This window comes from Hetaerina americana, unplaced genomic scaffold, assembly GCF_022747635.1.
Source record: "Hetaerina americana unplaced genomic scaffold, ioHetAmer1.1.p SCAF_24, whole genome shotgun sequence".
In the NCBI taxonomy this organism is placed as follows: Eukaryota; Metazoa; Arthropoda; class Insecta; order Odonata; family Calopterygidae; genus Hetaerina; species Hetaerina americana.
Window position 1 is genome coordinate 544152 of NW_027286808.1, and position 72089 is coordinate 616240.

Sequence of the window (72089 nt, forward strand, 5' to 3'; positions counted from 1 at the left end):
TCTTTTCCTGTCCATCCCTAATTGCACAAATGACCTCAGCTCTCGGTCACCTCCCCTAAAATTACTACTACTTCTGAATCATCTTGTTCAAAATCCACGGCTTCCTTGGTCTTTCCTAAAGCTTCGTTTTTGGCTTTCGATATCCCTATTTTTAATTTTTCCCACAATAGTTTTCAGCTTCCAGTCTTCAGTAATAATTTATTGAAAGCCTGCTGATACTCTAATACCTGACCACAATATAGTCTAACTAATATCTTTTGTAATCCCTGGGCAATTTTCATGCATAATTATACCTTTTAGGTGCCTGAACCATGTATTATCTACTAAGGAAATAAAAGAAAAATAAGAGCACTTCAACAAGGTATTCAAGAACTTAGGTGGATACAGTCACACTGAGTGCACATAGGCATAGTTACCATTTGTGACAAATATGAACTTAAGCATTTGCATATATCAATTCAGCAGTTTATCTTTTACAATGTCATCATTTATGATGTCTATCATTTACTTCAGCATTGATACTTAACAATCAGAGATAAATCACTTAGAGATTAGAACAGCTCAGAAATAGTTCTCAGTGATTATGACATGAGAAGGCAGGATGAATAACAAGAGAGAAAATCGTTCTGTAGAAATTTAAATGGAGATTCCTAAGCAAGTTGATCATGGCGAGAGAAACACTTATCTTCAGATTTCATTGGGGTTCGTGATTCTATCATTAGATCAATTTAATATTTCCTGAAATTATTTATGAATCATCTCAACAGCCAACTGATATCAGTGCTGTAAGAATTATAAGGGCTCATTCAAAGAGAAATTGAAATGGTTATCAGACACCTACGTACAACATCAAACTCAGCAGAACTGTCTTCTGTCCACAGCTATCATTCACATGAAAACAAGAAGTTTATACAAAGAAATAATAAAGAATGAAACATGCAGCTCATTTGATGGATAGCAATGGCTGGTTCGATTATCATAAGAATGTTATGCATTTCATAATTCTGAAATTCACAGAAACTACTAAAATTAATTGTTCTTGTAAGTGATTTTGATCAAAATATTTCTATTTTATTTGATTGAGAACTTTTTATTCATTGCCTACAGCCCATCATATTATCTTGTGATGTATTGGGTTGTGGAGAAGGATGAAGGATGTGAAATGGACAGAAAGGAAAACAAACTAAGAATTGCTGGGCATGGTGGGAGGAGAGAAGACTGTTGGCAGAGATTAAAAGGAGACAGGAAAAGTGGATGCAGAGCATTTTGATTGGCAATGTTATGTTAAAGAATGTGATAGAGGGGACAATTTTAAGCTAATCAGAAAGGGGAAAGAAAATGACATGCACAATGAAGGGAGGAAGAAAGTATGCTGAATTGAAGAAAGGTATATCAAATGGTATTGGTTGTAAGGTTGTGTTTTATTAGGATAGTCAAATAAATGTAAGGTTTATTCCTTACTCTTTGTCCATACAAAACCTTCCTTTAATGGTAGACTAACTAATAATAATAATATATAATAATTATTTCACAAACTTCATGTTCAAGGATGATAATTTTGCATCAAACATTTGATTGTGCTGCTGAACAGGTCAGAATTTTTACCATAATATCGTGTAGGCAATTGATCATAATCAATGGTATTTTCTAAACTATTTTACATACATTCCTAGTAATCAATTTCCTCTTCTTGGCAAATACTTCATTAATAAATACAACTCTTCAAATGCCCTGGCTAATATGCACATTTTAGCCCAAATGTATAAATTGTTCAACCTGCTCCAATTGACACCACCCTATCTCATGTTATGCTAATATTCTGGTAAATATTAAATGAGGGAATGACTTAATTATGGACTTTAACATTAACAACATTTTAAAAGATGATATTGAAGCTTGACATAATATAATGAGGATAAATTACACCATCCTTTATGATAGGAGAATCCACTGTACACCTTCATATAATACCAGAAATTCAAGCTTGGTAGAGTCTTATCCTCAGAACATAACTACAGCACAAAATGTATCGCACAGTGCTATCTATAAGACATTAGAATTAATGAATAACTGATTGTAGCACTTTTCCACTTGATATCAAGTGGAAAGTCAAGTATAAATGATGCAGCAGAAAATGCTACTTTACACTACATGTCTTGTTAATCTAATAAACACCAAGGAAATGCACAAGACTTTATACCAGCTAGCAACAGGTGTACACTTGCTACACTCATCTCTGAAATTAATGCATGCATCAGTTGTGCAAATCACAAGGAAAGTTACTAGGCCACTGCAAAGTGAAATGATGTTGTGACCATATGGTAAGCCATACTTGTACACACTGCTATGCAGGTCTAGGCTACTTCAAGACATATTGTCAGCTGCATCAGTTAGTATCCGCCTAGTAGGTCATAGCCAATAAGCCAGAGTCAACAGAGAGCATGGTTTCTTAAAATATAGTATTAGACATCATACAGCTGCTAACTTCTAGTGATGCAAGTATTCAGGGCTTGGGATTGAGATAGTGAGGTGGTTTCCCACCCGGAGGACCTGGGTTCGAATCCTAGAGATAGCATATTTTTTCAGTGGTATCCCAATCCCTACTCCTTGTGCTTTGTGAGTGAGCACTTTAAATGAGTACACTGTCTGTTGGATGGGACATTAAGCTGTGGACCCCTTGGTGCCTTTAGTTAAGAGTAGGCTAATGTCTATGCCAAGTTTCTCTCCACCCATCCTCTTTTACCATTCATCCCTAATGGTAAAAATGACCTCAGCTGTTGGTTGCCCCCCCCCCCCCCTTTAAACTGCTACTACCAGTATTTAGTGCTGATATTATATTAATGAATTAAATAATTATTTCACTTTTTCACTGAATAAGAAGCTTTAATATTTTATTTGGCAGTCTACCATTAAAGGTGGGTTTTGGATGGACATAAGACTAAAGAACACTATATTACTGGGCCTGGCCTAACAAGGCATACCCTGTGTAAATACTCTACACTATAATAAACATTTCTTCAATTAGACATGCCTGCTACTTCCCATCATTCTACCCAACATCCTACTCTTTAACTGCCTCCATTTGTCCTCTCTAATGTTGAAATAATATAACAGACCCCATGTCTCAGAAGCCTCCAATCTAACTTATTTTCTAAAATCTCAGTGCAAGAATCATTCACCTGGACTGATATTTGAACCCAGATCCCTCAATGTCTGTCCGACTGCTTTCACAAGATAAGTACTCAGGTATCCTCTTACATTGCAAATTTCGAATGGTCACAAACTGGCACCAAAAATCATGTTGCTTGCTCTTAAAATGCATCAAACATTGTTCAGAAAATTCGAATCTGATGTATTTGAGACTCTTCGTCAAGAGTCGCGGTACCCATTTAGCAGATAATATTCTTAGTATCTTTTTTTTAATTATCATATCCAATTTCACTGTTAAAATGTGATATTCCCATTCAGATGACATCCCTACAGCTTCAGTGACTTCTTGCACTTTCAGTTGGCAATCCTCCATGATCATTACATGCATTTTTGCAATAATTTCTGGGGTAGTGGCACATTTTGGCCGACCACAGTGCAGATGGTCATCTAAGCTGTCCTGACCGCACTTCAACTTGTTTGTCTTGGGAACAATTGAATACAAAGGAGCAGAGTCCCCCAGAGTGTTCTGAAAGTAGGTTTGAATTTCCTTGCTTCCATACCTTTCTTTACAAAGTATTTAATTACAGCTCGAATCTCAACTTTTTCTATCTTCACAAATCACTCCACAAGAACAAGAACAGAGAGACGTCCGCACCACAGATCTCTTTCTAGAGCACTGATGCATTATGTGTACACTCACCGAGGATTACCTAATACTATGCCGGAAACTCGTAGAGCGTTGATAGCGTGGTGATTCTAAGAACCTTTCAAACTACCCTTGTAACTTGCAGTATGGAGAAGATGAAGTAACTTGCAGCATGGAGGCTTGCAGCGTGATTATGATCCTTCATTTGCAAGGTTACAGTACCTGACATATACATGATGAAATGATGGCTGTTTATAAAAATGAGAGCCCGGCATATGACACAGTTTTGAGGCAGAAAAAGAATTTTCAAACTGGCCAGATGCCCCTTACAGATGATGTGAGAAGCTGAAGATCATCACTCCAGACAATGCTGCCATAGTGAAGTGTGGAGCACTTTATCCTATTCGACTGAAGAGCAACCATTTAAATGTTCATGAATGATACTGATTTTAGCTACGGTTCTGTGGAAAATTATTCACGAAGAACTGCACATGTCAAAGGTACGTAGTAGTAGGCAAGTAGTATTTAACTGGCTTCATGGAGTACATGCAACTGGTGAATATGATGCACTGGTGCAGCGGTCAAAATAGGAAAGTTTTGTCAGACAAAAGCAGTAAAACTTCAATTGGAACATGAAGACAGAAATTCTTCATGGTGCCTGGGAAATTGTCCAATATAAGAATTCCAATGCACATTTTGGAACACTAAATGATGAAATTATGGACTTCTCAATTCGAGAAATAGAACAGCTTACATCATCTTATTTACTTAAAACAATCCTATATGAGTTTGGATTAAGGTTACAAAACAGGAGATCGGAAAAATTTCTGTGTATCAACCATCCATGTGAACACAATATCTACAACAGTCAATGATTTATATATATAAAAATGTAAATTTTCGTTTGTTCAAAATCTTAATTCTCCAAAGTTCCTTATTGATTGCTTTGAAATTTTGACACAATGTTACATTCGAATATAAGTGTGTTTTTGGCAAAACATTACATTCAAATCTGTGCCTGTTTTTATATACCAACTTAATATTACATAGATGTCACACCTGCGACAGGCAGCTCATCTGCTGGACATAAAAGCAACATATACACTACAAGATATAGAAAAAATGCCATGATAACAGAAGGTTACCAATGATAATGGAGGAGGCCATGGAAGAGTAAGATGTACAGCTAAGATGGATAGTGAAGATATAGAGAAGGCAATACTATATTAATTTTTTAAACCGGTTTTCCTTATTTTTCAGCACAATTGGCGGTGGAATGGAGCTGTGTAAATTGCATTTGAATTGAAATATTTCGTTAGCATTTCTTACTTTTTTGTTATTTCTTTGCTTATTAAATTGTATTTTTTCTTTTTTTAATGCTTTACTATTTTGTTTTTGTTATAACATCCTTCTTCTTTCACCACTTTAATTAATCAAAATGATCACTCACAGAAAGCTGTTATTCTAAACTGGGTGGCGTATCAAAACTATTGGAGGAGCTAGGTTGGCAATCATTCAAGGAGGAAAGGCTAAATTACAGATAGAATCTCTTGGATGATTTGGAAAGATGTCTCTTAAATGATGATGCTGAAAATTTATTATCAGCCCCATCGTCCTATGGTAGGAGAGATCATATAAATAAAATTTGAGAGATTAATTGCAGAAGATGTAGATTTAAGTGGTCATTTTTACCAAGAACGATAAGGGATCAGAATAATGTTGTCCCACCATGCTAAGAAGGGTTAAGTATTTTGTGTCAAAAGTGGTCTGGGCATGTGATCAACCCCTGCCACACACCCTTGCAGTAATAATAATAAATCAAACTTAGGTCATTGTACTCATGACATGGAAGCTGTGCGACGAGTCATTGCAAATCAAACTGAAGAAGAAGGGGCATCAGCAAACGAGGGAAACAGACTAAGAATGGCTCAAATATGTGCCGAGGAAGCAGCAGAGCAATGTGAATGAGACTTATGCATTGTTGCAAGCATGGCAATAGTGTTCTCCTACTTTGCTCACTGCAAACTGTTAAAATGTGCGCTGCGAGATCAAAAACACTGCCAGCTGTAAAGTGCTATCTGTGATTAGGTTTTTACTGCCAAAAAACCATGAGTTAATTGAAATTTATACGCAACTTTCTGAAGTATAATGGGACAGAATAATGACTGATGAGAGAGTGAGGCAGTGGTGCATTCAGCTTAAAAAAGGCTGCTCCAATGTTCATGACTAGGACTGCAGTGGTTGGCATAGCCTCGTGACAGATGAACTGAGAGTGAAAATCACCCAATTATGATTACGTATCTCTTGCTAGACGTGGCTTGCAACACAGCACTTTGACAGGGATGCAGAAATGTATACTGGTATAAACACGAGGTTAAAATGTAAGGCAGCAGATTTATCCAAAGAAGGTATTGAAAAGCTTGAGTATCATTATAATAAATGCCTCTATTTGAATGGCAACTATTTAGAAAAATAGTTTAAGAATGTGTCAGTCAAATTTATTAGGTTAATATTTTATTTAAAAATGTAAGCTGGTGGGAGGATGGGATTCAGGTTTTGAAAATAGGACGTTTTGCATCAAGGTTTATCGCAGGCCATGGGATTGGCTTTGGGATAGGGCAGGGATTTAAGGAGTGGATTGGTTGATTTGAGGAGATCTGATAAGTTGGGGGATTTGAAAGCAATGGAGGGGCATTTGGGAAAAAGATTACTGGTAGAATTATAGTTTTTGAGGATAGGGAAGAGGTTTTTTAGGTTTAGTCTCAGAGACTGCCGGGGGAGTAGGTGGTGCAAATTGAAACGGTGGGTTTCTGTGGTGGAGGAAGGTTTGGGTGCAAGCATGCCTTTGGGTTATTTTGTTTAGGAGGGATTCAGGATAACCTCGTTGGAGGAGGGAATATTGCAGATTTGAAAGGAATTTATCAAGGGAGTCGGGGTCATTGCAGATTTTGTGTCCTTTGATGGAAAGGGAATGGAACGTTTGGTGTAATATGGGTGGCAACTGTTATAATGTAAGTATTGATGTTTGTTGGTCGGTTTTATATGTACAGAAGTGTGGAATTTATTGTCTATTAATGATACGCTTACATCCAGGTAGGTGATTTGGGAGGAGGAAACAGTAGAATTTGAGACAGAGGACAAAGCATTGAGGTTGGAAATGAACTTTTTCAGGGAATCAGTACCATGTGGCCAGAGATGGAAAATATCATCAATATAACTGAACCACAATAGAGGTTTCAGGGGTTGTTTTATCAGGAATTTTTTCTCTGCGAGACCAAGAAAGAAGTTTGCGTGGGAAGGGCTGAACCTGCTGCCCACGGCACAACACTTGATCTTCCAGTAGAATTTATTGTTAAAGGAGAATTATGGGTGAGGATGAAGTCAGAAAGGCTAAGGAGAAATTGAGTGCTGGGTATGTGTGGCTTAGGGCATTGGGAGAGGTAGTATTGGAGAGCAGAGAAACCTTCTGAGTGGGAAATGGATGTTTAAAGGGATGTGGTATCAATGGTGGACATGGTAATCTCGGTATCTAGAGGGAGGGAGTTTTACTTTAGCCTTTCCGGGAAATAGTTTGAATCTTTAGTGAATGACAATCGGGAGTGTACTACTGGCAGCAGTTACTGGTCTATAAATGCAGAGATTCTTTCCGTTGGGGAGTTGCGGGAGGATAAAATCAGAAGACAGGGATTGCCAGGTTAAATCTCCAGTGAAAATTTTATAAATATAGAATTAGAAATAATAAATCAAAGTGATATAGAATGATGAGCCATTATCAGAATTAAAAATATTTACATGGTAAAAGTGCTACTGACACTTTTCAAGAAAAACAAACAATTCACTTTGAAGTACAGGGTGCAGCAACATAACTTCCTTTTTTCAAATGCAAAGTGCTTTTGAAAAAGGTAGTTGCCGCATCCTGTATTAACCTATTCTCATGGCAAAGTGGTGATTACTGGGATTGACGGAAATTTCAAACAATTAGTTTGATGGAGAGTCATTTTATAAGCATTAGAGTGCTACGTTCAGGCAGCTAAAGGTTTGGTTGAACTTGCCTTTCAGGTAACCTACTGAACCTGATATTTTTAAGTCAGAAATTTAATATGACAGATAAGCATACATGGCACTCAAGTATTTCATCAAAACCTGGGGAATATGCCGCATCAATTACTGGCATCCAAAGTTTTCACACCATTCTTTGTGAAAATAATGCTTTCAAAGGCAAAAGATATGTACTTCTATGTAATAAGGTTCATCCATCCAATACGACTACAGAGAATGTAAATGAGGACCTCTGGACAAATTAAATTCTAATATTTGTGCTATATTCAGGGTTTATCATCCATGACAGTTTCCAGTCCTAAATTCTGAGTTGCCTATTCAATTATATTTACTTGATTCTACATTAATATGCAATTGTTTCTCATTGCATTCTTTGCCCTTTGTAAATTTTACCTTTGAGATGAGTATTTGTTATGATATCATTTCTGTTACTTATCCCAAAAATGTGCAAGTCCAACATGTTAAAAGTACAAAAAAGAAATCCGAAAAGACCAAAGATTCATGCTTTTCAAAGGTATTATAGTTCAACTATTGAACTCATATAATGGGTTCTAAGAAAAAATATGAGGCTGTTTATAACTTTGGCAATTCCACTGAATTTATCAAAAGAACTGGAAGGGTTTCTAGTTTTGTACATGGAACACGTCCCATAAATGTCTGTTTTTTCTCAGGGCACAAAATTAAATGAAATAATTTCTAACACTTAAAAGATCAGCCACAGTTGGAGAATTTTATAAACCAAGCAAAGATTGAAATAAAAATATCGTTTGGACTTGTTGCATGATAAATTCACCCAAAAAAGGTAAAAATGTTTCGTTTGCATCAATGGAATGTCCCATCTGTTAATCCAGTTTCGTAAAGATTTCAAATGATGAGAACCATGGAGGCTTTCCTTCCTGCTATTATCCAAGACTCATTTTAACAATCAAGTCTATCTTGACATCATGGCATAAATAACTGTCATTGGTTTTAGCACTGACATCTTCAAAGGTATTTCAAATGAGATACAATCACTTTAGATTGTCACGCCACTGGGATCAGATGCCTTTGCAGCTGCCTAACTGAGAAACTTATAAGGCATGGACTACCTTTTGTCTGACTCATACCTCGTCTGACAATGATGACCCTATCAGCTCTCAGGGTCATCAAAAAGCGTAACTGCTTCAACCATGGTTCAAGTAACGGAGAAGAATAAGCTAGTCAATGTACATGAAAAGTGTCTGGACATCCAACATTCATGATATATTTCAGCCACAAATGTAAAATGTTAACCTAATTTAACAAAATATGATTTTAATTATACAGCAACTACAATTGAGTTGCTTTAGAGCGCAAAAGGCATCCAAACATGATGTCAGGGTTGGTAACCACAAGCAGAAAAACAGTCAAAGTAGACGGATGCTGAGGAGGACAGGGCAGTAAGCAGGGAGAGGGAAAGGAGTGATTTACTGCCCTTAGTAAGCTTTGGAAAGTATACAGATAAGTTCTATATTTACGATTTTTTATTTGAAGACACATGTAAGCATATATGCACTTGAAATTTTCGAATCTTGAGCCATTAGAGTAATCAAATGAAATTTTGAGTGAAAGACCACACATAGTTGGGACCATGCTGAGTGTCATTTCAGGATGGAATTCAATAAAAAAAAGTGTTCAAAGGGAAATTAATATTTTTTCCCAATTATTATTTGTTTCTTTATTGACCCAAATATTGTTCCAATCACCTTGAGGATGAACGTCAGGCCTCTCGCTGTTTTCTCAACAATAACTTCATAGACACTAGTATTACTTTGAATAGTATCCCCAATAACTGAAATTTATGGCAATCAAAAACGCTACTAATTTCACATGGTCCTAGTATTACATAAATTTAAGCATACTAAGTTATTTATAAATATTTCATCACCATAAATTAAAGAGCGATATCAATATGTTAAACATCAATGCAAAATTTAAGTGTAAAAATCATTTGCCTTGATAAGCAATTAGCCTGTTAATTGATGTCAACATCAACCAAAACATATTTTAACTTTGATGCACTGCCCATTAAGATTGAAATGCTTGAAAAAATAAGGCAAAAACAACCATGTACATGCAACAGAGGAAATGATATTTCAAGCGCTATTGCATTCACAAAGTAAATAGATACCTAAATTCTTCTCCACTAAATCACAAGCAGACATTGAAAAAACATTTATTTCCTATCTTTCCCAAACCAAAAGAGGCTGTATATAAATTTTGAGGACAGACCACCACCACAGTACCTCCCTTACCCACTAAGGTGCATACAAATTACGAAAATAAGCAATTTGGGTCATTCAGTGGGAAAATATTGTTTTCTTAATGTAAATATTCTGGAGAAGGTTTCATCCTTCTACATTTCAGCAACACAATCCATCCCATAAAAATGTATGATATTGAAATTAAGAAGATATTTTCCAAGTAGTTTCAAAATTGTCCACCAAAGTTGTCATTAGTAAACCCTTTTTCTGGAAATAACATAAGAAGGAAATGGGATCCATTGAATCGATGGATCACAATTCTACTTAAAAACTTACAATTCCCTGTAATAATTCATTACATTCTGAACATGTAGCTTTAATCATTGAACCTGTCCATTGATTTATTTACCCCTTAATTCTGTCTTCCTTCCCCTGTAAAATATTATCTCTGTTGAAATGTGTTACAGATGGACCAAATTGAATTCCAGTTCTAACTACCATTATTAGCTGAAAAATTTCCTCTAATTTGATAACATTCACTGGGAACAATGTTGCCTACTGCAACGTAACCCAATTTTGACCTAATCCAATTTAACTCGCACAAATATTCCTCACACCAAATGGACTACTTAGAAACATGCATATTTCATGTGAAAACAATATACTTTAACAAAATAACTAAAAAGGAATCTCAGTCCAAGAATAGGATAACTCCACTAACATTTTCCTTAGCCTGACTGCTTCAAATTGGAAATTGCACACATTGAGAGAAATGGCTCAAGGTTAGGCATGTAGAAACGATAGAAAACTACACAAAATGATAAAATTCCCTTTAGAATAAATTATGAATGACTGTTTTGTAACTATTCACCTCTGCTGGTCATTATTTGCACAAACAATCAACCCTGATGGCCCTAAATTTCCCCACAACTCCTCTCAAGGACAACCTTTTAGAGTCCTTCAGTTTTTCTTCTTGCCTTACTCTACCACCTTACACCCCTCTCCCCATATCCTAAATATAAATGCACACATGGAAAGTTTGCAACAGTAACTGACTGGCAGAGTATGACTGAAACACATGTTGTATTAAAGGTTAAATTTCTAAAGTGGACAAGTACTTTCTCATTTACTTTACTACTAGAGCTTACTTTCACCATTTGATGCCCATGACACTAAGTATTACACCCTTTTTATTACTGTTCCAAATGTACCAGAATAAATTGCTAGGAGTTGATTTCTATTGAGACAATGCGTAACATTTCCATGCCTCATGATTATTTGGACATGCATGATTTGCTAATATATTACAATGTATTAAGACATTATTTAAAGACATCAATGGTATGACAGTCATTGGCGTTTTACCAAACATGAACCAAATTCTAGGTCCCGGCCAAGTTCTTGTTTCACAATACCATACACAAATGCAGCATATAATAAATTTTTATTGAAAATAAAAGTTTTTTTACAGCAAAATTGGTTTTATCCAACATTACCAGCAAAGAATAAAAGTACATTATTTTCAAAAAAACAACATAGGAGTCATCAGTACAAACAAGTTCTTCCACGTGCAGATGTAAAATTTTGAAGTGGACTAATTAGAAAAAATAATTAGGCGCCTAAAAGCAAAATTCAGTCAGATTTTCTTACTTTACTAAAGCAAATTTTATAGATCAAAAGATTTCTTCATGCATTATTAAATTAACCTATTTTAAGTAGCAAGATATTGACATATAAATGCTTGACTGGGCTTAGTCTTTGATTACCAGAATTACATACAACGAATAAAGTGAGGCAATTACATTTTTCAAAATATCTGACGCATACCCAATAAGTTATTATACAATAATGGAATTTCTAGTTCGTTTTAATCACCTATATCAGGATATGTATTTTTTCCGTATATAAAACATTTCTTAATAATGTACTTACCATTCAAATACACTTTCTACGAACAAGTATTAAATATGATCAAATCAATTCAAACTACACTGTGCCAACAGTTCGATAAAACACAATTTTTTTACAATCAGAATAAATTATGATGGCATTTGATCAATGCGCTTCATTTCTGAATAACAATAGGCGTAACATCGAGATCACTACTGGCCATCATAAACCAATGTGCAACTTAAAAATGGACTTCTTCACAAGCAAAACGTACCAGCGAAGTCCCATTTGCGGCAAATTTATTCTAGACAAGCATTGAATGAGCCCTATGGAGTGCAGTAATAACTCATAAATATAACGCAATCACTGAGACGATATTTTCCTTAAAAAGGTAATTCCACTTAAATAAACTATTTTACTGACCTGATTTTTCCTTGTTAAGTACTTGGGCGGCTTCCTCTGCCGTCAAATCTCCAGGACCCAAAACTACAACAACAGGTTGTTCCTCGTCTTTATCAAAATTCTCCTCATCACTCGCATCGGGGTTAATCTCCCGCTGTTGATTCGGGATATTATAATGAGACATGTAAATAGTGCATTTTAATTAGTCATGCACTAAATATTTCGATTTAAACTATCAGCGTTAATTCAAGAGAAATATCGCTCCCAGCGTTTTGGAAAAACTGCATGATATGATTCCAAAAACACAAATAATATTAACAATTCTTACAAATGCAATGTCCATTTCATGTTCGGTATCTACTCACCTTAGTATCAACGGTGGGCCCTTCTTTATAGCCTATTTCTGCCTTTAATTGAGCCAAAAACTTTGGTTCGGCAGGTTTCACGTAAGAAACATTTCTTTTTGACATACTAATTGATGGAAAAGGTGGTATGAAAAACCCTTACAAAAGGCTTACACCGCACGAAAAAACAAGCTATTCCATATTGAGGAATGAGCAATGTTATTAAAACAAGTGAAATGAGATATTTATTATGCTTCTAAAAAAATGATTACTTATTATATTCATATGATATTTCTGAAATTAAAATAATGAAATACATTTTTTTGACTATTTGAAAACAAAAGTTCGAATTAAAATTCACAAAACGCGAACAAACAATTTCAAAGCTTAAAAACAAGAGGAGATATGCTGGATATACCCACAAATGAAATTTACATTACATACCGGATAATTATTCCATGCGAACTGCGGATTGCTTATAACCTCTGTAAAAAATATTATCATGAATATTCATTAAAAAAACTATACATACCCAAATAATTTAAACCTACATATTTATTTATTTGATGTAAATTTGAAATAAACCGAACCCCGGAAATTACGCTGGATGTCGCGTTTGTTTCGAACCGTTACCAGTGGAGGTGGGTAGAAGGGCGCAAAGGGCGTGTCGGCGGCTCGTTTGAAGAGCTAGCTGATTTAAAAAACTAATTACTTTTAATGGTAAGTACATAGAAATGTTTGACTATTGCTCTATATCTCACAGAGGTTTTCAATTAATAAACGTTGTTTTTTCACCGAGCTCCCTGTTGAAAGAGAGTAATTTGCTGAAGTAATTTTACGCATAACGAATATAATTTGAAAATGTCCAGATCCGACTGTTTTTTCTGATTAATTCTAAATGTATATCAGTTCGTGTATAAATATCCAGTTATAGGGTTTTATTAAGTTGAACTTGAATTCCAGCATTTGATTCAATATTCTGGTTATCCGGTATTTATTTTTATGTAGACCCCACATGGAGGGCAATTGCCGAAGTGATGACATATTTGCTAATAGTAGCACTGAAACGGTGAAGGAACTGTCAACGGATGGCTATGGTGAAACAGAGTACGAGAATAACGACATATGTCCCATGAACTTAGGTAGGCTATATACGTCAGTGAAAGTATTTGTAAGTAAACGAAACCAAATACTTTTTATCATTTTCTTTCTTTTTTAGGAAGGGATTCAATGGAAGAAAATCTCAATTCGAAAAGAATGGGCGATGATAGTTTCGTTGCCCGTCAGGTTATTGAAGGGTATTGTAAACCCTCGCAGAAAGTCTATTGCCCATTCTGCCCAATGTCATACACATCTGATCACCTTCTAAAATGCCACTTAAAAGAATTACATAGGCCTCACATGAATTTGATTTTCAATGATGAAAGTCATCCAGTAATGCTTCAGTCCTGTGTGTTATGCCATGCAACATTTTATGCAAAAGGGTTGTTACCTCTGCACCTTTTAAAGGTGCATGAAAATGCTTTGGTAGGGTTGATGAATTGCAGAAATATAAAGAATGATGGATTTTTATATTGCATGTATTGCAGATTCACAGTGGTGAAAAGTAATGTCAAAACACTCATGTTACATCTAGAGAAAATGCATTTTCCTGATGTTGAAAAATTCGTTAACATTAACTGCACTTTTAAAGTTGATGCCAAAGAAGCATTAAGCTCACTTCAAGAGAAACAAAAGTTTGTTCATTATTCTACCTCTTTGAGAAGACCGAGGAGAAGGGCTTTACTTTCTTCCACGGGTATCAGCAGCAGTGCACGTCGCAGACTAGATTTCAATGCTGTTGAAGAGAAACATGTTCGCAAGGTCAGATTTAAGGCATTTAAAAGAGAAAATGTATGTAAAGAGGGCAGTAATTCTGTAATTAATCTAAAAAAGAAGCCTTCCAAATGGTTATCATTAAAAAAATTTCTTAATAAATCCAAGACAGCTACAATATTCACAAGCACTCCAAATTGCAATACTGGCCCAAGTCATGATGAATCAGATTTTGATTTTATGCAATTTCGCTGTGCTTCATGCCATCATACATTTAGAGACAACAAAAAGTTGTTAAATCATGTAAGCCATTGCCATAAGTGGCCCTGGAATCGTTTACGCCCATGTTATAGCTGTGGTTTCTGTGATGCAACATTCTATCGGAACAGCTTTTTAATAAGGCATACAATAAATCACCACACTCCCAAATGTTTAAGGAGTGAGATGGATGATTAATAATTATTTTCTTTGTCTCCAAAGGATATGTTGGTACCATGTTTCCGTGATATTTCATCTAAAACTTTGATATGGCTCAGATGTCATCAATGGCATGGGGTGATTCGCCCACCGATGAGTTTTAATCCTTTAGATATCAGCTTTTAGAATATTAGTCTTGCAAATTGAGAATTGCTGTCTTTACAGGAGTGCCACAAGGTTAAACTGTGATTACTGCTTACTTACATTTTTTAAGTATTTTGTCAAGGAAAATTTATGTTAATGTTATATAATATAATCTAGAAGTTATCATGAACATTATCTCAAAACTTATAATTGTACTTTTTCCTATGCTAAAATTTACAATTGTTGATTTTTCTATGCAGACTGATGGAATGTATAAGATTTGATGTATCTACTCATTAGGTTCACTCCAACTTAATGCTTTTGTAAACATCTTTCTTGGGTGTAATACAATGTCTTTTGAGAACTACAAATTTTTAACATTTCCTCAAATCTCAACACTTGACTTTCCTGGTGTTAAATTACCACTATAGTCAATGCCAGCAGGCGTGAAAAATATGTAAGTAATGCTACTGTTAAACTAGCTTCAGTTTTGAATAACTGATCATAGCAATTTTCCACTTGGTAACATTTATTTTACGACCGGGTTTCCATGACTTTCATCATCACCATCTGATGGCGCTGATCGAAACCCAGTCATAAATAAATTTTATCAAGTGGAAAAGTGCTATAATCAGTTAATGTGAGTTTAACTTTCACCACATCATGCCTGAAGCTACTCAATTGGCTTCAGTTTCATTTACTGTGCAAAACATTAATCATTTGCATTCTCTTTCAGATGCTCTACATCAAAGACTATTTTCCCCTTCAGAAAACTCATTTGAAAGACAGCTTTCAGAGAAAGTTTAGAAAAAAATTTAGTCCTTTGCATACAAATGGTTGTGTGACATTCAAAACAGTTCAGTTATGAAAACTATTTATCGCACCACTGCGACACCAGAGCTGCACCACTTGAGCATCCTGATATTGGTGTCATCAATGAAGCACACAGGATTGTTATCCATATCAAGGACATTGATGATTTGACCAAAATAATTAAAAGTATAATCTTGAAGATTGTTAATGGTTTATTTAGTCAAGTAATTGTATTAAATATTGCCTGGGGTAAATGCCATGAATTAAAATTGCAAATAGATCCAAAAAGTTTCATTTTTCTTTTGATAGACTTTCTTTAGAATATATGCAAGGAAAAAAAAATGTCAAGAGGAACTTGTCTTCTTTCAGTGTACAAAATGTCTCTTTACTTTTGTTCTTATAATTGGAATGTCAATGATTGCTTTGAGTGCGACTTTTCTTTATGAAGAGATAGCAACTTTTTGGAAGAATAAAACTTTCCATTCCAAGCATAAATGGCTGATATTTTATTTATGAAGACAATTTAGACTTCAATGGTATGCAAATGCAAGGCTATTTGTTCATCAAGCTGCTTCCAATTTGACCTCATTCTTAGAAAAACTTGTAAATTTAAGGATCAACTATTTATCTCTCTAAGGGATCGTAGATTTTCGCGGCGTTCAGATGAAAGGCTCTCCATTCTCAGGATGTCACCGCGTAGGTTGTTTTTCAGTCAGAAATCCCAAGAATGAAGTCTTTTATTTGTCTCTCTCTTAGAATGCTGTGAAGTGTATATTCCTGCAAAATCAAATGCCTTCCGTTCCACACCAGCTGTGAGTATAGATATCCTTCTATAGATGACTGGTTTAGGGTAATCCACAAAAAAAGTATTCGTGTGTGGCACTGCGACAAATAACATCATTATAGATGGTGATTGAGTCATTTAAACTAGCTAGTTGAACTTTCAGTCCCAGATTTGCTAATCATTGATCAGTAGAGGCTTACGGCATTCCATTAATTCTGGAAACATTTATAATCATAATAGTTTTTTTGTTACAGCTAGTACTATAACGTGAACTGCATGAATTTTTGACAAAACTTTTGCAATATTTCATATGCCTGGGTCCTTAACTATTTATTGATTACAGTTATTCCCAGGATTAATATCTGCAAACATTATAAATAAGATGTTTTCTATAGACAGACATTATTGGAAGATAACTACTTGCAAAATATCCCTCACCTGTAACTTTGTGCAGGCTTACCTAGTAATTATCGGCACTTGCTTCCAGTGCTACCTCTCATTTGTGCTGGGCCAACTTATTAGGCAGAGCAATAGAAGCTCGCCACTATTAGAAGAAGCTTTTAGCACACACTGTAGAATCAATTTAGTTAAAATTTGCCTCATATGGAAGTACTTTCAAGCAATTTTTCATTTGTTGATATGAAGGTTATGCAGCTCACTCACCAAACTCTGAATCAGTAAGGTGGAAATCCTCATTTGATGATGTATGCATTTCCCACTATCACTTCTCTCCAAGAGATATAGGCTCAAGATTGCGTCTCATACACATTAAAAAGCTCCATGGACTTTCCTAATAAGTACAATTTTTATCAGGATTGAATAAAGATTTTATATTCCATCTCATTTCATGCAATCCAACTCTCCTTATTTCACTTTAATTAAATGAAAATGCCATAAAGCACCTCCGCCTTCCCGTTTGAAGATTCTGCAAACGAACCATTTTTAAGTATGAGACTTATCTTGTTTGAAATCCTAATTTAAGGCAATTGAGATTCCTTGTTAAATACTGATGCGTTTTTATTACGGAAAGGCTTAACAGGGTCAAATTTTAAATGCACGATCATTTTACGTATATGTACAATATAATTTCTAGAAACCTGAATGAGCTCTGGTTTTAAGTAATCCTTTCGTTGATTGATCAATGAATTGCTTCTCACCAGTCACATTTCCTGGACTAACAGCGCCCAAAGACAATCCATTGCACCATAATGTTCACTTTAACACTGAATTAATATTCTGCAAACAAATTAAGCTAACATTATGAGACCTCAATCTATGCAAAAACCATTGAAAGCAGACCATACACAATCCATTGGTAACACTTCAAGGTCAAGAGTGAAAAAAATACCTTAACAATATTAAGTACAAAGCAAACCAATTAATACTTATTATAGCCTCCTCATTAAGGCTTCGTGATCAAAAGATAAGTTCAGTTCACTTACAATGTATGTATACAAATTAATTCATATGCAACAATTGCAAAGGTAGGAACCACTCAGTGAAATGGGCAACAGCACAATTAATATCTGATTAAAAAAGGTCTTCAAGCATTAGCAGTTAATTAGGCCACTTTGGGAGCTCTTCACGATTCCTTTACTTATGCAATGCAATCAAATTCTGCAAATTTATTCACAGAAACCTTTTCACTTTCCTTGCAAAACAGTCAAGGGATAAAAGTTATTTCCCTCCATTAAACATTTCCACATTAAGAAATTTTAATAAATTAAGCAGTTTATTTAAAAAACCTCCCTAACTTAACCTTAACACACCAAATACATGAATGAGAGATATAGAAAAGTATGACTTGAGATCACAGCACATATGAAGTGTAAATGAGGGTTCTGGACCATTTTCAATTTTGTATCACTGTAAAATATATTTACATCAGAGAATAACAATGGAACAGTGCACTTTCTGATACTGAAACATTTCCATGTTTTAAAAAATGAATGATGATTAATAAGATTATGTAAATTAAAACAACCACCATAAAATCAAAAGATATAGAAGGTTGCTCAGTGTACATTATAAACATTATTTGTAGGTACATTAATGTTGAACTTTGGATAACACTGCTATGTAAAAAGAGGACAACTAGAGCAGCAAATTTCTGCCCTCGGAAGACCAAAAACTAACAACAAACACTCCACTGAATACTGACAAGGGTATTATTAAAATCAATCACCCGTCTTTATATGAGATGGTAAATATGAAAATTCCATAGGATCACGAGTGCAGCTTATGGATTGTTACAGTGTTCAAAATAATCATTAAAAGTCCATTCAAAATTATCTGTGAATTAACATGAATTTTTTTTATTTGACACGACAGAAAGAAATCCACCATTATGGCACAACATGTGTTTTACTTCAATCTTCACTAGCAATTCTGATGAGTTTGATTCCAAATGTCAGTTGTTGCACATGCTGCATGGCAATTAAACATTATTGTGGATGTCTAACTATATAAGAAATACTGCAAGGACATATAGCAATTATTGCACGAGAATATAAGATGACAGGGTTTACCTTTATGCACATCACATGGCTTAGTTAGCAATTATTTACTGCATGCAACACTCAAGGAAAATAATGCACTGATTACATTTAAAAAATTTATTCTAAGTCAAATTAAGATTTCACTGGACAGAGTAATTTTATGTTGTATTTATCAATGAAAGTACGTGTAATGAAGCCCACCAGAAATTAACTGCTGCTGCAACTCAACCAGTGCATGAACGAATGACCAATCACATCATGGGTCTAAGAATTAAGTCATAAATACAATGAGATGAAGTTTATTCCGTTGTTTCCATAAAATTGCCTAAGTAAACAGTGATAAGGTTTGAGGTGAAAGATTGCTTTTATTTAGCTACCCCTTGCACTGAATACACAGTCCGTACATTCAACCTACAGGCCAAGATGTCTATTTTGTACCATAAATACACCAGGCTAACATACAAGTATGAAATAGTTTATCTGAAAAATACCAGGATGAATTTAAATCTTTCCATTCATACAGTCAACACACAAATTCCTTCACCACAGAGAGAATAATGTGGTATGAAGTCCTTAGTGCACTCAGGTCAAGGGGATTTGCAAATGCATACCTAGAACTGAAATTAAATCAGTTATTTGGAGGCAGATGAAAACATACAAGCCATACATACTGTGGCATGAAAAGTTCCTGGCCCTGCATTTATTATTCTACACACAAGTCATAGCTATATCCCAACTTTTTCGCTCCATTTTTCAACAATACTGCACACTAATCAGATTTTTTTGGACTCCTCAAGGAAGGTTGTTGGTGGCATTTAATGAGTTTGAAGGGGAAGGGGAGATGAAGGGATGTTGGGGATTGTCATAGGCACACACTAAAAAGGTATCAGTGCCATGGATTTTGACAGTTTGGAGGAAGAAGATTTGGTACAAAAGAAATTGCTAACAAAACACCTCTGTGAAACACATCCCTACAACAATGTTACACAAGAGTTACACTTTTAAGTCGATTATATTCTTGAGAAGCCCAACAATATTATTTTAGTATTCATATGTACAAAAAGCTGTTTCATGTAGTATATCACCAACAAAGTGACACTGACCTCAAGGAAGGAATGGGTTGTCTCCATTGTTGACGGGAAGACGTCCATTGCTCACTAACCTCGCCTTAGTATCTACTTGCAAGAGATTACACTGCATGAAACATCACTGGTAATAAATCATCCACAGTGCAAATCAAGGAATATTGTACAAATCACCTGAATGTTATCAGATGGCACCAACCACATAAAACAAGCCCTAACTAGTAGGCAGCAGGCCAGTCCTTGGAAATTGATTGCTTTTTAAATTTATTATCAACTCATTCATTCTGAATTATGGTACATTTATAATGCCAGAAGACATTTAAGTAATGATTTTGTAAAGAAACATGGCATTGTGGAAGTTTGCCATTTGTCCACAACCAAACAGGGTATGCATCGTCAACCCATCCCATGCCCTTACAAAAATAAAATGCTAATCCACATGCCATGCAGGATTAACACCAAAAAGAACAATACACCCACTGCAGGCACACAATACCAATGGCAAGTATCTGACTGCTACTGACAAACTCCATAATACCACTTCCCTGCAAGAACAACAAACAACTATGCAGTAAATAGGAGGTGGTTTTTAGCAAGAGGGGTGTGTAATGTACACACTGAATAGTTCCAAAAAGCAGACTTGGTATGTTTACTGGTGGATTCGAGGTCATAATGCTAACTTTTCACGTAGCTGACAATACACCTGTCAGGTAAAGAGTGTTGCTTGCCTTTTTTTTTAAGGATTACAACACCCAGGTCCTCTCTATTCCACTGGGAAACTTTCCATGCCAAATGGCCAGTTTCACTATGAATCTGACATAAAGGAGTTCTGTGATTTTAATTCTTCCAGTTCCTTGATTTGCTGGTGCAAGAAGAGAATCCTGGAATGGAAAAAAATAAAAGTTGTACATTCAATGTAAGCATATTTAAATTTTACGAACATGTACGTATACCTGTGTGTAAACATATTTATATAAATGAAAGCAGTCACACTGCTGCAACAGCAAACAAAAGGCGTCTTTGCCGTTGATTTTCAAGAGCTTGCTGAGAGATGGGAGAAGTGTCTGAATACACAACTGGGTGAATACGTAAACCATAAACACAGTAATCAACCCCAGGGTCAAGTTATTTATTGACTCACCCTTGTACTATACAAAGGAAGGGCACTACAAAACAATGCGATGAGGAAAATCAAGAGCAAATTTGAGAAAAATGTAAAAATGATGAATCAAATGAAGAATTCTTACATTGAAAAAAAATGTGACTGAATTGCTGAAGGGATTTTAATAGTTTCAGTCTGATAATACACCTGGTAAGTGAACCAATCAGGTGGGAAAATCAGCTGAAAAAATTTGAATAGAAAATTTTTCCATTCTTACTATGAATAAGAATTCAGTAAGTTGACTTAACTGAGATCTCAAATAATGGCTATTGTACATAGTGATTGCAAAACAATAAGAATTCAATACCAATTAACTATCATTTTAACTTCAAAATTTAGAGTACCCATATTTATGACTCAACAGCGATAACTAAGTTTATGCACAAAACACTTGGTCCCCAGAATAGGGCTAAATTAAGTTTCTAATGTACTGATAAACATGGATAAGCCAGAAATGACAAGGAAGTTGGGTACGTGTTAGGAAAATGGACATTCAATTTTTAAATTTGAGCGTAATAGATAAGATTACTCTCCAGCATGTCAATTATTAGGGGTCTTAAAGGCCTGGACTCGGTAACATAGACAGTGTAAAATAAATAGTACACAATGATCAATACACAAGTTTTCATGGCTTAATGCAGAATGAAAATCATGGAAGAAGGACACTGTTACCTGTTTTCTTAACAAGACCTACAGGAAGGTTGTCTGCTACACAGTAAAATATTACAACAGTCTCAAAGGTATGCACAGTGGTTTAAAATTCTCAATAGACACACAGTGACTACAATTCAAATTTACCATCATTATACTTGAAGTAAAATACAAAATAACTACATACACGTTAAAACTGAATTAAGCTGAATAACAATTACCTTTGCTCTTGCAAAGTTGCTTGAATTTCAGTCAGCCTGACGAGTGAGCGAGCTGTCTTCAGTTCAGCTGAAACTTTGGTGCATTGAAGACTCCCCAATGTATGTGCTTCTTCACTGAGTTTCTGTGCCTGGAAAATATTTCAAATATATATACTATTATCTATCTGCCACAATTCAAATATGGCCAATACATTAAGTATTAAAAAATATATAGCCCAACAGTTAAAAATTCCATGGATGGTTCGATTTACCAGTCAAGAGACACAATAAATAATTCATGATCAACTGCATACATTTTAGCATCCTCTGGTATTCCTTTGGTTACATACGTAGCCTGTGCAATAAATTCGCAAACCAGGGCAATCTGGCAGCCATGACGCAGACTATAGCCCCGCCCACTAGCAGTGCTAGTTGCCTGAGAACCAATGAGCCATCTGTGCTTGGTGGATCGTCGAGCTGTATGTATGGCGCCAGTTCTGTTAGTTTCGGTTGTCCTTGTTTTTACTTACTTTACTATGTACGAAAATGAAATGGACTAAATTATGGAGCAACGAATCAACGTGAAGTTTTTGGTGAAGTGCGGTAAAAGTTATCAAGAAATTACTGAAATGTTGACAGCTGTTTACGGTGATAATTCCCTGACATAAAGCATCTGTTTTCAAGTGGATTAAGCATTTTAAAGATGGCCAACAAGATGCCACGGATGATGCAAGGCCGGGATGACCTTCAACCACCTGTGTTGATGACAATATTGACCGTACGCGGTCCCTTGCCCTTACCAATAATCGAAAAACTGTCGAAATGATAGTCGATGAACTGAATTTGGGAAAATGAACAGTGTACACTATTTTAACTGAACATGATGGAAGGATCTTTCACCATGACAATGCATCTGCACATTCAGCATTGATTATTCGCCAGTTTCTGGCAAAAAATTCAATCATCATCCTTGATCATCCTCCTCATTTGCCAGATCTCACCCCCAGAAACTTTTTCCTATTCCCAAAATGAGGGGACATCACTGGAAACATGTGGACACAATCAAGCAAGAAATGACAAGAAAACTAAAAAGCCTAACTGCTGAGGACATCCAAGGGTACTTTAAACAGTGGAAAAGAAGATGGAATAACTGCATATCAATGGATGGCGAGTATTTTGATGGGGACAAAATCGATGCAGATTTCATTGTGCAAAATAACGTTTTTACGGCCTCAGTTCGTATATTTATTGGCTTGACCATGTATATCCTACAAATCTTTGACTCTTGCTGACATCTTTAAGACTTGCTATGAAAATCACGCAGAGCCACGGATGTTATACTCATGAAAAATAACACCCAACGCAAAAGAAAACCGCCATGAAAGTCATAGAAATCACAAGTTAAGTGATTATAAATCATGGATGTCAAAATAAAACTGTAAATCCAAATATATAAAATAAAATTTAATACAACCCAGGTTTTACTGCAGTGATATGTTAATACTTGCACTTAAGTTAGTAAGAAAATTATGCTGGATCATCAATAGTGCAATAATATAAAAAAATACCAATATGTAAGTACAGTAAACTCTCATTTATGTGTGTGTTAATTATCCATTATTTGGAGCACCTGAACTACTCTCCAGCACCTCGAAAATTAATTAAATTACAATCGCAAAGATAATTTAATTCTCTAAAGCTTTGATACCTTCTAAAAAAATACATATAAATACCTGGGCTTAATTAAAAGTTTTTAATTTCATAAAACCAACCTTGTCCATTGCTTTCAATGTTTTAATTTAAATATTCTTGTACTATCTATACTTTCCCCAATATCGTTTCCCTTAAATTCATTAAACATGAGAATTCCATATACTTCTTTGAGGCGAGTGAACATTTTTACTATGCAATAAATAAGCCATTAATTATCTACACTGCATTACTTTATTCAGTATTATTAGCTATTATGAATCCGTATCAGCAATCTTTTCTTTAATTTCCTCTATCGCCAGTAATTTGTTTTTTCCTGGAGATGAGATTGCTTTAGTTACCTGAGGAAAAGATGTTCTGCTATTCACTTTGATATTTTGTTCATGCAAAAACTATTATTCCACCCTTAATGGCTGAAAAACTGAAAAAATTTACTTTCCATTGCTAAAAAATTGCTTAGAAAAGCAGACCTACTTTTGCATACATTTATCAATGTAACTATTGTATGTGGGCCTAAAACAGTTAACCCTAAACCAAGGTTTGATACCAATAGTATTGCTGACTGATACACCAGAAGTAATTTCCAACTTTGCATTATGAATAATTTTATTCTTCTGAACTAAGAATGGTTGGAAGCTTGATATCTTAAGTCTTTATAGTTAGTTTTTATTATTTTAAAGGGAAATTAATTTTTTTAACTGCATGCAATTACATGCATGAACAAATCTGAATACAGAAAGATTTCTTGATAACATATCCAAATCATCAAGACTTCTTATGGAATTTACAAATGGCCGTTGGTTCTAACACTGAGAAAAACTCCCACACATATGACCATGACATTTTTGTTCATATGACAAAAAATAGTTTTCAACAGTAAACATGATCATTATTAGCCTTATGAAATTTCTTACTTTTTTTTACTATTGTAAATATGCAGATGAGTCCATGAAACACATGTTTTCACCAATTTAAATGCAGTTTTTTTATAGTGCAAGCCTTCCTCCTTCCACTCATTAAAATATGTATCTGGAAACTGAAACCCTTAGCTATATCTTTATCCAATGACTGAGAGCGAAATATACCTTATTATTGAATTGCTTTCACATTATTCAGCTGATTATTTAAAAATTAAAAATAAATTTTATTTATACAAGATTTACTGTAGACTTTCCATGCGTTGCTATACCTATTGATATGGTTTACTGTGATCAAATCACTGCCAATCCAGGTTTTGAAAAAGAGGTGAACTTCTCTATTTTGCTTAAGCATTGAGACTTAATTGTAACAACAATTTTATAAATAGCAACGTAAGTGTATGAATTTAATTACTGGTTAAATCTTTACGAAAAACATTTACCACAATCTAATCCGTTCAATTATGCCGCCGTAAAAAACAAAAACGTTAACACCATCTTAATTTTAAATTTTTTCCAACATGTCACAAAGTATTGATGTCAGATTATGTTAATTTAAGGTAGGTAAAGCTTTCCATGGACTGCAGGGAAAACATGCATTTTGGGAAATTCCAATTCTAACCTGGAAATATTAAATAATTTTTTCTCAAAAACTACACCTATTCAATGCAATAATTTCAGTGTAAAATTCATTGGCCTTGACCAGGATTTGAACCCAGATTACTCGATCGGCCGGCATTGAGGGATCTGGGTTGAAATCCTGGTCAAGATGAATGACTTTTACACACTGAAATTGTTGCATTGTATTGCATATTTAGCAGATGAATTTGTTGAAAGTTACTGCCACTGCATCTCCCACAGATTCTTGGAATTACACCTATTCACATGAGAAATTTTATTATCAGCTCTAAATCACCCTCACATTGGAAAGCATCTATTGTACCAGCTTCATGCTTTTCCTGAAACTACTGCCTTACTATGCCTCCATGCATTTGACTCAAGAAGTAAATTCTGACAACTAATAAAGGGAAACTGGATCTGCACTTAATGCACCTTTAGGAATTCAATGTTGTTCATGTACCAAACTCAGAAACACACTACAGTGTCTGCAGTATTGTTATATATTTTCTTCGATAATAATCTTTTCCACGTGACTTACAAAACTCAAATAAGAACCTTAGGATGACACAGAGCTCAAGCAATATACAAATACTGCTTTAATGTACAACAAAATAAAATCAACATTTTAATATGGTTAAACTAGATGATAAAATTGTAAAAGGTACAATGTTTATATTTAATACATATATGTACTATGATTCATTTATGACGAAATTAAAACACATTATGAATAGAATTGGCTGTACAGTATGAAACTGCAACCAAAACCCTATGTAATGAATGACAAATTAAAAACTCAATGGAATTCTCTACTGACTGATTCCAACTATTCCCTTAACTGTTTTTTTCTCTTTTTTTTAGAATTTGAATCCTAAGATTGGTTTACTGCGCACGTATCTTTTTCTCTACGTACTTAAAATTTCAGCATATCCCCTCAATTTTTTCTCTACCACGAGATCCATTAATTTTGCCAGAATCTTACAATGAGAAAGTAAGCCTTTAACTATGATCTCTCTTCCAGTCCCCTTTAGGGAGTACCGCATTCATTTGGACAATCAACAGTAATATACATACAGCATGAACAAACTTATATAATTGGTCTGGTAATTTAATATTAAATTGCTGGTGCCATAGTACCCAAACTTATTTCAGGTTGACCATTGACACATCAGGAAGTTGTGTTTCGGACAGGGGAGTTCATTTCAGCAGATGAGAATTATAGAGCAGAAGTACGAAGCCTTCAAATATACATCCCATGACATTTTGAAATACAGACATACTTAATGAAGAACAATGCTTTGGGGAAAGATTTCATTATACAGGTTTCCCCAGTCAACTGTGGTTTTCCCAACTGCAGCTGTTGCTCATTTGTAATTGATGTTTTAAGTAATAACTAATCAACCATGGAATGTAGTAGAGTGAAGGTGAAAAAGAAAGAAAAGGTGAGCATGAAAGCCGAACAAGAAAATGCCACGAGAACTTGCAAACTGCATGGTTGTTGGGATATTATCCCACAACATTAGGCCTTTCTGCATTTTTAAAACTTAACCGCAGAACTGCATATTAACATGCCATCATTAGAGCTCATCAATATGCTTTAAAACAAAGAGAAAGGATAAAATCTTGGGCTATTTTTCTATTTTACACTTTTTGTAGAATACATGAAATGCATATGTACTTCAGCTGAATATGTCTCTTAAGGGACAACAATTGAATCTGGACTAACAAGTCTCTGAAATATGGTTACACTCTTTCTTCTGGTGGAGTACCCCATAGCTAAACAGTCGCACAGAAGTAGAGCTTATGTAGGAGGCTGGCATTTCACCACTTTGATTAAGGTTTGATTTCCTATGGTAAAGTAAAAATGCATAGTGCGAGTGGAAAAACAGTGTGAAATTTATTGACATTATATAAAAAGGTGGTAGTTTAAGAGATGCTTGACCATGGGGGAATACTGAGGACAAGTAAACCTATTAGATGTTGATCAGACCAAGCACTATAAGTAGATCAAATGTGCCTTATATTCCAAAAACAATGAAAGGAATAAATATTTTAAGTGTGAGATAGAGTTCCACTCTGACAGTCCAAAAAACCTATTGATAACAAAAACATTTAGTGTCATCAAGTAAGATCTTTTGAGAGCAGCGACTTCAATGCAAGGAAGTGGTGGTATGAGAATTTTTAGAAGGGATACAATTTACACAGTTTGAAGATGTGGGGAAATGACTTCTGCAGAACACAATTTTAAATGAATTTCCAGAAAATTTGACAATATTCATTGACGTGAAGAATTAATCAAGAAAAAGTGTTGAAGTTCTGATAAAATGAGGTCTGTTGGACAAGAATATCATGGCAAGCCATCCAAAGTCTGACAAGCTAAGGCAAAGTAATCACCAGCGACAATGAATAATGTCTACTTTTTACTATTTTATTTATTTTTTAAGGTTCATACTTTTTTAAATTCCATAATAGCATAATACAAGGCTAAATATACTTACGACGGGAGATAACTATGATCATGTGCCTTTTAAATTTTTGTTACGAGTTTAGTTGAGTCTGAGCAAATGCCAGATGAATACCAGAAAGTGAGAAGGAACATTTCTGCCTTCATGTAGGTAACTAGAGTAAGAGTATAGTTAGGTAAAGCTGTTCTGCAGTAATATGGATCACAAAACATTACTCCCATTGCCCAATATATAAGCAAAGATCAATCAAACAAGGTATTTCCAACCATATCGTTTTTCAAGCACATAATCCCTGCAATTGATGCAGGATACCTTTCAAACAGAGAGTTTTCAAGTAGTGGGAGAATATAATGGGTTCAAATTTCATGGTATGCATAATGATTTATCAGCACTTAAGTTCTACCATTTTGGCCAGGGAGTACTCATTGTCTTGAATGACATGATATTTTAAATTAAGCAGGATCAAAACAAAAGTAAAAAGTTTGACAGCACAAAACTAGAAGAAAATTAAAATTTAGCCACTCTTTAACTACTAGTAAGAAACAAATCCATTATCACACAAGGAACAATCTTGGGTTGTCATTGGTTTTTCAAAATCCAGAAAAAACAGTGAAAATTTTTAAGTGTAATACAAGAATGCAGAAGTTTAAAATTATTTGAAATTCTAAGTTGATGGGTACTCAATTATTTAGGATAACGGCTAGATTTGTTTCAAAAAGTAAAATAATTTGAGATTTCTCAGGATAATCACCTGTTTCTCTAAAACATCTGCTGGCCAGCCTCGCACATGATTAACCAAGTCATCACGGTAGTAGTTGGCGAGGCTTGGTGTGATGTGTGGACCCTGAGGCCTTAAGGCATGAAGCGAGCTGCCTCCTGCCTGGGCCAAGTTTTGCAGGGAACTTAGGCTGCTAGGAGGGCTACTTACTGAAATACAATGCACTGATGTTGAACTCATTCAAAAAACGCATACTCTCAACTCAACAGTGAAAATATTGCCACTTTTATGAAATTTTAATACTAAAATAAAAAAGTGAAGCACATACCTTTCCTAGCATCTACACAATCCTGACTTTCAGAATGAGTAGGTGTAGGGGGACCCTCCCCAATGGTATTGGTTGAGTTGGATGTATCCACTTTAAGAGGTTGAAGTGATAACCTAGATGACTGCGGCTGCTGGCTAACAGATGAAACTGACTGCCCAGCACTCCCTATTCCCCCACCATCGTAGCAACCTGTTCCTCCACCACCCACACTATTAGGGTCTAAAGACACCTGCCTTGATAGCAGGAGTGCAGTTTGTATAGTCTGCAATGCCTTTTGTGGCGATAGCTCAGATTGTTCAAGCCCCTTTGCTCCCGTTATCTGGGACAACAGACGAGGTAAGCTGGCCAGGGACACTGGAGGACCAGGGGTGGAGGAGGGCATGGACAGACCAGGCCCAGGGACTTGGCTCCCTGCCACTTGCATAGGTGCCACCACACTTGGAGTGGAAGGAGACCTTTGAGCTGCTTGCTGGGAGCTCACAAGGGTGCATGGCGGCTGAGAGCCTGTCTGAGCTTGAGATTGGTGTTGGGGGGTTTGAGTGATGAGGGTGTTTGTGGAGGGTACAGATTTGATGGGAGGAGGGAATCCCAATGGTCGGGGGTGAGAAGATGCAGATGCAGAGGATGAAGAAGTGGATGGTGTGGCCACAGTCGCAGAAGAGGAAGGCGTCGAAGATGATGAGGTGGGAGTTGAAGGGTGAGAGATCAGCCGTGGCAACGCTGCAGCCAACAGGAGGGGAGGGTTCCCAGCAGTTCCTGCTCCTGCACTCCCCTGGGCAATGTCTGTTGCACCACTGGTTGGAGTATGGCTGTATGATGTTTCTGAGGTTGGAGTGCTATCACCTGGCGATATATCCATGTCCTGAGCTTGGGGTTCTGCAAAATTAAAGGGATACAATCAGCAAGGGCACAGAGATACAATCAGAGGGGCACACATAAACCCAAAGTAATAGTCACACATATCAATACTTTGGCTACATGCAGGAGGCTTTTACTGACTGACAAAGGCAAAGCTAAACCACATGCCCAAATACAAAAACATCAAAATTCTTTCCGAAGCTTCCTTGTATGTCATCAAGCGCAGTCAAATTTTTCTTTTGTACATACAACAAATGCAAATAATTTTTTTAAAGGCACATTAAAACTTTGCATTTGGAGGGAACGAGAAGGATAAATCCAATTTATGTAACTTGTCTATTCGGCCTTCTAACTATCCACTTGACCAAATTCTGAAGAATTGGATGATCGAGTTGAATTGAAAAAATATTGCTAAAAATAAAGATACATAATATTACACCAATAAAACTTTAACTCGTAAATCAGGATTCAACATCAATACTTCATCTTCAGATGAATAAAGCAATAACAATTTTAGAAAAAACATTTACTGTGGGGGATGATAGATAGGCATGAGAGTATGGTACCGGCTGGAATTGACAAATGAAGGCGGCAGGTATGGGAGAAGGAATGGGCGAGGAAGGGATATATAGAAAGGCTAATAAAAAAAATACAGCAGAACTCTTTATTTGCACTTTCATAGGGACACCAGAAAAAAGGATTAAATATGAGAAAAGGAGAATTTTCCCTATTGAAAATGCTCTTTTTTGTGCCTTGTCTTTCCATCTTCAAGCAGGATAATATGTATGTTCCAGAGTAATTGAGGAAAAATTAACACACAATAATCTTGCTATCATGTCATTTGACTAGTGCAAACAGCTGCCCAACTTCAACATTGTTTGAAGAATATAAAATTATTTTTGATTCAGGGTATTTTTGACACGACAAAGATGGTTTCAATATTTATTATTACTCAGGAGCCCATCACTTACATCTGTTCCATTGAGGCAGTACAAATGATCCCAATTGTCAGCCACCAGTTCTTGTGTTTTTCATGCCTCATCATGTTGAGTCAAGTCATTTTCATAGCTCATATTTTCAACTTAATTGCAACATGAATAGACTCCCTCAGGTTTTCTTACAATGCATAAATTACGTATCTAACTCCCAGTCATACAATGTATTCATTCCATAGCATTAATCTTTTCCTGGCAGATGGACATTACGAGTTCAAGTAGTTCACATTGCCATCACCACTCATCGCCAGTACAGCTGTACTGCCCACCATATTCCAATTCTTGAATAAAACAATTAAATTTGATGATCTCTCATATTTTTTAAGTGTATTTGTAGGAAAAAAGTCAACAAGTTTTTTATCAAGGCTGTTGTACAATGACCAATGACAATGAAAGACTGTTTTAGGATGTTAAATTTTTTAATCCAGCATATAGTACTGCAAAGAGTATGAAAACTGAAAATGAACTTGCGTTACAACGGGGTTCCATATAACATATGAAAAATCGGAAATTGTATGGGATGTGATACAAAATGTAAATTGCAGGCAAATGAGATGAAGGTTAAGTGGAGGGAAGTTGTTTCATGTTTTGATTTAGGATGGTTGTGTATCCTAATTAGTATAAAACCAATCTATGAAAATAGTAAGCCAAGGAAAACAGTATGTATATGGGACCTCAAGTCATAGTTTGAAAAGAAAAAGGGTGAATGACAAGGAAGCATATTGCCATGGCTTCTTGATGTGTTAATGAATGAGAGGTGCATGAGAGATGGATACTTAGATTAGAAAGGTATTGATTAGAGATTTAAATGTACAGTGGAACAATGCTTAATGATCACCTCGCACAGCAAGTAATTTACATCACGAGCAAAAATATTGCTCCTGAAAATGACTTCCTTAATGAAAGACTTTTTGCATAACAAGTGATGAGGAGAGGGGAATTCCCAGATTTATTGCATGCCTGGTACTACAGTTTGTCTTTAGCACTTGTCCCGCTAGCATCTTAGTATCACTAGCAATCACATTTTTACAAACTTGTGTTCAAACACACTAGTAATTTTGTGTGCAAAGTTTCACAATATTTTTTTCATAATTTTAACATTGATCCCGAAGGAAAATCCGCAAAGCAAAAGCCATAAGAGAATAAAAATAACAGTAGAAATGAAAAGTAAAAATCATTGAAAATCAGGAACAAGGTGTGACCATGGCTGCTCTAGTACACACATCAACAATAGGCCTTTTCTTCACGCACACGGACAAGACTAAGGAGATGAATGCTTCAAATAGAGTGACAGAATTATCTACGCAATGGTTTCGTATCCTCATTGATGCTGAAAGGTTGCTTCTTACATGCATAAATGAAAAGCAATTGCAATGTGACACCATTGATGAGAAGATAATTTGCGAGAGAGTAAAATGATTTTCATTGACCTTACTAATAAAGATGTCAGGGTCATCAACAGCCAAACAAGTATTTAAGTGGAGCGATGCATGGTTTGAAAAGTTAACGAGAAGAACCATCATCCATAACTTTGTGACGCATGGTGAAGCAGCTAGGCTCTTGAGTCTAAGGCAGCAGAGAACTTCATTGGTGACTCGAAAAAAACTCATAGATTCTGAGGGTTACCTGCCAAAACATGTTTTTAATAGTGATGAGACTGTCCTCTTCAAGAAGAAGATACTCAAGCGAACCTCAATTTCTACACACAACAGTTGAAGAGAATGCATTGCCCAACCACCAGACAATGAAAGGCCGTCTTATGCTACTTTAGCATAAATGCAAGGGGTACTTGGAAAATCAAACTCCCTGCTTGTTTACCATTCAGAAACTCCAAGAGCCTCAAAGAAGTGTTAAGTCCAAAACAGCAGGCTAAATGAGATGAGGTGGTCTTGGGAAACTTTTTCATCGTACCATGCATACAAAACATTGCCTCAATAAGGCATTGGCAATGCACACCATAAATTTATTAAACGATCATTTTCAGTTGCATTTTTACCTAATTTTAAATAATCTGCAAAAACAAATGTCTCTAGAAAAGCTTCTAGTAAAAAGGAATTATGCATATATCATAAATAATTAACAATTTATTTAGATTATTTATTCTTTTACAACTCGAGTTCGCATTCCCAGTTGCTTCATTCCCTGATAGAAGAAAAGGTGAGTGAGATTTACAAAATAACACAACACACACAATTTTCTTGGAATAAACCTTGTACATTATTTTTTTTTTTCGGCATAAATGCATTATTGTAGTTTGAATTAATTAATAAGCAAAAGGTTGTTTCAATAAACAAGTGATTCGCTTTACGAGAAAGATTGCAGAACATATCATGCTCCTATTATGAAGTTCCACTGTACCTGCCTTATATGTGCCAAATGACGCCATATTACTAACCAAGATTCAAACAGATATACCGGGAGCCATGCGTAGATAGGGTAGGTAGAGGTAATAGAAACGATGGTATGTTGAGTAAATGCATTTAAATGTGTAAGTAGTTGCACTGAATAAAAGATGAGAGTTATTTCACAGCAACAGTGAATTGTGAAATTATAAAACTAATGCACAAGCTGTCCTATTGCACAGCACAGTAACATGTTTATGAATTATCATAGGGTAGTTGAGAAATCAACTAGTTAGCGAATTCCAACAAAAAGGTGATTGGAGTTATATATTTAGAGTTTGACAAAAAATGAATGTTCCTCAAAGGCAGTCATAATGACTACACACACATTAAGGAAGGAAAACATGGTCATGTCAGGGCAAGCTAACAGAGCAGGCAAGGGATGCTTAAGGAGAGTTTATGACAGAAGAAATACGGTGACTAATAAATGGGGAATTAAAGAATGTAGACAAGCCACAACAGTAATACAAAACATAAAAGAAGTACACCATGGTGGTTTGGTCATACTAAGGGTATGGATGAGTTGAATCATTTAAACAATAGGGGAGTAGTAAGTAGTTTAAGATAAAATGGTAGCCAGAGAAAGTCACTGGTGAATGTGGCAGAAAAGAGACACCCTAGACAAGGAATTCTATAAGTATCAGGAAAAGTTAAGTATGTGAAAGTGTATGCCAGTAATAAAGGTCACACAAACATAATCCTGAGACAATATGAATTGACATGTGAACATCACAATGTGTCCTCAAGGAATTTTTTTTAAACATAACAATTAAATATTATACACTTACCTTCCAAATGTTTCCTTCTATCATGGCAATCGCCATCTTCTCTATTGCTACTGGATTGATTGTTCCAGTAGACGTCCCTACACTCCACTTGTCGAGAGGTTGATTTTTGATCCCTGGAATTACTGATTGAGGCTCGAGAGTTGGAATGTTTATCATGAGCTGCGAAAGAAATGAAAATAAATAATTTTAATGGGATAGTAATGACATAGGATAATGGATATTAATGTACGCATAAATTAAGCATCAAGTACAACACCATTAACTTTGAATTCCTTTTCAATGGACAACATGGATATTCAAAATATTTTATTTGTATTATCATAATAAGTTTCTGCAAGGAAATAAACTAGATTATCAAAGGTGAATCCAGGTTGTTATGGATCGACTACTTCCTAACCTAATAATTTGGATTGAATTTTTCCACAAAGAATTTTAGCTTGATTCCAGTTGATGACTAGAAAAATTATGTTGAAGGATTTAAAAATTTTTCCTATGCAGTACATTAAGAGTAAATATGAACGTGTTGTTTTGCTAATAAAGGCACTATTGAGGTCAGCATTAGGACAAAATCTATCAGTACATTATTTAGGATGTCTAGTTGATATTTTTGGTTGAGCAATGATTTAAAGCTGAATCTCTAACTTGGTATAGCACAAGATATTCAGAATCATCCCACAACAGGAAAAAAATTCATAACCCATAACTTCCTCTAACGATGCTTTGAATTTCAAAATTATTAAGGAAGATACCACTCTTTGGCAGGGTACCATCACACATCCAGTAAACAATCTTGTAACTGCCTGCTTGTAAACGACACTTCTTCACTACATAAAAATGGCAAATGGTAAACAGGCACTATGTAAGTCTTTACGGTAAATGTACATGTTAAAAGACAGGTTATGAAGGGAAGTGAGGATGAATATAAAACATGAAAGTAGCAGAGTATGAGAAATCTTCATCGTATAGTTTTCATGATATATTACTATAATACCTCAGTGTAAATATTGTTAATAGACTTTCGTTAATGAACGATATTCCAGGAGCTAAAACAACAGATACAGCAAACAGTATCCTACTCGTAATGGTAAAAGGATGACAAATGGTATTTTATAATAATCTAAACTAATTTTATAAACTTTTTCTTTGGACTCTGAGAATATATCAATTACTAATATATTAATTTACCATTGAAACAAATTATTACAATAAACCACATCATGGCAGTTTGTATATTACCTTTCAGTGTGAATAATCTGTGCTTCACCAATGAAATTAATTTAACAAACTTTAAGTTGATACATTCGCCTACTACAGTTCACCATAGTTTATACTGCAATACATAGTTTCTGAATTTCAAACATTGAACTCAGAAATGAGCTACTACTCTCATTTAACAAAGGCATTTCCCTTTTAGACAGACTCCAAATGCAACACTGCCATAATAGCACCGGCATAATAGCATCCCAAGTAGCTTTCTGGCAAAACCACAATAACAGGTTAGCTAATTAAAAGTAAAAGTTTTTCATTCCCACACCTCTGGAAAATTATTTTTTAGAACTGACCAAGCCACTTAAAGCATTTTCTAATGGACTACACTTTTAAATATTTACAGAAATGCCACAGTTACATGGAGAAAATGAAAGTGGGCTGCTAAAGCATGCATAAGGGTTGAACAAGAATTATTTGCTTGCCTTTTTCCTTTTATTTGATGTGATTAGATGCATGATAGCCAATGTATTTTATGCGATGGCCCAAGGTAAGAAAAAATGCTGCTCGCTCAGGTGACTGCATGCTTTAGCATGATTTGTGGATGAGATTGCTGAGCAAGTTATTAAGCTATGGGTTTCTTTGCAAAGCAATCACAGCTTGGAGGAAAATTTCTTTTGATAAGTTACCTCCTATAACTGCTTTAAAATACACAACTTTCTTACACACAGCAACTACCTTATTATTTATAAAAAATATTGGCAGTTTGTGGATGAGCATCGCACTGAGTTTACAGTTTTGCTTTTGTTCTGCAATTACATAATATTCACCCTTTTATTTCTTGCTCACTATTCTTTCATTTTTACAAGGTATTAAATAATATCATCAACTACATCTCTATGTTGTGGGCTAGAAACAAGAAAAACTGTGTAGGGATTCAAGTAAATGAAAAAAATAATACTACATAGGCACCTCCGTCACTAGCAACGGAAAAAGCAGGAGGACTGTACGGAACAGACAGGTGGAAGACATGCAAGGGTACGTTTTCTATCACAAGAGAAAACAAATAGGAAAGAACACAAGCCACAACAAAAGGAAATAAATTTACGGAGCGAAATTTTCAATGAGATTAAAGAGATATGGACAATGTTACAGAAAACACTACTAAAGGATGAACAATACAAAATGGAAAGACTTGAGAAACCCTTACAAGGTATCTGAAGGCCAGTTTGATAGTTATAGGTTAAGCTCACCTAGTATTAAGCCTAATGGTGCGCGAAATTCACAAGCTTAAAAGGTAGGAGGGCCAGTTTCTTTAACTGTGAGGCTTTGAGAAAGACATTCAGCTGCATCATTTGCATGAAAATATGGCTTGATTGAATTTATGATAAGACCCAGGAAGACTGTCTGGATATTTACGCTGGCACTTCTGCTAATACCTTCTATTCTAGCAAGTGACACGATAATGGGAAAAATGTTCAACATTTGGAATGAAGACCTGGTGCAAAAATACACTCCTCTGTTTGGGCTTATAAAAGACAAACCATCAAATATAGATAACAACATGAGCAGTAAAACCAGTCGGACATTTTTTTCTTAAATAAGGTTACAGAAGACCATAATGACAGGAGTAGGTTTACTAAGGAGAGTACTGTACACAAAGCCTAAGGATAAATTATGGAACATATCAGTACAAGGATCTATAATGGCACAAAGATATTACTAGAGCACATTATGGCTTAGTCAGCTGCTAAACACGTATCCTCAGATTCCCTATTTTACTTGCCAAGTTTAACTTACCCTTTCTCTTACTGAAAAACCACATAATCTTTGTTTTATTTACATTTATTCTCATCCCATACCTATCGCATTGAATTTCCAAGTCACTTAGCAATCCCTTGGCTGACTGACAAACTAAAGCTTGATCATCAAAACTAACTGATTTTATGAATTGTCCATCAACTTCCATTCCTATCTCCAGTTCTTTCCTCTTTAATCATTTCCTCCGCATAGGCATTGAACGGCATGAGTCATAACGGACAGCCACACCTCTTCCTAACACTGCTGATCCACACTCTCCATCTCCCACTCGCACCTGTGAGCAGTCTGAGACATGTACAGGTTGCGGCTTAGCTTCCTGTCCCTCCAATCAATTCCTATTTTCTGCCATAAACTCGTTAGTTTTTCCCAATTCATTCTATCAAACACCTTCGCAAAATCTACGAAACCAGCCACTACATCCTGATTGTATTCTATATTCCTCTCGATTATTAATCTCATTACTACTATGGCACAGCAAGTGCCTCTCCCGTTCCTAAACCCAAACTCATCATCCCCTGAGTAATCATTTGCCCTACCCACTATCCTTTTGTTGAAGATCCTAAAAACAACTTTAGCAAAGTGGGAAATCTGACTTATTTTTCTGTAATCCTCAATTGATTTAGCATTTACCTTTTGAATTTTTGATTTAGCAGGTCCTTTTGAAATCTAAGAAACAGGCAAATACGTCCAGATAATATTCTATATTCCCATCAATTGGTGATTTCATTACTGCAATGGCACCGTGCGTGCCTCTCCCCTTCCTCAACCCAAACTGATCATCCACTAAGTATTCATTTGCCTCGCCCTCCATCCTTCTGTTGATGACCCTGAGAACCACTTTAGCTGCATGGGAAATCAAACTTATTGTTTTGTAGTCCTCACATGATGTTACCTTTATCATTTTTGGAATAGGAAGAAACACTCATCTCACTGTCTTCCAGCCAGATTCCTGTCTCATAGATGCTAGGAATCAGTCCATAAGTTATATTTATTTATGCCATATTCTCTTTCTATGTCTAACCTTGCAGGCTTAAGTTCTTTACCATACAGTTCTTCTATCTATTGTGTATCTTTCCTGGTTCCAAAGTTATTTTTCTTTTTTAAATATAGATGTTCCGTCTTAGTTCCCAGTAGTATTTCAACCTTCTTGTTTATCAGACCAATTTCACCTCTCATCAGCAAACTGTCCGTATCCTTGTGCTGTCTTTCATCATGTTTCTTTTGCTCTATCTGTTACCCTTCTCAATTTATCCTTCAACTCTTTGTAAATTCTACCTAACTCTGTGTTTACATTCTTCCACTCCCTTCTCTAATCTATCCATCAAATAATATCATCCATAATCCACAGTTAAATCATGTAATATATATTTTTTTAGGGTTGATATATGATAGCATTTCAAAAAGTTTCTTATTTAGTCTTTTAAAACCAGAAATATGCTAATTAAATTGCCATTTTAAAGTGGTAAAATAAACCTTCATAAACTTGCACCATCCCTTTTTGCTTTGGATTCATTACAGGTCTGGTAACCTCATGAAAACACTATTATCTAAGCTCCCATTATTCATAACACTCTAAGATATGATCATGGAAAGACTTGAGAAACCCTTACATGGTATCTGAAGGCCAGTTTGATTGTTAAGGGTTAAGCTCACCTAGTACTAAGCCATGGAGATCTAATGATCATGGAGACTCCTAAATCACAATTCTGGCATTCTATAAAATTAGGTATTTTTTCATCAGCCTGCTGTATTTTAGAAGCAGATTAAAACCTCTAACTTGCACTCTTCTAGGGACTACAGAACAAGTGTAAAATGAGAGGAAATACAAATGACGGAAACAGGAGATTTTTCATGTTTTCATGCTTAATTACTGAAGTTGTCCATAGTATAATCATTATCATGAATAAAACCAAAAGAAATTTTTTTTTAGAAAAATGGCCGTATTGGTTTGCATGTTTCAAAATTGAATCACAATTTTCCACTATTGTATTCTGTGTAGAGGCCTGCAATCTTAGTTGTTTCACCATATCAATACATATTCCACCATGAGAATCAACTTGCTCCAATATTTTTACTATGCCCTCAATCGAAAATGTTGTTTTTGCCTTGTCTTTCCACTGTCAAGCAGAATAAAATTAACATACCTGAGTATTTCAGGAAAACTGAACATACGAGAATCTGAATTACCCTGCCATTCGCCTATTGCAAACAGTTGCCTAACTTTTACACTGCTTGAAGTAAATTATTTTTGATTCAGTGTAGTTTTGATGCGATAAAGCAAGTTTCTATACTTTTTGTTATTCAGGAGCCCATCATTGTTATATCCGTTGCATTGAGGAAGTACAAGTGATCCTAATTGTCAGTCACCAGTTTTTTCATGCTTCATCATGTTTGGGTCAAAGTCACTTCCATTCCTCATATTTTTGACTTAAGTGCAATTATAAATAGTCTTCCTCAGGTTTTCTCACATTGTATAAATTACAAATCTAACTCCTAGTTAAAAAATGTGTTCATTTCATAGCACGAATCTTTTCCAAGCAGACTGACATTACAAGCTCCAGTAGTTCACATTCCCATCACTAGTCACATCTTTACTGCCCGCCGTACTCAAATTCTTTGCTAAAACTGTTCACACTACTGCTGTCTATCATCTTTCTTGGTTAAATATGAATGAAACAAAGCCAGAAAAGTTATTTTCAAGGCTGATGTACGTGAGTACCTGCTGGAGAATGTGACATTTTTTTACCGGCACATAAAGGGAATGGTGTAAATAGTGGAAAAGCTTAAAATGAAATCATGTAAATATGGGGTTCCACATATGTTGGAAAAATAGAAAATAGTATGGGGCATTACAAAAATTCCTTAAATTGTGGGAAAACAAATTCTGGTAAGACAAATATGGGGTTTCATTGTACTTCCCAATTTCCAAGAGAGGATGACCACCAAAAAAAATAATTTAGTCATGCCTCAGTTGCTAAAAAATCACCCACAAAACATAGATCCAAGTGAGAATGTTAAATAAGACCTACACTTACAGCTGGTGTTGCTTATCTTTCAAGCTGGAATAGTCCTCAATTACTTTTTTAACCAATATTTTGGGGAAACAAGATGTGGAAATATTCAGGAGAATTATAGCGATTGGATGCCACCATCTTGTAAGAAATAACTTGGAGATTGAACATATATATAGTTTATACTCTGTCTCCTTAAATAAGCTGGATTTGAGAAACCCATAGTATGCATATTAAGTCATGAAAGAGAAAATGAGACATTAAAATCATCATTGGCTTCTGATTGATTCTGGTTTGAGAATTTGGGTGAATCTCAGAATACATCAATGCAAGAATTTAGGCTCACCAAATACATGAAAAAAAATAAGTCCCCTAATTGCAACAAAATTTAGAATGGTAGAGTCAAGAGGTATTAAGAATTAACACTTGATAAACCTGTTAAGGGGTATCTGTTTCAGGAAGTATCAAATTTAATATGCAGTACAGAGAAAATTAACCAAAATTAAATTTAGAGGTTATAAAATTATGAAAATATAAAGTGACTCTTTAACAAATGGATCCAAGGAATAGTAAAATCTTCAACCCTATCTGAGCACAATACAAAAAATTAAATCACTCCTCGAACAATCCATCATGACACGTTTCGCCACAAAAGTTTGAGCAGGTTTACTAGATATTGCAATATAGCAGATTCCAAAATACATGCATCAAGGTTAAAGTTTGATGAACTAAAGGCAACACTACTGAATTGATTACAATAATTAAGAGCTTTTAGCTTTCCAATAACCTCATTAAAAAAACCTCCTTTCATTACTACCAGATAAAGAATAAATTACTGATTCAAAAACTCAAATATATAGATATTGCCACTACACTGGTTTTTGGAACGTATGTTCAGGAATTGTGGAAGTAGATTAAGTGCAGTAAAATAATTAAAATATCATTACTTTGGAATGTACACTCTGGAATACTTGTAATGCTGATGAGATGGCCCCACCTTACAAAATAATGCTGGATTGAATTCTTAATTTCTAAGATGAAACACCACGAAAAGAATAAATGCAATGAAATACTGAACAGCTCTCCTCTGTGGTAAATTGACTGTACTGAATAATTTATTATAGAAAAAGTAATCAAGCAATATATTTAATTTTGAAAATCTTTCTCAACATATATTCTTTATCAAATAATCCATGAATGATTACCATCAAATTTGAAACATAAATGAAGTCTTTTGTTATAAATATATAAATGGATGACTGGAAGGTTCTGCCTTTTAACTGATGAATATCCATCACACCATGTCAAATACTGTTAGTATTTTTTCCTCCAAAATTAACAAAATGCCACTATTACAATTAGGTAAAATATTGGGAATAAAAGCAAATTAACGAAGAAACAATGCGATGAAACCACTTGCATATCTCTATCAAGTCCAAGCTAAAAAATCCTTGTTTCTTCATACTTTTTATTGTATTATTTGCTTCATATTTTGTACTGGTAACCATCAACTACATGCACTCCCTTCGACTCAACCAAGAAAATTAACTCATTTAACATGATCAGTGTTGCTTTGTACCCATTAAAAATATTATACAATATCCTGAGTACTCTTCCAAGTTCAATGCGAGGAATGATTGCACACAGCTTAACTACTAGAAGCCTAAGATATCAAAGGCACACAGTCATAGAAAAATGCTCACAATGTCAAATATAATTCTAATGGGAAAGATTCTTATATACTATTCAAGGAGAGTTATCGTAATACTAGGCTATAAGTTATTTCATTTCAAAAACTATGATACATGATATGCAATACACGTCAAATTGACTAACACATTGCAGAAAAGAACCTTGGGCCCTATATGTGATTTTAAACTCAGTGGGCCATGGCGGGATACAAAAAATGTTACTTCACACCATGAGGAGTTAGCTGAGGCATCATGACTTAAGTGTAGTAAGAGCATTGCCAGGAACTAGTACTCTTAGCCTCTGGATGCAAAGTCCATCATAATAATAGCATGGCCAGCTAAGATTATCTTAATACTTTCATTTCTATGGATGTCCATTTTCATCCGGCTAGTTTACTATATTCTGTCTTTGATATATTATGAACATATATTATTGTATGATTATGACAGAACATAACAATGAAAACACACATGAAAACAACTCTAAGGACTTTTACACCCTCTCAAAAAAACCAAGAGACATGTTTTATATATATTTCGAAAAGTATTAAGTAATGAAGGCCACAATGCTTGAACACCTATTTAGTTAGGTTTACAATAATTCTCCTCCTGAAAATCTGCACTGTCTATGTACACTCTGAAAACATAAGGAAGCCCTGTGAAAAACTAGATTCTTTTGGGCCATGATTTTTATGCTTCAGAGGTGTTTATAGAATTCTGACGATGAGCATCTTCAAGTTAAAGGGACTGATAAAATACACTTAACTGGTTCCAAAATAAGGCTTAAGAACTTAATATTTTGCCAGTGCAGCTAAAATAAATTTCATATCACCAGTGAGATATGAAAAATAAATACATATATTGGGTCAGAACATGAGAACATCACCTATCCAACTAAGCTGCCATTTAGTTATCAAATTTATCTCTAACAATGAAATTATATTAGTAACATTTAACAAGTATATGCCACAATGAATGAACAACATGACTAAAAATCCTTGAACATAGGTATCACCTAATACAGGAATTTCCATTGTTTATAGCTTGATTAACATGTTTAAAGTAAGATGAAAGTTCAATTCATCTTTTCAAAGATCAAAGCATGTATATATTACACAAAATAGTGGGAGTCAGAAAGCAGGAACCACTGTTTCAACAGACCATCTGCCATATACCATCGATATACACCCATTCAGTTGTCTTTAATTGCACCATGTACTTATATAATGACATATTTCTTAAATTCCACACAAGAACTCATCCCCTAATTACAAACTTAAAAAATCAAATTCAAGTTCATTTACTAGCACCCTTCATAGTGGATTAAAGGAAATACAATACCCCAGGATTAAGGATAAAAATGGGTAAGATAAGTAATGCAATATTATCAAATGGATGAAATCTTCTCCATTAAGAACTTCTAGGCTGGTAATGTCTGGAAAATACATCTGGCACAGGTCAAACTTATAACTAATAAAATGGCTATGCCTGACAAGTAGCTGCTGAAATTACATCGTCAAATTGTATCCTTTACCTTATCCCCACTGATATAATCTTTGGCAAAATAATGAGCCAACAACTTTGTGACAAGAGGTGTTTTCATTACCTTTTCATTTCATTTTCAAATCATCACACATTAAAATAGGTAGTAGCTGGAGGAATAGTTTACCTATTTTGAAAGTGTTCGGGACCTAAATAATCACAGCAGTAGGGATGCAAGAAGAATTGCACTAGGCAGAGATGCTTTCACAAAGATGGGGAACCTAATGACAGATATTGAGTAAGGATAATACTAATAAGGATATTAAGGCTGGATACTACTTTAATTCACTGTAGGGTAATACTATAATTACTGTAGGATACTACTAATAAGGATATTACTGTTGCCGCATCTCCCACAGTTTAATGTAAATTGAGTAAAGATGTTAAGAATATACCTGTACTTGCTGAACTTTGACAAAGCATGTGGAGTATGGAGTGGAAACATGACTGTTGGAGCATGATGATAGGCACAGAGGCTTTTGAAATGTGGGGGTGGAGGAGGGCTGGAAAAGGTGAATTGGACAGAAAGGTAAACAAATGAACGAGCACTATGGATGGTGAATGGGGAGAAGATGAGATTATTGGGAGAAATCCATAGGAGGCAGGAAAGCTGAATGCAGGACATTTTGATGGGCAACGGATTGTCGAAGACTACATAGTAGAGGAGAGAACATCAGGCAAGCAAGGAATGGGTAGGAATAGGATAGTCACGTTAAATGAAACGAAGGGAGGCAGAAAGTACATGGAATTGAAGATGGGTTTATCACAGTGTCAGCTCCAAGGTTGGCCTTTGCTAAGAGAGGTAAAGAAATTAATCACAGTAAAATAGTATCTCTCAATCCATACCCTAAATGGTAGAATACCAATTAAAGTAATACTCACATGATCGACTGGAGCTGCTGTAACTTCTGCTTTCCCCTGAGTCACCTCTGTCACCTCGTTCTCTTTCTCCTCGGTCACTGCTCCCACCACCCCCACCTTTCGCACCAGCTGTGCCACGTCCTCCCCTTTCTCTTTCAACCCACTCACGAGGCTTTTCCCATTGTGACACTTCTGTCTTGCAATTATAGTAATATTTTTTTCCCGATGAGCTGATGTGTTCAGACCAGTCTCCCACCCTAGTAACGCGATCACGATCATCTCGCTTATCCTGAAAATATAAAACAAAAAGCAGCAATATGAGCTTATATCAACTCCTACGGAATATTCATAATAAGTGTATTAGGGATACCCTTATATTGTGAGTGTACTTTTAATATGAGCTATTACCATCCAACAATCACAGAGATTGAATGCAGAGAAATAGTTGAGCACTTAAGGAGTTAGGAGAAACAAAGTAAATGCACCATAATTGTAAATTACTATATCCGAAGAGGGAGCTTTTTGAAAGGATGTCGAGTTAATAAAAATTGCCAGATTCTCCAATAGGCAAGAACTGATATCACCTATTTGATATCATTGTAGCTGAGATAATCCTTTTGCAGTGATTTCCAGACTTGCTTGCCCGGCAAAGACACCTAGGAATGCTAATTTTCCAGTAACTACCTCCATTTGCTAGAAGTGGTGTAATTCTTGACTACAGCATTTAGAAGGGTTATGCTAAACATTTATAAATTTATGAAAAAAAATCACTCCTGTAGCACTGATAGATAAACAAAACTTGCATGCAAATCATTTGGGTTAAAAATGCAAAGCAAAGAACTATGATAGCAGGTCAAACCACCAAGCACAGGGTGAACTGAGCTGTTATATAGCCCTTTACAAAAGGAACTCATATTATCATATGAATTCCTTAAGAATGGACATAAAAGCCGAGAAATGTGAGTGAGAATGCAGGCAAGCAAAGCATCTTCACCACAAAAATAGAATAGACTTTAAAGTGGCACTACAACCACACAGAGAACAAAATTCCCCCACTCACCTGGCAAGACATATGTAACGACTTCCTCTGAGTAGTGTCTCTTGTCGCGTTTTGTGTCAGTTTAAACGGATGAGGAATGATATTCTGTGGGTAATACCAATCGAAATCACCAGAAAAATTATTAGAGCTTAAGAACGGTGTTACCAACAGTTTAAACCATTCTATGACACCAAAAACTCGTTACTGTTATGTAATATAAGCCATTACCAAAACCGCAACCAAGAGCTAAGCAATAGTATTGAGGTTAATCACAAATTGCAGTGGAGAGTTGTTAGTCCTAGTTATGAGCTACTGATTGCATTTAATACATATGCATCTAAAGCAATAACGAACACAATTTATGTACAATGAGACTTAAAAAAATGTGTGAACTCACTTCAGTGCTACTCCTGTCATGGTTTGTTCTATGCTCTGTGTCTCTACTTTCTCTGGACCTTTTATCTTTAGGCGACCTGGAACAATCTGCAGAACAAAATTTGATTACATAACAGAAGCAGCAAGTCGTCCATTCATAAAAATTATGACGCATATTAAATGATAAAGGTATGCATAATATGCATGTTCTCATCAAATGAATATGGGGTATTTCCAAAATAAATTCTTACCGGAATACTTATCCCTCGATTTATAGTCTCTAGTTTCTCTCTCCTTTTCTCGAATTTTCTGCAAATAAGAGCTTTTATTTTGGTAGTTTCGGTCCCTAGGGCTTTGAGAGTCTGGGCTGTCTGATCTGTAGGAATTTCCGTTTGGTGAATCACGCATTCTTTCATGGTTGTATCGCTCCGTATAGTTTCCTTTGGAACTACTATACTTATTCTGAAAATGGAGTGAAGTAAAACATGAGGAAAAAGTACCCATACTACAATTAACTTGCATAATGGCTGACGCCAAGCGAACAAAATGAATTCATCTGAACTAAGCCGGCTTTCATTAAGAAAAATTACAAAATTGTTCCAAGTTGAGCTGCCCAAGGGATTTATTACATACAATATGTGGTGGTGTCTACGTCGGCATTAGGGAACGTATTTTCTTTTGACATACTTCAAGTTAACCAACTGACGTACTTCAAATTAAATACCAGAAAAATAGAATTTTGAAGTAAAAGACGATTCATATTTGATAACTTTTGGGTTTGGCGGCAACATTTGTTCTTTAAAACAAATAAAATCCACAAAATTCTAATTAACTCAAGTCTTTTGAGGACGGGAAGGAATGATCCCCCAAGCCACTCAAGACATGAATCCAGTGTTTACACACTTCCGACTTTGGAGCCAATATAAAAATCCTTCAATGTACTGAAAGAAGGCTGGCTCTTAATGACCGAGTATGGAATTAAAATTAATTTTATACGCCCAGGTGTGTAGAAAATGAGCCGACAGTCACTTGTTTAACATCAACTCCAGCGTCAAAGTAACCTTCTTCCGCATTATTTACCTGATATGGATGGGCTTGGTGCTTCTCGAAATACCTGAAATTGAGTGGTAACTAGCATTATTAAGTTAGAAACGTACATTCACGATTCACAACGTTACAATAATTTGGACCACCATCTTCAATTCTAATAACATGGCGAAGTTTATAGTGTCAGACGGTTCGGATTTTATCTTTAAGATTTAGTTTCATACCCATCGCTAATCCTCTGAGGTTTCCTTGCATGCATTACCATCAATGCAAGTATCTATGAAGTATGTGCGGCTCCGATAGTAGCCTCTTTGTCGGTTCAAAGTCATAAAAACAACAAGTACGTCCGTTCAACAAAATTCTGCCATCGCCGACGCCATGTCACATACGGGAAGCCTGACGGAACGGGAGTTCGTCATGTAATTGGCAGACAAAAGCGAGAGCGCTGTGTTAGAAGTTTTCTACGCCACCGCTATATCTAAGGAATTTTCTGTGTTTTTATCGGCTAGTATTTAAATAGAACTTATTTTTACAGTAACTTAGGTTGACTTTTGAGTTTGCATATTGCTTACTTTATATTCGGTTTCAATATGAGATGATAACTACAAGTTTTGTTGATTTGGTACCGTATATCTGTACGCGGTTGGCATGCATAATAGCCTTTTTTCCATCATTGGATAGTTCAAAGAATTTTGAAAGTTGTTTGATTGCTATGAACGTCGAATACTAAGCTTAAATTTAATTGTTTGACCAAAATTAGTTACAGTGTTCTAGGATATATTGATTGTTCTTATCATGAGAATGAATTAATGTAACGAAAATTTTGGGTTCCTTTGGGTGTGATGCAGTCAAGCCTCAAGGTCGGCTGATGAATTTAAAGCAATAACCAAGTAGGTAATTGCTTCTCTTTAAGTACGAAAACGAATAGTTACGTCGAAGGTTCATTTTTCTGTGGATTTTAAATATGTGATTTTTTCGCACCATTTTGCCAATAGGAATAACTTCAGTGCTAATACAGTGTAGGAAAAATCCAATAGTACGGACTACTAAGATAATAATATAGCCATTCTGAATTGCTACGACAATTTTGACCGCGATACCTTATTTATCTGTAATTGATGTTTAATTTTCTCACGGTCTATTTAACATTTCAAATAAACCCAATATTAGAATTGTCATTTATTTCATTAACTATTTCTTATTGCCCGGCGTTAATGTTACGAGTTCCATGACAAATAAATGCGTGAGTACCAACACTCAAATCACAGTCTTCCGCGAATGTACATATTTGCTCGTTAGATCATGCCATACGAAGCGAATGGATTACGTGTAACACCTCATTTAATTCTACAGACGGTCACTATGATGAAAATGTATTGGCAGTGAACCGAGGCGTTGTTGTGGCCTAGTGCAAAAATTATGAATGCAAAAGTATGAAAAGGTTTCCGATAAATTCGTGTACGAAATGGCATTAATTCGTACAACCAACTGTCATGCTCGGTTTGTTATTATTCACTTCGTCTTTGTTCGTTTTGACGTCAGTCAGTTGTTTTACAAATCTGTCAATTTGTAAACAATGCCTCACTAGTGACTTCTTGACCAAAATGTAGGCATTAAGTGACTGAATTTGTGCAGGGTTGTCTTTTAATTAAATTTCATCATTCATGAATATACAGCCACCTTCTTATGTTTTTTCCTTGCAGTCTTTGTTGCTATAATTATTGTAGTTTGTTATTTGCCAATCCGGGAAGGTCTTCTGAAATCATGATGTGATATCATGGAAGTTATTCTAGTTGTCAGCCATTGTTGTGGACTTCGCGCTCTTCTGTGATTTGCCTAAGAATATGTCATTCTTAATTCTAGAGCGTAATGGATATTTATCTTATGTGCACACTAGCATCAAATACATTTTCGTCTAATTTGATGACCATAATGAGTTAGGTACTCCTCGGGGATATGCTCGTGGATGTACTACCTGTGCGCACTGGGCTGGGATTGACATATTATCAGTCTGTTGCGAGCGCTCAGAAACACATCGCTATATTATTATTTCTTCTGTAATGTTTATCTGCAGCAAATTATGCCACTGGAAAATATTTATCAAACAATAAGATGATGATCAACTTAAAATCAATATAAAAACGTTAATTGTGGGGCTTGCGCTTACGAATGCTCTTATATTAGTATTTGTTTTGTTTTTTAACAGTCTGGTGAGGATATTTTCTTCAGTTAGCAATAACCGACGTCAAGCAAATCTACGAAATGGACCATGGTCACGTATTTTGCTGTGATCATAATTGTTCCGAAGAGGTATTGCGGTCATAGGTTATGGTCCAGTATCATACCTCAGCAGAGTCAATAGTCAAAGGCGCAAATACTCTAGTCAATGGCGCCATTTCTCGCAAATACATTCATGTACTGGAATATTATAATATATTCTAAAAAATTTGCCTCGTACCGTGGATTGATTTTATGAAAAGGAAAAACCCTGTTGATACACTGTAAATATTATAAATTTACTATCTGTTTGAATTGAGAGTGACTAAGAAATTCAGTAAACGACATCGCAAGGTTCTGATGACGGATTAAAATAATGATTTTTGCATGTATGCGATTTATAACATCGAAGACGAAGTTTTTATAATGCATTCTAGATCTTTATATTTTTGTGAATACATGAACCGGGCGTGTATATGTACTAATAAATCTGAATGCTTAAATGCTCGTTCAATGCCGGAGGCCTGTTAATGTTATACCCTCCAAAGCTAATGGAATCGAGGAATTTTCATGAAGAATTATTTATAATTTTCTGCCAATGAGGACGTACAGGAAGAGAATGGCAGTGAAAATTTCCGGTTGCACGAAACTATTTCCATTAAACGTTGAGCAATGCTCAGCCTTTCTTGTCTAACGGTCCCTAAGCACAAGTTCTTGAAACTTCCATCTGTGTAGTTGGTCATGGATTTCAGCCCAAAAACCTATTTTAATCATTTCCACGTAACGGGTTCGCCGGAGGGAAGAAGTGAGCAAATGCTAATACCATTTTAGGGATATTATCAGTTTTCCCTTTCCCCACATGGTCGTAGCTAATTAGCGACTTCCTGTGTTCTTCCGTCGTCATTGGCATTAACTACGGATGTACCTTGGAATGTAAGGATTACAGTACTAGGTCTCGGCGATTTCACAGTGCCGCTGAACTTTATGACCGATGTTTTATAATGTACACCTCATCAATCCTTCTGATTCATGTGTTAAATGAAATCTCTCTGGTCCTCTTTGAGGGTTATAATTGCAGGAGCCGTATATGATGCTGGAAAATAGTACTAATTTCTTCTGGTTCAACAACATTAACAATGTGTTTTGTTGTAGTTGTAACCTAGCATGTAAATTAATTGGTGTGGACAGGGTTGGATTTTTAATTCTTGAAATTTTGTGAATTTAACAATGAAACTTAACTACACCAATTTTATTCGCACAGAAGCCGGGTAGGCTATTTAAGTCCCATAGATGTTATGAGTGGTTTCATTATGCTCAGATTTATTAGTAGAGCCACCATAAGTGTGAAAGCAGCTAATGTGTTGGTAAACAAAAACATTCTTAATTTTATCTTATGTAGAAGTGGGTAGGGGAACAGTACAGCAATTGCCAGATACACTACACCTGAAAAGGGTGTAATAAATCATGTATTTTGATCTTTGTTTATGCTTAGTTATTGAATTTGACTTCATTTACCAACTGCAAATACCTGTAGTAGTGTGCTCACAATGTGATGAACACACATACATAAGGATTGCTATATTCCAGCCAGGCACTGGAGAGGATGACAGAGTTGAAGTTTCTGATGAATCATTTAATTTTGAGTTGATGAAAACTGAAGATGTTGCAATCATGAGCCATTTCTCAAATGGTTTTTCAACAGCTGAACTGCACAATCTCATTTTTTTGTGCAACATGTTCTTCCTCAGTCAGTGTTGATATTCATTCAGTTAGAGGGTCGTCTTTGAGGCCTTGCCTTGTAATTCTAAAATGCCTAGACCTCTCCACCTTAACCAAAATTCTCACTTCTGCCTTCAATATCCAATTTCCTCATAATATCTCTATAAGTGGCTTATACCTCACTGAATATGCTTGAATGACTCATTCCCTTTGTGACTGGAAGGATTTAATTCCTATTTCTCCCATCACCTTGTAATACTTTAGTCTTGTAATAAATGTTCATGAATCTAAAACATTTTCAATAAACTAAATCCTGTTCCGTTATTAACACCTCCAATGGGGGCACCTGTCATAATGTTTTCAGTTAGTCTAGAAAAGTAAAATATGTCTCCTTGACTTTTTCAATAAATTTATCTTGACACATATAGTGGAACCCATATTGGGAAAGAACCAAGAAGGATAAGGCAAATAGTGAAACATTAAAGCAGTTTTCTACAGAAATTGAGAGGTTAGTGCAAGGGGTCAGCAAAAAGTCAGTACATTACCAAAATAACTAAAAACAGGGAATGTAGATCGTATCAACATATGGACAGACTAGCATGGGCAAGAGGAAATTGGTGAGCTGCATCTAATCATGCTTGAGGTGTGTAGATTCAGTTTTATTTTAGGTGTTCATATATGTTAGTCAACTTATGTTTTGAGACAGGAGATTTTCCAAAAGCTCTAAAATATTCCAAAACAGTACCGGTCTATAAGAAAAGTGTTAAGATGATTTAGCTAACTACTACCCCATTTCCATAGTCCCCGTTTTTAGTTAAAAATTTTAAGCTATAATGCAAGATCAAATATGAAATTTTTTTGAGTCAAACAATCTCTTTTCCAAATCTCAGTATGGCTTTCGATCTGGGAAATCTACAATGTTGGCAGTAGAGTCCATAGTTAAATATGTCATTAATGCATTTGAAGAGGAGTCATTCTCTGTGACACTATGTGATCTTTGTTAGGCTTTCGACTGTGTTAAAAATTCAATATTACTTACAAAGCTAGAATATTATGATATTAAGGGAGTTGCAATGAAACAAATGAAGTCATATTTGGATAATCGCCACCAATTGGTTGAACTTGATGGCTGTCGATCTGCAGCTCTTAAAGTAAAATTTGGTGTACCACAGGGCTCTGTGCTTGGCCCAGTACTTTTCAACATTATGATTAATGATTTGCCCTGTTATATGAAACCTACATTTGTTTTATTTGCTGATGACACTACTTTTGTGCAAAAATGTCAACATCTAGAAGATGCAAAGGTACTATCTAGCGTAACCCAAAGACTGGCTAAGGAATGGTTTGATGTTAATCATTTACATTTAAATATTAACAAAACTCGGCAAATTGTGTGCAGTCTTAAATCAAAAATAACTGATATTGAAACTGCTAGAATACTAGGAATTTATATTGATACAAAACTTAACTGGGAGACTCACATCAGTCAGACCTGTAATAAACTGAGTAAAGCTGTTGATATGTTAAGAAAGCTCAACTTTCTCATTTCAAATGAGCATGGTGTAACACTTTACCATGCCTTCTTTCAATGTCATTTGAATGATGGTGTTGAGTTATGGGGTCATTCCCCACATGATAAACAAATTTTGCTACTACAAAAGAAAGATATTCGCTCTCTTGCTAATATACCACTACATGATTCCTGCAAACCTTTTTTTATTAGGAATGAAATCATGGGGGGATCGGGCTTGGTGCGGTGGCTATCATACTGGCTTCCCACCCAGAGGGCTCGGGTTCAAATCCTGGCGATGTTGAATATTTTTCATAGGTATCTCGATCCCTACTTGAGGTGCTTAGTGGAGGGCACTTTGAGTGAGTACGCCATCCGTCGGATGGGATGTTAAGCTGCGGACCCCTTGGCATCTTTCGTAAAGAGTAGGCTAATGCCGGTGCCGGGTTTCTCTCCACCCTTTATCCTTTCCAATCCATCTCCTATGGCGCAAATGACTTCAGCCGTTGGTCGCCTCCCCTAAATACTACTACTGGAATCATGACGGTATTTTGCTTATACAGTATATCTATAAGGCTCTGATTCATGTGAAAGTTAATCTAGAAACTTACCAATAAAGATCTAACACCCATAGCTATTCCACAAGAGGTAAATCAAATCTAAATACTACTTATTGTAGATTGCCATCAACTTAAAACACATTTCATAATATGAACATATGACTGTATAACTATCTGCCTACTCAGTTGAAATCAGATGGTATCCAGAGTTTCAAGAATAGGGTATATAGTATACCTAGTTACTTCCTCACCCACTTTACTCATTGGATGAATTATTTTGTGACAATCTTCATAACATTTAAGAACATATATTATTTAATATTTATATTGACAACATTTAATATGGTTGTACCATTTTCAGAATGAATAAAGTATTATTATTATCAAGTACATTATGTCAACCAAGTGATAGAAGTAAATGTCCATATGATTCAAAAGTAATTCCAAATATTGCCTCCATATCTTCTCTGCATCTCCATGTCAGTTGTTTTTTGCCAACCAATAATAACTTGTAGATTCACTATTCTTTCAGCTGATTTCACTGATTATCTTTTTAGCAAGGTTGCCCTCAAGTTCTCAAGCATTTCTCCTTTCTTCTCCCTTCAGTCTGGAATAATACTACCTTCATGATCCAAGTTTTCCCCTTTATGCCATTTTTTCGTCAGCAGCTTTCCAACTTCTATTTTTCCACTTCTTGTTCCTCACCATCTTACTTCTAATGATCCTGCATTATGATAATTATTCCAAAATCTCACTCATATTTGTCCTGTAGTTCACCCAACCTTGGTTGTAGTTTTTTCACTTTTGCTACCTGTTATCTATCCATTATTTTATTCATTTTCTTGTGTGCAAATTGAATCTTCATGATTGACAAGTTAAGGTTTTGGCCAATATTTGTGCCTGAATAATTTTTCTAGCCTTTGTCTTTGTTTATGAATTTTGGCTGCATTAGAATATTGCCTAAAAAATGTTTTTGTCATCTTCCTCCTGGAATTTATACTTACATCTTCTTTGTCTTGGGAGTTTATAGAGGACGATTGCCATTATTGATTGAGGTCACATACAGAATGGATTACTAAATTTCCCCTTGTATTTTTCAGCTCTTTATTTTCCAGGAAATGTCCTGTATTGGATAATGTGGGGGATTAAAATGTGGTAGCAGGCAAAGGGAGAGTTGGCTGTGAGGTAGAGGAGAATGGTTTAGGGAAAAACGGAAGGAAGCAGAAGAGTTCAATTGGGGACAGGGTTTCATCACAATGAACACCTGGTTTTAAACATCACAATAGGCATTGGTATACTTGTACATGGAAAATGCTCAGGGACTCAGAGATATGTGAGACTCAATGCAATGGTTGGGCACATTTAGGAAGAGCATAATTAATTTACAGTTTTCCAGGAGTTGAAATGGATTTAGATCATATTAATACTAATGAAGTGTAGCATCAGATTAAAGAAGATGGGTGAGGTGTTATAGAAGCTTTAACTAGAATAAAAAGGAAGGAGTGCCAGGAGGTAGTAGAAAAAATTGAGTAAGATGTAATGATGGGAGCATATCAAAAAAGGGATAACTTTAAATAGGGAAATAACAAGGAAACCATGGATTGCAGATAATATAATTAGGAAGATAGATGAAAGAAAGAAATGGAGGAATGTGATTCAGAATCAGGCAGAAGGATGTAGAGAGAGGAAATAACCAAGGCAAGAAACTGGTAGGGTGAAAAAGGCATGTCAAAAGATGCAGTGCAAGGATATAGAGAGATAACGAAGGAAGGTAGAAATGGATGTGCTGTACAGAAAGGTGAAAGAACTATCTTGAAATAAGAAGAGAAAAACTGCATAATATTGGAGACACTGCTGGGAAATTATGAATTCAACTAAAATAGATTCGATGAGATGGAAAGAATACTTGAAGGTTCTATTAGGTAAGGATGTTAAGGAATGAACATATTTGACTTGCAAGTTTAGACATAGAAAGAGAATATGACATAGATGGGGATACCTTAGATGTACTTGATCACAAGATGGGAAGGGCATTAAGGGAGTTGAAATAAAATAAGGCCTTGGTGATAGATGACATTCCTGCAGAACTATCTAAGGGTTTAGGAAAACCTATTTTTTCAGGGCTAATTCGTAGGATTTATGAGAAATGCATTTGGCGGGAAGATTTTGCTAGGTCAGCATTGATTCCCATCTCTATAGGCAGCAAAATGTTAGGACTATGGTACAGTAAGTTTGATTTCAAACCCAACCATGGTGGTACTTAGGATTGTCAATTAGAGGAGGGCATATGATTACATAGGGATGACCAGTTTTTGTTCTGGAAGGGAAGAAGTACACATGATGCCATAGTCATTAAAGGAAGAATATTGAGTGCCATCAGGATGTATTTGTTTTTTAGATTTTGAAAAGGTATTCAATGGAGTGAAATGGGTATAATTAAGGAATGTATTGATTAAAATAGGAGTAGACTATAGGTATAGGTGTCTAATCCACAAGCTGTATATGTGTTGCACTGCACAGATTTATGTGGCAGATGGTGGGATTGGCAGTGTTAGGAAGAGGGGCAAGGTAGGGGTGTTCATTATCACCCATACTCTTGACCTCATATTTAGAGGCAATGGTATGAGAGGGACTGGCGATAGGAATTTAAGTTGGTAGGTAATTCATAAAACTGGGTAGATCAAGATTTTGTTGACCAGTTAGGAGAGGGGTTACTGTCATTGCGGATGTTAGGAAAATTAGTTTGATAGGACTGGTATGAGAATCAAAGTTAACAAAATAAAGGTTTCAAGAAACTGAGGGAGATGCTGTTACAGTAACTTTTAACTGGCCCATCCACTAATTACAATGCAACAATATCAGAGTGCAAAAATCCAACAACAACATCTTGTTTCTTTGAAGCTCCCAAAATCTCGGAGTGTAAGAGGATGCCTCAGTAGTATGACTGGCTAAAGCACATTCCCGGACATTGAAGCATCTGGGATTGAATCCTGGTCAAGATGAATGATTTTTTTTACCAAAGTCACCCCTTTTAATCCAGGTCTGTCAGTTTTTAGGTAATACCGCAGACCAGTAATCTAAATGATAGGATGTACCAGGTAGTTACAGATAAATGCTGAAGGCTTCTTCCAAATTTAAAAGTTGGTAGGGATATTGTTACAGCAATCCCCTATGGAAAGTCCATTCTACGGATTTCAAGTTACTTCTCCACTATGAAAGTTTTTTCACCCATGTATCATTCACTCTCATTCATGCACTAACACTTGCATTACAGGAAAGTAAAGAAATTGAAGTGAAAGTTATTTTGTTTCTAATAATATCATAGGCAAACTTGGTAGAGCTTGATTTGGTGGTTAGTTCTGTAGTTTATAATGAGGTTAATCTTCTAGTTCTTAAAATTTCCACTCTATAATGGTGGTGGATGATGATTTTCATATCCAATGTTGTTTCATGTTAATCTAAAATGTTGAGGGGACCATCGATAAGGAAAATAGTGCCATTGGAAAAAATTTTCTTTTACTTCAGATTATATTTGATTATACATATTCATTTATATCAATTAGGACAATGCAATAAATTGAAATCTCTAGGTAATGAAAGCATGTACAAAAGCACAGCAATTGAGATTACCTACACTTGCACATTCACTTCCATTTAGAATAATGCTTGTTTCTCCAACCTCGTGGGCTGGGACTTAGAGGGAAAGGGTCAGGGTTGTATATCAGTCACTTCCTAATTCCTAGGAATGAATATATTACAGTCAATGCATTTGAAAAAGGAAAATCCTGGATACACAAGTGTTTTTACTTTGTACATTTCATTATTAAAATTATAAATTTTTATGTGTTTTGTAATTGACTGATATAAAGTTATCATGTAAAAATGTAGAGTTCTAATTTACAAATCGACAGACACTTCCCACAAATAGTTTTGGACAACACAGCAACAGTTAATGACATTGCTACAGCACTTTAACTTGAAGGGACATATTACATATATCTAACGTTGGCATTTTAATTTCAAATTTTGAAGGCTAAGAAACACCTACGAAATTTATAATCTATCGAACAAAAATGATACATTGTCACTAGTACATAGTAGTGGACTGACCTTTAAGTTGACATTACTCAAATAATTTCAATCATATTACTTTAAACATGCTAAAAATCAGCCTGGCCCACTGCATGTTTACTCTGTCTATGAAAAAATCACATTGTTCAACATTTATTGCCAAAGTAAAATTATAAATGTTCTTTTATAAAGGAAATTGGCATATTAGTCAATGAATAAGCCTTCTCTTATTATATGCAAGAAGAAAATCATGCAGTATACAAAATACTTGGTGATAAGGTGGCACTATCCATACGTAAAACTTGTATCAAGTTAAAGGAAATAAAATATATTTCAAGTTGTAAAAAATTTCATATGAATAACTGTGGGAAGATTTTGTACTCAAATGAAGAATCTATGCAAAAAAACTTCTTTTGAAAGTGTGATTTGAATATCTCCCGAATTATTGTATATTTGAGTGAAATACTAATAATGGCAGTCACTTAAGTATTACATGTATTATCGATTAAGCAAATAATCCTTTGGATGCATAATAAATTTTGAATTAGATCAATGCCATGTGCATTATCATATGACTCAAATACAAATTTCAAGTGACAAAAAACAACAGCATTATCTAGAACATGTAAAAACCTGTGAAATATGTGGTCCCATATCACATAAATATAGTTTCATATTCATTTTACAGTTATATACAATAAGATCACAGCTGGGAAAAGGCATACATACATCACTGAAGAAATGCACAGGAAGTGTTCTGACATAGATTCCTGTGTACACTTACATACAAAACATGTACAATTTGACATTGACTAGATAATGTACTACAACAGAACAACTTGATATTAATCATTCATAAGCTACTTATTATCAATATATTTTTCTTTTTATGGACATTTATTCATGTTCCTCAGTCACAAAATATATCCCAAAAACCTTCATTCACTACCTTTAGCAAAGACTGAGATCTTCCCCTCATAGGTACATATTTTTGTGCTTCACATTACAAAATGAAATCCACATAAACACCAATAATAATTGCTTACACATAGTTACATGTAATATTTTCCATTTACAAGATTTGCAATTGTATATAAATTCACCTGTAAATTAAATAAATAGGCATTAAGGTAATTTATTTTCTTCCATTTATCCTTCTATGTAAAGACAATATTGGCAGTCTGAATTGTATTTGTTCACTTTGTGCATAAAAACTTAAACATATTGCATAAGTATCTTCAAATAATATATCTAAACTGATTTGATTCAGAAAATAAAGCTATGAGCCAATAGCTATTCATGATGCAGTACTTCCCTTTGACAGACTACTATTCTGAAAGAAATTTGGTACTGTACAGAGAAGTTAGAGATGGGCCAAATTCAAAAATATAAGTCAAGAACTTGAGAGTTTGTATCTTGGTAACAAGATTGGATATATATGGTTTTTTTGATGTTTTTAAGGACGAAAAACACTTGTTTCTTTTTTATTTTCACACAGAGTAAAGTAAGTATTCCATGAAGTGTTATGATTTCTTATTAGGAAAAGCATTTCCAGTTAATGCGAACTGTTGGTTTGAATATCAATGCCACTATATAAATGTTAAATTTTTCTCATTGACTATCAAATTAGTGTAAAAGTTAAATGTGAAAACAGAAAAAAACTCATTTTGGCAGATGTTCTTATTCATGTGCATTTTCCTTAAATTTGTTCCCCTGTTGAAAAGCAAACTTGATAAATTTTATTTCAAGGACAAGTTTTGGCCTTTTCATTGGAGTATCTACAATTAAAAAATGCCTATATGAATTGTTTTAATTAGTATTGATTATTAAGAATGCTAAGTTAGATTCTCAGATTAAAGTTTCTATCATAACAAATAAGTAGAAGGATGGGTGGCCCTCCAACATTCAGTGGTCCGTTTCAACATTTCAAGGTGTGCCTTGTAATATTCTAGCTGGTATATGATTGGTCAATGATAACAATAATTCTATCTTTTTATAGTACTAAACATATAGTTATTACTTCTTTATGAGAGAGCGTTTTCATGCAGCAAATGTAATTTATCCTCTCTTGTCAAAGAGAACAGTTGGTTATTTAACATATATTGGTTGAAATTTCATATAGGACCAATTGGAAAATTTTCATTTGGGGAAAAATTTGTTGCGCGGATGATGTTCACTGTGTTATTGTATATCATTTTACTTATTGAAGTAGTTACAAATTCATTAAGTATTACATTGTATTACATTTTTGAAAGATTGTTTAGCTAAGTCACCTTCATTTGTGTTCAGTTTTGGTATTCACCATGATTTGAAAAAAATATACTGACAACTGCATTTTCATTAGATTCTGATGTTGCACTTAATCAAACCAATAATCATAAAATACTTTAAAATAATCTGTGCTCATTAGACTACAGGCTAATATAGTACTTCTCAGTTTTTCAATGTCCATGGCATTTTTAAGTTTCATTATGGTAAGACTTTTTTGTCCTGTTTACTTGGGCCTAAATGGTTAATGGAGAAAGGGTTTTTATGCCAAAAATAATTATTAATTTATTTAAATACAAAAGAAAGTTTTTAAAGTGATAGATCATGTTCATTTGGAAATAATTCTACTTGTAAATCAAATATTTATGCATACAATTCTATTATTGATTTGAAGGATGAATTATTGTAGTATTTTACAGTAAATAGAAATAACCTACTTAATTGAAACTTCAGAAATAAAATTAGCTAAAAGAAAAAAATATTAAGGATGAATGCTATTGTACATGCACCTCTTATTTTAATAGCCCATGGAAAATGATACTTAAGACGCAGGATGTTAAAAAGGACCTCAAATTTGGCCAATTGATTGCATTGTTAATTTGAGGTATTTCATTGGCCAATGATTTGACCATTAGGCATGATAAATTGTTGAATTTTGAAATCCCTTCAATAAATAATAAGACAAGGGAAGTAAAGGAATTAGTAAAAGATGAAATTTTAGTTTAGTTCCTAGGTTATTGTCTTACATCACATTATTCTCTCCTAGAAGGCATAACCCTGTCATGCCTGCCAAAACTAACTTCATAACAGTTCAATACATGTGTAAAGTATTTTTCTGTTCATTGTGCTTTATATCAAATGAAAGAATAATTTCTATTGATTGATCATCATTTCCGAATAATTCAGATGTAGCAAGGTTTTATGAACAACTGCTTTCATCCTTGAGAGCATCACTTTTCCATTTTAATTGGTGGGATTATCTCTGAAGGATATCAGCCTTGGGAAAAGTATATGCACCCGTCCCCTGGATTAATATTTACAGAAACTATTAATTAACAATTTTAGTTACCTCTCGGAAGGATTTTCTACACAATCTAAGCTTTAATATGACCTGGTCGGGCCCCTGTAATTTGGCCGAAGTCTTTTAAAAAATTAATAAATCAGCTTTTGCCATTGGTGCTGTCATTTGTCTCTCCATAAGATCAAAAGAGTAAAATGGGAAAAAATATATTTATTTCTCAATTATGAACCTGTATACTTAGTGTGACTCACGTGTGTAAACAATGGTTATTATTCCTTTAAAAAAATTTATTTTAGGAAGTAATAAAATAACTGGCTGCAATTTGAAATGGTACTTTCAAAATGTGTTGTTGGAATGTTGGGTAGAGCACTTGAAAAATGTACTTAAATATCTTATTAGTTAGCCATCATAATGAAAGGTGGAGATGGATTGAATAGGTTTTTATTCAAATATTCATCCTAGGCAAAATTAATTCACTTGAAAATGAAGCTTTTTCAATGAATTGGCTAGATCATTGGTGGCACACTATTTTAACCTCTCATTATGTGTATTGAAGATTAGTGATATAAAGAGCATAATTTGCATGAAAAAAATTTTAATTCCTATAGCTCTTTTAGAGTTCTGTCATTTGTTCTAATGCCGTCATGGAAAACATTATGTGGATTAATATTATAATGGAGTAACTTTTCATGATATTTTTATTTATCAGGACAACATGTGATTCAATGTCCAGCATAAGCTCAAGCGTCATCATCGGGTACCGTACCTGATGATGACACTTGAGCGTTGAAATCGGTTGTACGTGAATAAAGGACAGTGGAAAGATACATTGTATTCTTCATTTAATTAAAAAGAATTTCCACAAGGTTGAGCTGGGAACAATTGAATATCGATGGTTTGTTGACATTTTCAATTTGTAGTATGTTAGATATGAATAAATGGCGAAAACATTATGGTGTGTATGCTGAACATAGAGGATGTATTTTTTTCATTCCCTTTTGCTGTAATGTAGGGAAGTATTTATTCCATCATATGAATTTATAAGACTTATGTTTCAACATGCTTTCTGACAAGTTTGGTCGATTATGAACTTTGTTTGCTTGTTTTAGCATTGCCATACGTAAATGGGGGTAAAAATGATATTATTGAGGGCTAAAATAGCTATGCATTATCATGCAAATATGTTCACTGTGTCCTTACTTTGGCTCAATCATGGTGATCCAGAATGCTCATGCAAAAAAAAATATTGTGTACATAAACTACTTTTTACTTATCATTTTTGGGTAAAATTCAAATAAAGAATAAATAATTTAACTGATAGATTTTAGAAATAATTTTTGGTGCTTACTGTCTGCCTTCATTTCCAATATTACCATTTGAGCATATAATAGTTAATGTGAATTTTATGCTTGTGGCCATATTTGTTTTAGTCAGAAGGAATTTGATGAAAATAACTTATGCATGCATGGTAATTTTACATTCTCTACTGTGCATGTAAGGTAACATTGTTATTACTAGCAGCATACTATTTTCTGCTCAAATAATAAATATACTGAACAATTATTTATACCAATGATTTCATTTCTTACATTTTGAGATTCAACCTAAAACTCAATTATGGGTGAGCTAAACAATGAATAACATTTTTAATGAACTCCAATGATAATATATATGACACTCTCATTCCTCAGTGTGATGGCATTGGTGATTACTTTACGTGTCAATGCATGAAAGTTTCATTCATTGTAGACTAAGTATTTCCATGGTAACTGTGGTGTTGCCACAACAGACTTTGAGTGAATAAATCATTTTCTATGGCAGGAAATCTAAAGATTTGTGTTTTAGAATAATCTATTTTTACCTTGATTGATAACATTCATTCAAATAGTGGAAAAGTAACACCAACTGAAAATTAAGCTGTTAATGAAAATAATATTGGTCAAGTATACTATTGAATTATATTCAAGTATATTATTTTTCTTGTAGTCTTCAATCTTTTCACTGTAACATTATTTATAGGTAATAATGAAAAAATTGGCCATTTTATGGTTTGGGATAATCAATTTTAGACTTGTGTTTGATGCCAATAGTATATTTCAATTAGAGATATTAGGTATGTTTTTGAGACTGGATAACAACATAGGCAGCTAAATATATACATGTATTGCACATGGGTGCATTGGTTTTACTTTTAACAAATTACTGAAAATAGGGAACTCCCAGACTCATCAAGAATCCCTGATGGAGAATAATCTGGGATAACTGACTCAGGGAGTTTTGCCTTTTTTGACATAGTTTGAAAAATTTTTTTTTCTCTGATAGGAGAATCTATTCTCTATTGGATGTGTAGTTTAATGGTTAATATTCCAAGGATTCATTTACAATTTTATTGATAAAGAATGTGTAATAAAAGGTTTAAGGTCATGATTATCATCTTTAGATGAGGAAGATTAGATTAAAGATCACTAGATTAAAATATGAAAATTATTTTCAACAGATGTGTAATAGTTTCAGATTATAAACTGTTACACCCCTCTTAAAGAGCAAGAGTGCTATTTAAATGTTTTTGGGATATTTTCACTCTGAAACATAATGATTTGTAAGATATATTTCACAAATATTAATAAGAATCCACAGTATATTTTGTGTTACTTAAATTAAACAGCTAGTACACTTAGGCAACATATTTCATCAATAATTATTTACAAGAATGTTTTGCCGCAGAATCACAAGGAACTAAAAAATTCATTTAGGAATATATTTTCACCATCAATTAGTGGCACATGAATCAGGATTCACACTGATTGGTTAGAAACAAATGCAACAGCATAAAGGTCATTGGACTGGCCAATGGAGCACTGTTACTAGTATCTTTAAATATATTAACCTGGGAAAAGCAACTGATTTCTGACTTCATCTCAGAATCAAGTCTCTATACCGCAGTAGCTATAATTATGGTTTGATTAAATGAACTTACATATTGATGAAATGCTGGACAGTTTTTATAAGTTACTTTAAATTCAATTTTTTTGGACCATATGTTAATTTTATTCATGTTATGGCTAGAGGAATTAGGTTTTATTTAATATTGATGAACTGTTCACATATACTGTTCTTTAATGTGACATACACGACCTAACTTCTCTTTTAATTAACCCTTTCACTGCTGTGAATGTACCTTTTCGTCCTCTCTGTGGTGCACTATTACAATTTGAAATGTAATTAAAATTATACTTGTCAAAATAAAGTGTCCTTTAAATAAGCAGTGAATCTAGATAATTTTTATTATTTTGATCATTTTATTGTTTTGGATATAATTCAAATTATGGAGACTCAATACCCTCCCATTTCACCACATGTGGGGAGTATATTTCCGGAGAGTGAGCCTCAGCGAAAGAGTTAAACTTGTAATCATATATAAGTCCGGGTGAGGCAATGAAATAGAAGAAAATTATGAAAACTTTCAATAGTGTAGCGATAAAATAAGCTTGATGAGAATGAAATTTTTTTCAACTATTCATGTTTTCTTCACATTTGGTGACATTATCTGTCAGCATTTAGCCATTTACATCTATGCATATATGGCTTTTGAAATCAATTTCATACAATATTTTAGCTCTCAAATTGAGTCACTTTTGATTGAAATCATTCTAAGGTCATAATTATTTTGTGAGAGCTTTGTCTACTACTTCAATCAAACAAATATGAGCTGATTTAGCTTATTGAGATTGGATTTTATCAAGAAAATAATTAATTTATTGCAAAAAACTAAAGCCAAGCAGTTTGATTTTTTTTACAAATTTAACAGTTTGTGAGCAAATAGGGAATGGTTTCAAATAAATTTATTCAACTAGACAAACAAAATTTGAGTATGTTGAGTCATTAGATAAATTAAGTCTCATGTTATAACCATTGGTCTTGAGCATGCCACTCTAATATATGTTAATACAGTTTCCATGCAGTATAATCAAGGTTAATTGTCAAAATAAATGATTTTCATTGTGAAGACTCTTCATACCGCATAATTTTCCAATGGGTAAGGAAAGAATATCTTGGGAGTGTGTTAAGAATGAATTCCATCACAAACCTAACCTGCAGCATATGAAATCAAGAATTCAAAGGAGGGGTCCAGCTTCTTCACATCTGCTGCATAATCTTTCTGTGATAGGTGTAGGAACTGAAAGCAAATCATATTGTAAAGATTGAGTTCATTAACTGAAACTACTTCAGGATTTGAATGAAAAGAACAGGTAATTGAATCTATGAGAAGAAATAGAATAGAATGTTTGCAACTTATCAATTTGAATTTTCCTAGGAGAGTTTTAAATCTGGAAGGAATTAGGTATTCCATTATTCATCCTTCAATTTGTTGAGAAAATATTTAAGATAAAATCAGTGAATACTTACTAAACCAAGATAATCAGAATTAACTAGATTCATGGGTAATTAATAAAGAGATATGCAACAAAATTTGATTTTATGAATTTGGGAACTAAGTTTTATTTCTTAAATAGTATCTTCAGTATAAAGAAACTTTGATGAAATGGGGTTATATATATATATATATATATATATATATATATATATATATATGTATACATACATATATATATATATATATATATATATATATATATATATATATATATATATATATATGTATGTATACATATATATATATATATATATGTATACATATACATATATATATATATATGTATGTATACATATATATATATATGTATGTATACATATATATATATATATATATATATATATATGTATGTATATATATGTATATATGTATATATATATATATATATATATATGTATGTATATATATGTATATATATATATATATATATATATATATATATATATATATATATATATATTAAAGACAACTTCCAAATCAGGCCTATGTGCCTTTTGAAATAGCAAAAATGAAATATGATAGACTAAATAATTGGAACATGGATATGTGGATTAAAACCTTTTACAAAAATAATCTAAAATCTGGTGAAGGTTAGTCTCTTTCAGGAACTTGGTCAAAAAAGTGATTAAAATGGAAATGTAGAAATATGGGTAATTTCAATTAAACTAAGTGTTTGATGAATAGAGGCAAATACAGCTCATAACACTTGGCCCCTACAATTGTAAATTAGAGCATTCTAAATAAGTTATCTCTTATAGTCAATGTTGGTTCATGGCTTTGTTTAATCCAATGGTAAAACAATTGGATGTTATATATTTCAGTAAAATAAGTTTCCAGGAAGCCATTATTCATGGAGATACCAACATCCCTTTTTTACTCATGCAACATTTTCAGGCAATGAATGCTTGGAGAATCATGGGGACATAGAAAAAGAGTGTGTCAAAATGACATTCAGTTACCAGTTGTACTTTTAACTTTTGGAATGTAAATTTTATACGCCCATTAGAAAAATGAAAAATAGGCCTTTCTTTACAAAACCACAAATATGAAGTATACAGAATAGTTTCATACTCTTTACAACCATCAAAAAACTACTTGAGATCACTTCTACATACTCCATTGGTTACTAGATCCATGGCCATTTCTAAAGGCATGCCCATGGATGTTGCACAAAATTTTACACAAATCATAACTCATAAACTACACGACTAGGCCTACCACTGGTACTTGGCCGACTACAGCCAGATGGTCTTTTAGGTGCTGCACACTTATTAGTTTCCCTACTCCTCTGTGGGCTTTGATGATGTGTGTAAGAGTACATATTATAGCCAGGAATTATGTGCACACGAACATCACCAGAAGGTCTAGTGGCATCCCCTCGCTGGCGGCGAGAAAATGAAACTGTTGTTTTGCAACAGCAGTAGTGAAAGAGATTAACATATGCATTACGGAAATGACGGTTTGTGATACAATACAGGAAGTTGTTCACGCATGACTTACTGAGGGCAAACCAGGAGAGGTTATAGAATAAAGAGGCTGGTATAGATTTCACTGACCCCACGCCTATGATGACCCCAAAAGGCAACCAAAACATGATGAAGAGAATAAAACTATATAAGTTGGTCCTGGCAAGGGCACAATCCCATGTGTATGCAGCAGGTGGCTTGAAGCTCGGCCGGGCGGAAGCAAGGCGGACGTGAACTGCAATGCGCAAATAGCATGCAAGTGCCAGAAGCAGTGGAAGGAGAACAAGCAATGCACCCACAGCAGCATGGTAAGGCAGCAAGAGGCCCCCAGTTAGGCGGCGGGTGCAGTAGTGGTCCGGGGCGAGGTCCAGGGTGAAGTGCAGGGCCACGGCAGATCCACTTAGTAGCCAAATGGCAAGGAGGGCTGCTGTGAGGCGGGCAGGAGTGAGGGCGGCACCATGATGAGGCCGACAGAGACGGACATAGTTCTCAACAGCGACTGAGGCCAGGGTGAGGACGGACACAAGGCAGCAAAGGACGGCGAGAAACCACTGGAAGCGGCAGACACCGAGGGAATCTCTGGCACCAGCCAGAAGTACCACTGCAGAGGCTGGTATCAAGAGACCTGTTACGAGAAGGTCTGCAAGGGCCACATTGACCAGGAATGCATTACCTAAGCGTTGAAGAGAAGAAAAAAACAAACTTATCATTTAAATGGCTTTTTTTGCTACACTTTGCCATGTGGTGAAGCATGGTTATAGTAATAGGTTTACATCATCACATATATGGGAAAATGGAATTACTACCTTTGTAGTTGTTTGTAAAGGATCATTTTTGACAGGTTTTTATAAGTTTTTTATGATTTATCTTTCCCTAATATAGTTTTTATAGTTTATTATAGAATAGGAAAGGGTATGAAATGAAATGAATGAAGCTAATAAGATGGGATATATGTGTTAGGTATGTGGGCTTAGTTTAGGGGTGAGGACTAATTTATTTTGAGTACAGACTGCCCTTGTAAATTATTTCATGTGCCAAAGGACAAAATTTAAGATGTGGTTGAAGAGAAGAAAAAAACAAACTTATCATTTAAATGGCTTTTTTTTGCTACACTTTGCCATGTGGTGAAGCATGGTTATAGTAATAGGTTTACATCATCACATATATGGGAAAATGGAATTACTACCTTTGTAGTTGTTTGTAAAGGATCATTTTTGACAGGTTTTTATAAGTTTTTTATGATTTATCTTTCCCTAATATAGTTTTTATAGTTTATTATAGAATAGGAAAGGGTATGAAATGAAATGAATGAAGCTAATAAGATGGGATATATGTGTTAGGTATGTGGGCTTAGTTTAGGGGTGAGGACTAATTTATTTTGAGTACAGACTGCCCTTGTAAATTATTTCATGTGCCAAAGGACAAAATTTAAGATGTGGTCACATTTTCATATTAAACCAGCCTTACGACATATGACATTTCTTGTGGCCATATGAAAATCAACCAATGAAAATCCTTTTTATTGTCCAAAGATTGGATATGAGACTGAATTATTGAATTATTGCATTTCCAGTAGTTGCATGACATATCACTTTACATGGGTTTGGTCCATAGTAATAATCAGTATTCGAAATTCAATTATAAAATAAGGAGTAAACAATTACACGAGGGGGCTGTGAAGTAATCCCAGTTTTTCAGATCTCATTCATATTTTGGAACCTTGATTAGGTTCTCACAAGTGGAGAAGGTAAAAGGGTTGAAAATTTTCCGCCAAGAATGGAATATTTTCCTTTCAGTTCATGAGAATGAATAAATGGAGCCACAGCAGATGATTTGTATTAACTTTCATCAAGATTCATAGTCATTGATGTCGTATTTACATGGAGAAACTGGGCATCCTATGGGAAGAAAAGTTGGCACAGAAATATGTGGATAAACTTGACCATATGGCCCTCTATTCCCACAATTATTTTAATTCTGACATGCCTAATCATTATGCCCACATCTTATCAAAACTCTTTATACTCCCACTTTATTATAAGATTCAATGAGGGCAAATACCATCGTTAATACATTTACACCATTAAATATGATATTTGTAGAGATAAAAATGACAGTGCAAATGACATTCAGACCAGGAATGCTTGTAGAGAATATTCTTTGTCACTTAAATGAACTTATTATGAATGCAACTCTGCACTGAAAATTCAACAATAAAAGTTTCCCCTGTAAACACTAAAGGTTTTAAGTGGCAATATGCAGAAAAATTGCAGAATTGGCATGTTACATAATGAATGGTTAAAGAGAAAATGCAAATCTAGTGCCGTGATCTTTTTATTATGTTTATTTCATATGTTTTTGCAATTGAATTCAATAAAATTAAATTACAATTTATTTCTGGATCTTTCTATGCCAACTTCATTTTATTTTTCATCCTCAGAATTTGATAATTTTTCTTCAGTAGAATTCATCTGGACAAATGGAGTGGTAAATTATTGATTTGATATTATCTGCATTCAAAAATAGCAATTAATATAAGAGAAAAACATCAGAAATGAGAAAATTCTGATTCAATACTTTACCAGATACAAAACTATGGCAATTTCCACTTATGGCAATTTCCACTTATCAGCAAAATAAATTATGGCATGCATTTCACATTTTCCATCATTCCTTTGGGGCTGTCCTTCAATTATAGAAAGCTTTTAGGGAGGAGGGGTCTTCAATTTAATTACATATCCTTATCAAGGGGTGTTCAGGAGAAAGCTAGAATTTGGCTATCCTTGATTACCAAATAGCTCATTGTCAATTACTCACTAATGCAACTGCTGTCTTTTCAAAGTTAGCATTTATCAACCCATGAAAGGAGTTTCAAAATATTCATTGAAAATTTTGAAATTTCACTTCACTGTATGTATTCTGATATCACTAAAACAAAATGAAGACCTGGTTTTTATGGTAGTGTAATGTTTCAATAAAAATGCATAATTGAAATTATCAGAAGATTAACAGAGTGAGAAATACTTTCGTCAAACCTAAATGATCTTTCCTCTGCTGATCAGAAAACGGTGTATGTTTTGCATGCTAATTATAGCCCCAGTAATTATGTAAGATGGTGGAGGGGTGGTAATTTCACACTTATCCTTACCAATAGGGAATGGGTAAAAGAAGTAGAAATTGCCCTTTAATAATTAAAGGATAGCCAGTTTGGAGAGCACGGTATTAATTATGACATTATACCATTAGAATTTTGGAAAATACAGGAATGTCTAAAATTTTAGATCACAAAAAAATTGTAAAAATATTTCCATAATTGTCTCATTTTTTGTGCAAAATGGAGGGAAAAATTCAGTATCACTTTCTTGCTTCCATTGTCGTGAATTAAAGAATTACAGAATACCTCCCAAGAATTCCGATTGGCTTACAGCTAATTAATTGATGAACTTGGGTTGGTGTTAAACGTACTTATAAGTTAATGCCAAATACATATTAAGTATTTGCAATTGAAAAATGACCATTTCGAAGGCCTAATATGGCCTTCATTGAGGTGTGTCTTGATTTATAACCCTTTGATCCTTTAATTATTCTAGGCTTTTTAGTCATCCTCTTTTAGCAAATATTTGGGAGAGTTCATGATACCTTTATCCATAAAACTAAATTTGAACCCCACAAAATTTGGCTAATTCGTTCTCCACAAAATATTTCTTTGGGCTTCTCCTTCAAGGAAAAGGGAGATTAGTGCTGAGTGGCAAATTCTCCACCAACATCATCGATGTTGTAGTGAGATTATTGGCCACCATATATTACAACGAACTTTCAACATTTTTTGGGCAATAACTGGATTTCACAGATCTCTCTCTCTCTCTGTGTAGGAAGGGGTGCTGGAAGGTGAAAACTGATTAACTATGAATCATGGCTGTCAAAGTAGTCAAAACTTAACTTTTCCTAAATAAATAAAGTTAGTGTCAATTTCTTGGCTAAAAGAGAAAATAACTCGGCAAAGTAGGCCTTCGGGAATTCCAAACTTTCTCCCATTGAAATTTCCGCACCTGTCAGAGGCAGGGGGAGAAAGTATAAAATATTGAAGAATAAATGAAGTAATGCCTGTGGTTTGTCGATCCGTAATCTCGGAAACCTTCTAGGCACCCGTTTCATTTTATTCCTCTAAATTTGTCGTCGTTTCAACGTTCTTCATCGACAGTTTTTCTTCCTTAAGGCGGGGAAAGATTTTATTTTAGCTCGAGGATGGAGCACTTGTTTGGCCACGAGCCTGTTGTGGGACTTCCCTTCAGAAAACGTCTTTTGCTAAAACATTGCCTGGGTGAGATTAATGTTTGCCCTAGTGGCCATATCCGTAGGGAGTTCAATTAAGAGTCATCTCCTCTGCTTTTTACGAAAGCAAGCCAGCAGACTGGATTTATTGTTGGGGTGATTGTACGTCGATTATTATTCTTAAAAGTGAAAGACATACGAGAGCACAGAGAGGATGTCTCATTGGAGCCCTTTGGATGGAGATTTATGAACAAAAACCTAAATGTAATAATTGATATTTTGAAAAATATTATAGCTTTTTACATGTTAATTTCAGTTTACATGCCTTAAACTTGCAGAGCCGCATTGTAGTTCTTTAGAGTCTCTTGAAAACACCTGTCATAATTCTTAGACGCTACAGTACGAATTATGAGAATAACTACATATGCCTCTCCTTGTGAAATGTGTACTTTCGTACATTTGGAAGGAATAATTCGAATCGGAAGGGACAGAATGCCAACTGTACCATACAAGATGAGTAAATAATGTGGCGAATTCGATACACTGAGCCGTGCAGAGAGAAATTGTAAACCGATCATTAATTTTATATGATATGACATTTTATCTTCGGCCTCTACGGGCGCCATTATCACAAAAAAACACAAAGTAACGCAGTGAATACCGAAATTCGCGTCATTTTTTACGCTGCACAATCTGCTTCGTTTTTCGGTGAGCCGTACTTAATGTCCCCCTCACTCCCTCCTGGCATTTGCCATTTACACACATATGTATGTATATGCATTTTCAAATATGTACGAGTGCATACTCCATGAAGGATAAAATTCCCAAAAATGCACATTTGAACTATTATACTTCCAAGAAAGATAGAACGAAAAAAGATAACAAGAAATTTGAGGGCAGTGGATAGCACCTCTCTTCATGGAAGACCAAAGAGAAGATGATTTTTAATGAATGAAAAACGGGGATTTCAAAATCACCTATGAACCCCAACTTGTGCAAGAACTTTGTCGCTAGCAGTACATGAAAATATTTGATTTACAGTATGTCAAGGCTAATTCCTCATGTGTTAAACATAAGATTGATTGCTGCATTTTTTTGAATAATGTGTGAGAACAGCAGTGAGGCTACATTCCGTCCACTGCTTGGAAAAATAGTATTAAACAAACTGACCCTCTTTTAATTTGTCACATCAAAACCCTTATAAGTCCTGATTTTTTTGGGTTTATCGATTCATGCCTATTCATTTTTATTAAAAGAAAACTTGTTTTTATTTATATTTAGCTGAATTTAACTTGTGTTTTATGATACAAGTAGGAACTAAAATTCCATTTACCATATTTGTAAAACGAAAGCATTACAAGCAACAGAAAACAGAATAGCAGGCGGCTTCAGTTTCAAAGAAAAGAATCTAATTTTCCTTGGTAATTTTGTAACGAGATATTCACAAAAGTCAAGTAGTCTAATGAATTTGAATTAAAACTTAAATATCTATACATCAAAATCCGTCTGAAAAATTGTTTATTGCTCATTTGAATAAAGTTCCAGGATAGAAAATCACATACATGATTTGTATTAATTGAAAGCCTGAAAGAAACTAATATTGGATGAAATAATTCCCAGTAAAAACTGGAAAAATAATTGGGAAAAAAGCAACAAAGAATGAATTTCTCACGAAGACCGCCTATATTATAATATAAACGCCTAATTTTTAATCAGATGAAGACATATTTTATTCATATTTCAAATATATGTAGACCTGAGAGAGAGATCGAAAAATATTTTAGACAGCAAATATAACCATAATAAACTCTAGGATCCTTTACAAATTCTATTTATAATTAAACAAAGTGGTTCTTGCAGTAAGTTCCCCGGA

The 72089-nt window shown here is 34.7% G+C and overlaps 4 protein-coding genes across 5 annotated transcripts in view; 1 reads left to right on the top strand and 3 right to left on the bottom strand.

The window, feature by feature from the left end:
• Positions 1–11788: 11788 nt before the first annotated feature.
• LOC139689516 (uncharacterized protein KIAA1143 homolog) lies at positions 11789–12908 on the bottom strand. The gene is made up of 3 exons (XM_071586684.1): positions 12735–12908; positions 12391–12523; positions 11789–12293 (listed from the first exon to the last, which is right to left on the bottom strand). The coding sequence occupies exons 1-3, from the start codon at positions 12837–12839 to the stop codon at positions 12190–12192; spliced, it is 342 nt and encodes a 113-aa protein (XP_071442785.1). The 5' UTR covers positions 12840–12908; the 3' UTR covers positions 11789–12189.
• A 449-nt stretch (positions 12909–13357) lies between these two features.
• LOC139689502 (uncharacterized) lies at positions 13358–16320 on the top strand. Its single transcript, XM_071586658.1, has 4 exons — positions 13358–13433; positions 13722–13855; positions 13933–14576; positions 15826–16320. Exons 2-4 carry the CDS (start codon positions 13729–13731, stop codon positions 15955–15957), a joined length of 903 nt encoding a protein of 300 aa, XP_071442759.1. The 5' UTR covers positions 13358–13433; positions 13722–13728; the 3' UTR covers positions 15958–16320.
• A 3147-nt stretch (positions 16321–19467) lies between these two features.
• wcy (WW domain-containing adapter protein with coiled-coil wacky) lies at positions 19468–47084 on the bottom strand. Of its 2 annotated transcripts, XM_071586593.1 has the most exons (11): positions 46902–47084; positions 46711–46744; positions 45882–46092; positions 45653–45738; positions 45277–45360; positions 44238–44505; positions 34085–34243; positions 29042–29917; positions 28747–28922; positions 22304–22431; positions 19468–21150 (listed from the first exon to the last, which is right to left on the bottom strand). In XM_071586593.1, exons 1-11 carry the CDS (start codon positions 46940–46942, stop codon positions 21075–21077), a joined length of 2139 nt encoding a protein of 712 aa, XP_071442694.1. In that variant the 5' UTR covers positions 46943–47084; the 3' UTR covers positions 19468–21074. The 2 variants fall into 2 exon arrangements, with proteins under 2 accessions (XP_071442694.1, XP_071442695.1); XM_071586594.1 differs by lacking the exon at positions 45277–45360.
• An 18567-nt stretch (positions 47085–65651) lies between these two features.
• Positions 65652–72089, bottom strand: part of LOC139689521 (melatonin receptor type 1B-B-like) — an 11256-nt gene continuing 4818 nt past the window's right edge. The window contains exon 2 of the mRNA XM_071586694.1: positions 65652–66617. Within this exon, the coding sequence (XP_071442795.1) occupies positions 65665–66617 (953 nt within the window). The 3' untranslated portion in view covers positions 65652–65664. The remainder of the gene's footprint in view (positions 66618–72089) is intronic.

Bases quoted from the DNA above. Each gene is read 5' to 3' on its own strand.
- LOC139689516 (XM_071586684.1), bottom strand. From the start codon at position 12,839: ATGTCAAAAAGAAATGTTTCTTACGTGAAACCTGCCGAACCAAAGTTT. The intron at 12,524-12,734 runs GTGAGTAGATAC...CCGAATCAACAG, and splicing joins GGCCCACCGTTGATACTAAG to CGGGAGATTAACCCCGATGC. The intron at 12,294-12,390 runs GTCAGTAAAATA...TGCACTCCATAG, and splicing joins ACTTAACAAGGAAAAATCAG to GGCTCATTCAATGCTTGTCT.
- LOC139689502 (XM_071586658.1), top strand. From the start codon at position 13,729: ATGGAGGGCAATTGCCGAAGTGATGACATATTTGCTAATAGTAGCACT. The intron at 13,856-13,932 runs GTAGGCTATATA...TTTCTTTTTTAG, and splicing joins CATATGTCCCATGAACTTAG to GAAGGGATTCAATGGAAGAA. The intron at 14,577-15,825 runs GTCAGATTTAAG...ATTCTCTTTCAG, and splicing joins AAGAGAAACATGTTCGCAAG to ATGCTCTACATCAAAGACTA.
- wcy (XM_071586593.1), bottom strand. From the start codon at position 46,942: ATGGTAATGCATGCAAGGAAACCTCAGAGGATTAGCGATGG. The intron at 46,745-46,901 runs GTATGAAACTAA...ACTCAATTTCAG, and splicing joins CCTCAGAGGATTAGCGATGG to GTATTTCGAGAAGCACCAAG. The intron at 22,432-28,746 runs GTGATTATCCTG...AATATTTTCCAG, and splicing joins CAGATGTTTTAGAGAAACAG to GCACAGAAACTCAGTGAAGA.